The 71827-nt window shown below is 39.8% G+C and overlaps 7 protein-coding genes and 1 pseudogene across 7 annotated transcripts; all 8 read left to right on the top strand.

Moving 5' to 3' along the window:
• The first annotated feature begins 1775 nt into the window (after positions 1-1775).
• On the top strand, positions 1776-2762 carry LOC108277542 (olfactory receptor 2AT4-like). The gene has a single exon (XM_017490366.3). The coding sequence runs from the start codon at positions 1776-1778 to the stop codon at positions 2760-2762; it is 987 nt and encodes a 328-aa protein (XP_017345855.3).
• A 6700-nt stretch (positions 2763-9462) lies between these two features.
• LOC128635272 (olfactory receptor 2AT4-like) lies at positions 9463-13113 on the top strand (the record flags this gene model as incomplete). Its single annotated transcript, XM_053687292.1, has 2 exons — positions 9463-10359; positions 13096-13113. Coding segments are annotated over exons 1-2 (915 nt in total), but the record flags the coding sequence as incomplete, so codon positions are not given.
• Positions 13114-21735: 8622 nt separating this feature from the next.
• Positions 21736-26799, top strand: LOC108277454 (olfactory receptor 2AT4-like). Its single transcript, XM_017490226.2, has 3 exons — positions 21736-22656; positions 24646-24710; positions 26748-26799. The coding sequence occupies exons 1-3, from the start codon at positions 21736-21738 to the stop codon at positions 26797-26799; spliced, it is 1038 nt and encodes a 345-aa protein (XP_017345715.2).
• A 1094-nt stretch (positions 26800-27893) lies between these two features.
• LOC108277543 (olfactory receptor 2AT4-like) lies at positions 27894-28898 on the top strand. The gene has a single exon (XM_017490367.3). It carries the CDS (start codon positions 27894-27896, stop codon positions 28896-28898), a length of 1005 nt encoding a protein of 334 aa, XP_017345856.1.
• A 5561-nt stretch (positions 28899-34459) lies between these two features.
• Positions 34460-38418, top strand: LOC108277544 (olfactory receptor 10A3-like). Its single transcript, XM_017490368.3, has 2 exons — positions 34460-35432; positions 38141-38418. The coding sequence occupies exons 1-2, from the start codon at positions 34460-34462 to the stop codon at positions 38416-38418; spliced, it is 1251 nt and encodes a 416-aa protein (XP_017345857.3).
• Positions 38419-44480: 6062 nt separating this feature from the next.
• On the top strand, positions 44481-45467 carry LOC108277546 (olfactory receptor 2AT4-like). The gene has a single exon (XM_017490369.3). It carries the CDS (start codon positions 44481-44483, stop codon positions 45465-45467), a length of 987 nt encoding a protein of 328 aa, XP_017345858.1.
• A 2113-nt stretch (positions 45468-47580) lies between these two features.
• On the top strand, positions 47581-50351 carry LOC108277547 (olfactory receptor 2AT4-like; annotated as a pseudogene).
• Positions 50352-62804: 12453 nt separating this feature from the next.
• Positions 62805-66796, top strand: LOC108277548 (olfactory receptor 2AT4-like). Its single transcript, XM_017490370.3, has 3 exons — positions 62805-62859; positions 63393-63445; positions 65810-66796. The coding sequence occupies exons 1-3, from the start codon at positions 62805-62807 to the stop codon at positions 66794-66796; spliced, it is 1095 nt and encodes a 364-aa protein (XP_017345859.3).
• The last annotated feature ends 5031 nt before the right edge of the window (positions 66797-71827 follow it).

Genomic DNA, 71827 nt, shown 5'->3' with positions numbered 1-71827 from the left:
GCACTAATAAGCGTTGGTTGCTAATCGATTGCAGATTGCGTTGGGGAATGTAAGCCTTTAGTTGCATGATCTTTGAGGGTTTTCCTGCATGTACTGCTTATTTCAAATCCCTCACACCATTTCAATGGGATTCAAATCCAGGCTTTGACTAGGTCATTCCATAACCCTCCATTACTTCTTTTTTGAGCCATTCCTTGGTGGATTTGCTAGTGTGCTAAGGATCATTATCCTGTTGAAAGGTCCACTTCCAGTTCAACTTTTGAACAGATGACCTTAAATTATCTTCAAGCACTCCTTGATATGATGCAGAATTCATAATTGAATCAATGAATGCAAGCTGTCCACTTCCTGAGGCAGTGAAACAACCCCAAACCATTTTTGCCACCATGCTTCACAGTTGGTATGAGGTGCTTCTCATGAAAAGCTCTCTTTGGTCTGCACCAAACATGTCTGCTGTTACTGTGGCCAAACAACTCTATCTTTGATTTGTCTGTCCAGAGAACAGTATTCCAAAAGGTTTGGTCTTTGCTTATATCCTCATTGGCAAACTGTAGTTTTGCAAAGGTTTTTTCCTGGGACACTTCCCATGCAGGACAAATTTGTGCGATCTCTTTCTTTATGTAGACGCATGCACTTTGACACCAACAATTGCAAGACTTATTGGCAGATCCTGTGATGAACTTGTGGGCTTCTTGGAGACTTCTTTTGTATATATTTATGTTAAGGTAAATAACATTACATTGCAATATATATAGTTACTTTTACATCATAACATCATGTGTAAATATTTTGTAACAATAATCTATTGACTAGCGTTTAAAACATGTATTTGTATGAGTAATTCCATTATGTTATGCATTAAAAGGCGTATGGAAAGTGATGTATGGAATTACACAATCGAGTCATGGTGCAGTAAGAATTAATTTACTTGACAGCAAATATGCGAGGATGAACCCTGCCCCCAAATGAGCCCAAAATCCATCCAGAGAGCGCAGTCGAGTATTCAGACCAAGTGTAAAAATGTCCTCAGATTCAAGCTGTGTTTAGAAACATGCTGAATAGGTGAGCCTGATGATTTATATTTTCAGACATGTTCCGAAGTAACAGCACTTCAACCTCATGGTTAAATTAGTTCTGTGGGCCTAACTTGAGGGAAATGCAAAATGCTGCTCATTAGAAAGAAAAAAAGGCTTGGAATATATTAGAAAACATATCTGCTAAAACATCCTGAAAGAATAGCTTGAATATGTCAAGCTGTCAAAATGCTACAGTAAAACAGGATATGTTGATAAATGTGCATTTTAAAGCAAAGTTAGCTGTACCCTACTGTGATAGATATTTAATCAAAATAGTTGTTCTTTGTTAATAAGAATGCTGAATATTTATGGAAAGGTAGTGGCTCGAAATCATAGTGCATACTGTATCTAGCAATCATGCGGTCTGAATATGTAAAGCAAGTGGGTTTACTCGCAAAGGGTATGGTCAGATACAAATAATTACGTCAAAAGTATGCGCAAAGCCTCAACAGTGAGGGTTTAAAAGGCCCATCCCTCAGTCTGTGGGCAGCTTTGTAAGAGCCTGGATCAAAATTTAGGGAAGGTATGATTCAAGTGTTGTGGATACAGTATCTTTTATATATCTTTATTATATTTTGTATCTTCCACATATACATATATGATTTCACTAAATGAAAAATTCATTTTAAACCAAGAAAGATTTTTTAACTGTAGTCTTGTGTAAAATATATGGTAAACAATTATGCTCTTTTTTGTCAGATGTCTATCTATACTGAAACACTGTACAAAAACAGCACGACCAATATTCCTGAATTTGTCCTTGAAGGATTCACAGGAATTCCTGCTAAGTATTATGGATTGGTAGGAACCTTTTTCTTCTTCATTTATCTGATGCTGGCATCTGGGAACGTTTTCATCCTTGTATTTGTGGCATGTGAAAAAAGTCTTCAGAAGCCAACGTACATCATCTTCTGTAATCTTGCAATATCAGATCTTGGATTTGGAACTACAACTCTGCCCAGAATCATTGCTAAGTACTGGATGTCAGAGATCATTTCATTCAATGGTTGTTTTACACAAATGTATTTTGTCCATTATTTTGGGACTTGCACCTCATTTCTTATGGCATTAATGGCCCTTGATCGATTTGTTGCCATATGTAACCCATTGAGATATCCAGTTCTGATTACACACACCACTATTGTGATTCTTTGTTCAGTGCTTTGGATAGGAAACCTCCTCATTCTTGGTGCAATTACTGCATATACCCTTAGTGTGCCTTACTGTGGCCCAAATATTATACGTCACTGCTACTGTGACTATATTTCAATAAGTAATCTAGCATGTGCAGACATAACAGCCATAAAAGCCACTAGTTTTACCATAGCTATGACTGTACTGTGGGGTCCTTTATTTTATATCATATTTTCTTATGTGGCCATCATTATTTCAGTCATGAAAATCTCAAATAAAGATGGACGCTATAAAGCCTTTTTAACATGTACTCCACAACTATTTATCATCTGCCTGTACTATCTCCCCAGAAGTTTTGTGTATGTGACATTTTCTGTTGGATTACGTTTTGAAACAAACCTCTATATTGCAATGATAATGATGTACAGTCTTTTTCCTGCCCTCATTAATCCACTCATATACTGCTTTAGGACCAAAGAAATTAAGGACACATTAATGAAAAAATTAAAGCAAAGACAGGTGAGGGTAAATAGAAAAGGTATTTTAACCTAAAGAAAATTATATCTTATCCAATTTGTTTTCAATTGTAATTACATTTAGTAACATCAGTAACATTTTAAAATGCAGGAAAACATGAATCTGTGCCTGCTATGTCTTATTAAATTTAGGTTTATCAACTACAATATGCAATGTAATTAGTTGAAAATGATTAATCAGCCATAAAAAAATGTTCAACCAAATAAAAACAAAGATTCTGTATTAAATGGAAATGCAGACTACTGTAATTTTGTGTAAGAAACATAAAATTGCACAGCCAAATTATACAAAACACCAATGCTTGTACCTGTCTGGCTATTTCAGTTTATGCATGGGTCATGCATGAGTCATGTTAGAGCACTGCTGTCACTTTTTCAAGTAACTTTTTTTTCCAGGTTTGAAATGTTTTACATTTTTAATTAGCAAATATATATTGTTTTATGGCCTAGAATACCACCATGTTCAACTGCAAGATGGTTGTTTCTTTAAGTATATACACTCTATTCTCTATTGCATTACTTTTTAGGGGGCTAAGCATGTTTTTCTTTCTCTACTGTAAACTTTAAATGTTAAAAAATAAAAATAAATAAATAATACACTTTGGTCAATAGGTAGTATCCCCTCCTGTTACTAAGACTACAGATGAGTCTGATCATCCAGTGGAGCTGTAGCTAAATGTTTTACATCCTGGTTTATATCTTAGAATGTCCTACAATTAAGAATCTTTTTGCCACTTTTTCCTTGGTTTCTCCAAACAAAACGGAAAAACTACTTTTTTAGTAAATATGCAAAACCTGCTTTTGAGAACTTGTCCTAGGAATTTTTTTCCAATCTTTGCAAAATTGGTGTCAAACTACTCAGAAGTCTGAGCACTTCAATAATTATGAAAAACATGTTGATATTTTTTAAACAATATGGCCATCACTTGCCTATCAGTTCTAGCTTGGCGGAGCCCGATTTACTTAAACTTTACTCGATTTACTCAAACAGCTCTAACTCATGTCTGGCTGTACTGATTCATACAAATCAACAAATCAGTACGATTCTGAGGTGGTATGCAAAGTTTAGGGAGTGGTCATACATAGGTGTAAATTTAATTTAAACATTTATAGTTAAATGTAATTTAAACAGTTATAACAAATTGCATTTTAGAAGGATTTTGAATTACACTAGTTGTGTTTAGGATTAAATGCTGAGGCTGTCTACTAATGTAGGGGTGTGGTTCTCCATAAGAGCAGAGTTCAAATAGTTTTTCAAAAATATTTTCAGGCATTGTACGTCTGATTGATCTGGAATTTGGTGTAGTGCATCTTTGTACTAAACCGTTTGTGGTTTTCTACTGTTGACTGGGTTACGTCAAAGACATTGCCATCAGCCAATCAGCTTGCAGCAGACACTTCAGTGTTAGCAGTGAATTACCATCATCTATGGTTGCTTTAGTGTAATACGCAACTTGGCCAGAATTATCCACTAGGGGCACTATACTAGGGGGCTTGGCCCTTCACATAGCAGATCATATATTTCTGTGTAATTTTATGTTATTCTTTAAAAGGTTTCTATGGAATAATTGTCATGTTAATGGATAAAACTAAATTTTTTGCAACATAAAATTCTTCACATGTTCAAATTTTGACTTTTTTCCCCTTTATATTGATCTGAAAAATAAAGATTTTACTGAACTGAAATATGTTTCCTCTTTTTTACACGTACCTCAACTACAAGTAAAGGTTTCATTCAACTTCCTACATCTACATTTTTCACAATGTACTTACTGTATAGAAAAACAACCATACTGCAAAATTGTAAACAATTATGAGTTTGAAATTGGAAATGAGTTCCCACCTTGATTATCAGCATCATCCACATCAATCTCTGACTCATCACCTGAGGTAAAAGTCACTCACTGCATTTAAACATGAGATTTTTCATCACCTCATCACTTGATAAATCTCTGACTGAATCCTTAACTGATTAGGCTTACAGTGCCCTACACTAATATTGGCACCCTTGGTAAATATGAGCAAAAAAGGCTGTCTTTATTGTTTAATCTTTTGATCTTATGTTTAAAAACATCACAAAATACTCTGCTCTCATGGATATCAAACAATTGCAAACAACACAGGTATATAAAATGCAACAATTATTGGCACCCTTTTGGTCAATACTTTGTGCTATCTCCCTTTGCCAAGATAACAGATCTGAGTCTTCACCTATAATGTCTGATGAGGTTGAAAAATACTTTCCATCCTGGTGGACTCTCTTCTTCAGTTCACCCCACAGGTTTTCTATGGGGTTCAGGTCAGGGGACTGGGATGGTCATGGCAGGACCTTGATTTTGTGGTCAGTAAACCATTTTTGTGTTGATTTTGATGTATGTTTTGTATCATTGTCCTGCTGGAAGATCCAACCACGGCCCATTTGAAGCTTTCTGGCAGAGGCAGTCAGGTTTCCATTTAATATCTGTTGATATTTGATAGAGACCATGATGCCATGTATCCTAACAAAATGTCCAGGTCCTCTGGCAGAAAAACAGCCCCAAAACATTAAAGATCCACCACCATATTTAACCGTCGGCATGAGGTACTTTTCCATATGGCTACCTCTCTGTGTGCTCCAAAACCACCTCTGGTGTTTATTGCCAGAAAGCTCTATTTTAGTTTAGTGGCTCTTTAAAATCTGACCATAGAACCTGATCCCATTTGAAGTTCCAGTAGCTTTTTTCTCGAAACCCTTCCAAACAACTTGTGGTGATGTAGGTGAATTCGAATTGTAGTTTTGGAGGCTATCTGTTCCCAAGACACAACTATATTCCACAATTCTCCAACTGTGATCCTTGGAGATTGTTGGGCCACTCGAACCGTGCTCTTCACAGTGCGTTGAGACGATATAGACACACGGTCGATTCATAACATTTCCAACTGACTATCAATGCTTGTGCGATTTCCTTATAGCCACTTCCCATTTTGAGAATATCAACAACCTTTTGCTGCACATCACATCTATATTCCTCGCTCTTACCCATTGTTATGAATGACTAAGGGAATTTGGCCTGTGTATTACCTCATATGTATACCCCTGTGAAACAGGAAGTCATAGTTGAACAATTTCCTGTTCCTAGTCACCCAGGCGTACTTAAAAAAAGTTTAAATATCAGTGTGAATAGATTTTTCTCATATGAATTAATAGGGGTGCCAATAATTTTTGCACACCTATATTTAACAAAGTGTTTTTTTTATTAGCCTGTAATGTGTTTGCAGTTGTTTGATATCCATGAGAGCAGAGTATTTTGTGATTATTTTTTTTTAACAAAAGATCAAAAGGTTAAATATTAAAGACAATTTTTCACAGCCTTCTTTGTTCATATTTACCAACTGTGACAATATTAGTGGAGGGTGCTGTATGCCCATTTCACTAGACAAGTAACTACCCATTAAATTAATCAAAGCATCAAAGTTTTAGAATATATACCATATATGTCAAGACTTTGATGGCTGGTACATAGCATATAAATATAAAACAAATTTAAGCATTTTCGTTTGTTTGAGAATTTGACTACTTGGGTAATTCCTTGTACTTATGTCTAAAATTGTACTTAAGTGAAAATAGATAAAACTAACAGATAAACCCCACTGGACTATATTTATGGAGTGCCATTTTCAAATGCTGAATTGTTATAGAAACTGTGGAACCAGTGAATTTATGTCTGGGCAAAGAAAACACACTTTAAATCACTTTAACTTTAAGCTAACTGAATTTGTTCAGTTTCAGTAAATAAAAGTACATTCATATTATATGAGGCCTTCAACTTCCAAACAAAAGGAAAAGAGCACTTTGACCAAAGGAATATAGAGAGTGTTATATTGTCATTTATGAGCAACTGTATGCGTAAAAAATCTCAAAGTCTTATAGCTATAGTTAATACTGTTTTCAAATAATATGTTCTTCATCACTATGAACATCAGAATTATGTGTTTGCATGACAGGGAGGCTTGCTATGTCCTCAAAAACATCTGAATAGCTATTAAAGTGGACTCCTAAGTTGAGGAGGCTCTCAGAATGCTGGATGTTCCTAGACGCAGGTCTGTCTGAAGGAATCTGGACGTCTCTGAAGGGTGATGGAACAGCCAGTATGAGCTGTCCTCTTGACCAGTCTGTAACATAAAGGAAAAAGTGGGCTAACAGTCCAGTGACTAAAAGAACAGAAAAAGTTGACTGTACACTTTCTAAATTGGTAGACACACCAGTGTTTGCCACCTTTTAGTGGAAAGTAGCTAATGCATGTGCAAAAAGTTGCTATAAGTTGTCTCAGGGAGTAATTGGTTGGTGGGAATATCTGCTTGTGTAAGCACAACTCATCCAGGCTTTACACACTGGTGCCTGCTCCCTAAACTTGTATAATCAGGAGCTGTGATGTGAGCTGGAGAGCCATATCATGTGCTGGACAGTCAGGAAAGTTTACTTTTTCATTTGCCTCTTTTTGAAATAAAGTTGCTAAAATGGTCTAAAAAGTCACCAAATCTTCTGGCAAGGTTGCTAAGCTGGCAACACTGGGCTTCACTAATGTTAATATGGAAAATCAAGCTGTCTAAAATAGTTCTATAATAGTTCTGTCAAATAATTGTAAACAATAATGAGATAAACATTTCCCTTTGAACCCATTCCTTACAAATAAAATCTGCTTTGGGGTACGTACCTTCACTCACGTGCTCATGGCACTTGTCTTGTGCACTGAAAAAGCGGAGTTCTGTCTTACAGTCATATTCTGAGCAAGTGAAGGAACTGTGGCTATCACTTTCTGATGAGCTCTCTCTCACTTTAGTTTGGCCAAGAGGAATGCTTAGTATTTTAACCTCATCTACCGAGAGGAAACTAGGGGGATCTGTTTGTTCAGGGGTAAGCTTAGAAAGGAGGTGGGCCTGATGGTTTTTGCACCCATCCTCCACTTTACCAAAAAATCTTGTAGTATACGGTATACCATGTCTAAGAGCTGAGGATTCAGGATAGGTGTGAGACATATTTGTTGTTTCTTCACAAATGGATGGAGAAACTTGAGAGTTTTGTGTTTGTGGAATACCATCTTTTCCCAAATGCTCAATCAGGCCTAACCTATCATAATTATCTGTCTTTATTTGCAAGGGCTTCATGTTAGAGCACCATGTTGTGTATGTACTGTCAATTTCATAGTACTCTAGCTCACTTCCCCCTAAACCTGTTAGGTGGCTATGGCTATGGGAAGCCGAAAATTGTCACACAAAGTCACCGGCCTATTCAAAGACCTCCATAGAATAAACAACATCACCCACAAGCTGTAATTACCATGACAAGTCATTTAGCCCTATGGTTCCATGTTTCCCATCTCAAACTAGTCACTTCAGGTCCCCTCCACCCCCCCCAGAACCCCTGGACATTGAAGGCCATATAAGAGATACAGGATTCACAATGTCAAGATGGTAAACTGCACTACCCCCTACTGTGTTGGGACGTTCATGCATGCCACCCCAATAGTCTAGGTCCATGTGCTAAGACACTTCGCAAACACTCATATCAAAGTATACGCTCTGCATCATTGCCAGTCAATACCAAGCCTTGATTTACTGTTTGCTTAAGTGGCCTGATCTAGTTTGTGTTATTCATGTTTTTGTTCTTGCTTGGCCTTATTTATGTTGTTTGCTCATTGCCTGTTTTTTGAACATGCTTCTGGATTACATCTTTTCTTGTTTGGCTCTATTAATAAAACCATTGAGTATCTGCACATGCATACTCAACTGTTTCCTGACAAGTAAATGTTACAGAAAAGGACAGATGATGGAACCATAAATTTTGTATGAAATTGTTATAACATTTCTGTTTACAATGTTTGATATTCAGAGGAAACACAATATGGACCCAGTAGCGCATTACAGACTTGAAACTCTAAAGAAATATATCAGAAATGCAGCTGCCTACTGGCCTTCAAGTATGTGTACTGTGTAATTATTTGCCCCACATCATTATTGTTATACATTATTATCAATGAGATCACAATTTAATTAACACTCAACCCTAATAGTTTAATTGTCAAGCTGTTGATGTATGTTAGATGTTAGCCCACTCATCTAAGCCACCAGCCATCAACGTGTTTAAAATATTTCATAAGAGCAGATGATTTTTGGTTTGAGAGGTTTAAAATTTAGGTTTACAATTTAGGTTTACAATTTTATGTTTTCATAATGCTCCAATTTACATGTCAGTCTTTGTCTCTTTTTTTTTCTATAGTGAAAAAAAATCCAACAAATAATATCACTCAGAGGTGTGTCGAAAAACGTGGTGCGGTTATTCACACTGTAATTTTAGACATTACAATGTAGCTTCTTACATAAATCTCAGGAGCTGTTGAGCAGACCTAAGTATCTTGCTAGTCATGTGACATGTACACTGACTGTTAGATAAATAAATTGCCCTGGAGTAGACACATTTCCTGATGCTATAACCGTTACCAACACATTGAAAAGGTATGGAGGGTATGCATAATGTCTAGATATCTTTTGGTAACTTATATAATTGGCGTTTGTTTTGAAATCTATACTTAATATCACAATCTATCTAAAATCAAGATAAACGTAATGTAACAATAATTAAACAATTTTTACTCATTTTGTATTGTGTAACCATTTTAATTTGTATATACTCTGTATTTGCATTAAATCTGAAATTTTCTCTTTAAGGACATCAAATCATGTCAGGAGGAAACATGACATTTGTGAAGGACTTTTTTATAGTTGGTTTTCCTGGACTTCGTCCAAATTACTATGCCCTTGTATCTGCAGCTATGTTCTTAGTTTATGTGTGCATTGTGATAGGGAATGGAATTTTTCTTCTGTTGTTTGCAACAAACAAAAGTCTCCATAAACCCATGTATTACATTTACGTAAGTCTTGTGTTGTCTGATGTATTGTTCAGTACATGCACCTTACCAAAGATCATTGCTCGATATTGGTTTGACGATGGGACCATTTCTTTTGCAGCTTGTTTTTTTCAGATGTACTTAGTGCATTATTTTGGTGTGGTCAATTCATACACACTAGCTGTAATGGCCATAGATCGATATATAGCAGTCTGCTACCCATTTCGTTACCATTCTATTATGTCAAATAGAAATATATTAATTCTGAGCCTAGCAGTTTGGGTTTTTTCTCATCCTATCAGTATAATGATGGTTGTTCGGGCTTCTCCCCTACCTTACTGTGGAGCCAACACCATTTTACACTGCTATTGTGATCACATATCTATTACCCGACTTGCATGCACTGACAGGACTCCATATAGTTTACCAGCTTTTGCTTATGCCATGGTAATATTGCTGGGATCTCTTGCCATTATTGTGGTCTCATATTCTTTCATTATTCTAGCTGTCCTACAAATATCAAGTACACAGGGTCGGCTAAAGACTTTTTCCACATGTAGTTCTCAACTCATTATAATTGCACTCTTCTTCTTACCAAGGTGTTTTAATTACTTGGCCGCCAATGTAGGGATCACTTTTAATGCTGATTTGCAAATAGCCATCATTATGCTGTATAGCTTGCTACCTCCAATGATAAATCCTTTACTGTATAGTCTAAAAACAGAAGAAGTTAAGAAGATTATTATAAGAACATTTAGAAAAAGGCCAAGTTAGCTTGACCTAATTTGTCATATCTTGAAATATATTCTGATACATGTGGATTGTGTTATTGTATTTGTGTTGTACTGTAATTGGATCTACACAACATCAAATAGTAATCAAACAGTTGAATGATTTGATCACTGAGGTGAAAGCCCCAAATCTATAAAACATACAGTATATATTGATGGCTACTTTGTAATAGGCAGGTAAAGAAACACACTACCTTGATATGATCGTACAACAAAGGACCTAATCTTGTTGAATTTATTTTGCACAGGCTGGGTAAAGCCTGGTATTTTCCAAGCTTTAACATTCCTAATTCAATTTATTCAAAGCTTATATATAAACTGTTGTTTAAAGTGAACTGTTAATAAATCCAGGTCTCATTTGGGTGTATTTCATTCTAAAATAAATTAGAATAAATTAGATGATACACTTCAATACCATTCAAATATTGATTCTGTTTAAAATGAAAGGATGCATGTTGAGACCACATGGGATACAAGCAATAAAAATTTTGTACAAAGTGTATTTTATGTTGTATTTAATATTTTCAGTTCTTCAAATGTTTAATCCTTTAACTTTTAAAAGAACATAAGTTATATCTTTCCATAAGAGTATTTTGACATTTTTCTGAATTCATATTCTTGCATTGTTTTAGCTTTCCTGTGAATTTAACACATATGAACAGAGAGGTTCCTCCACTCATAATAATTTCCCTCTTCTTCTAGCTCTATTTGCAAATTATCACTGTTCCTGCTCTTGCTCATGACCAATCCCATAAGAACAGAAAATATAATGATTTTTTAAATTAGATAAATGAATAAAACAGACTACAAGTTAGCTGTAGTATACTCTGGGTTTTTGTGTAGCATGTACATCTGAAGTATTTAAAAATTAATATCTATATAGTGTAATGGATCATTTTAAATGTATATACTATTATATAAGTATACATATAAGTATATATGTATATACTTTGAAATGGAATTTATGCATTATTCTCGCATCATTATACAGGAGTCCCTGCTCCAGCCTGAACACTCAGCTGAACTCTGCTTTCTATTTGCCTAAATTACTTTGTCTACCCAAATAGCATTTATATTCTTTGCTAGCATTTGCTGTCTGAGCAGTATTTCCCCAATGTGACTAAGGTTTAGATCTGCTTTCTGTGTTTTTTTTAACCCATTTTTCCCATGTTTGCCTGATTGTTGCTTGGTTTTTACCACAATTCTGCCATTTAATAACATTAGGCTCATGTTTACAACCAACTGCTTCTGATCTGTGGCTGTTCCTTTTATCCATCATGCCACAATACAAGCAGTAAACTCCAGTGTTTACCTTCCTCAAAGTTAGGGGACAAAAAATTAGAATGTCACAGAAAGTTCATTTTTTTCCTGTAATTTAATTCAAAAAGTGGAACTTTCATATATTCTAGATTTATTATACGGAAAGTTAAATATTTCAAGCTTTTTTTTGTTGTTGTTGTTTGAAATCTTCCTGATTATGGCTTACAGCTCATGAAAATCAAAAGTCTAGTATCTCAAAATATTTCAATTGATTTTTGATTTCCATGAGCTGTAAGTCATAATCATCAAATTTAACAAAAAAAATTGGCTTGAAATATTTTACTTTGTGTAATGAATCTAGAATATTCAAAAGTTCCACTTTTTGAATTAAATTATGGGAAAAAATGTACTTTTTCACGATATTCTAATTTTTTGTGATGCACCTGTACACTCACGGACTTGGACCAGCTCACTTACAGTTGCACTCACTGAATTCTGGTAAACAACCAGAAATGTCTGCCTATAACATATTTTGACAAGTCAACTAGAAGAAACCATCAGTATATTTAAACCAAATGACCTGAAAATGTTTTTATTCACTTTTAATCTCGCGCACTCTATCTTTCTGCAAAGATAATGTGAGAAGTCAAATACTCAAACAGCAAACATAGTAGTAAAAATGGTCTGTCTATAGATAACTAAAGCACATGAGGAAATAGATTAATTCATCACAAAATTGCATTATGTGCTGTAGAAAAAATTACATAAGCCTAATTAATTCAGCTTGTAATAAGATACCAGCTGTCAAAATGTATTTGATTGTCCTGTATGTGACAAACATCAAAACACAGAGTCATGCTCACACACTCTGCACAGCCAAGAACAGACAAAGTTTTAAAATGTTTAAATGTCCTAAAGAGAATCGACTGGATGTGACTAAATTAATCAGCAATGTAAGATTTAACTGAACGGTCAAGTGATCAGTGGAGTCAAGTGTTGCCTTTAATAAAGTAAAAGGGTTATAGAGGAAGTAACACAGCTGGCCTTTTTGATGGCTTGATTTTAATCGAGTACTATTATTGTTGTCCTATAGTGTATATTGTCATGTACACTATGAAACATATCTCAAGAAGGTTTGGATGAAATGCAGGGTTTGATAAAAGAACCAGGCCAGGAAAGCCAATAGGATAAAACTGATCAGAAACTCACGTCAGATAAAAGGTCTGGTGATTTACAGACTGGACTAGGCAATGGAAACCGTCTGGGTTATGCATGTAAACCTGTTCCCTGAGAAGGGAACGAGATGTTGCATTTAGCATAACACTATGGGCGCGCCCCTCACATGCGACCGCCACCGTGCCTATTTATAGGCCTAAATAGGCCTATCATGCCTATTTAGGCCTGCCATGATCAGGTGACGGGGGCAATTAAGCGCGTCGTGTGATATATATATATATATATATAATGGCACCTGTGAACCACACCATCAGCCTCTATTATCTCAAGCGGAGACTCAATTCACAGGCCTACCCCGGTATGACAAAGCTATGCAACGTCTCGTTCTGTTCTCAGGGATCAGGGTCACATGCATAACCCAGACATTCCCTTTCAAAGGGAACTCCATGTTGCGTTTAGCATAACACTATGGGAATGAGAATACCCACTCCGTCAACGCAAGGGTACGGCCTGTTCAAAAAGACCCAAGCCTGAGGATCAGTACAAGACACTCGTGCCCGGGGTGGAATGAATATCCAGGCTGTAAAATCGAATGAATGTGTGTGGCATAGACCACCCTGCAGCAGCACACACATCCTGTAAGGATAAAGGGCAAAGCCTTCAAGAAGGCGACCACCTTAGTGGAATGAGCCCTTATGCCCAGAGGCGTAGCGAGACCGCACGCCTCATAAGCAATAGAGATTGCTTCCACTATCCAATTAGAGATGCGCTGCTTTGACACAGTATCACCTCTACTGTCGCCACCAAAGCAGACCAGCAGCTACTCCGACTTGTGCCACTGGCCGGAGCGGTGGACGTAAGTACAGAGAGCCCTTACTGGACACAGCAGGTGCATTCTCTCTTGTTCCAGTGTGAGGAACAGAGCAGGACAGAAAGCCTGTAACACCACAGGCTGGGCAGCAGATGTAGGCACTTTAGGAATATAATCCAGTCTAGGTTACAAGGCCTTGGCTAATCCAGGGGTAAAGGCAAGACAGGAAGGGGCAATTCAGAGAGCTTGTAGATCTACTACTTGCTTGGGAGATGTCAGGGCCAGCAGAAGAGCTACCTTTAGAGTCAGAAGCTTCTCAGAGGCTGACTCCAGGGGCTCAAATGGAGCCCCTGACAGACCTTCCAGGCCCACAGAAAGGGCCCAGGAAGGTATGCATGGCCTGCAGATGGGCCTCAGCCGCCTGACACCACGCATAAACCTCGAAGTTAGAGGATTTTGCCCCTCAGAGGCTCCATCAACAGGGGCGTGGCTGGGCGAAATGGCGGCCACATAAACCCTGATTGTAGAAGGAGCCCACACCACTGAGAAACGTTCTAGTAAGAACTCCAGGACTGTAGCTATTGCGCAGTTCACTGGGTCTACAGTGGATCCCTGCGGATGTGAATCTCTGAAGGAGTGCCATCTAGCAGGGATATTATCTCTGAGAACCATATTTTAGCTGGCCAATAAGGTGCTACTAGCAGCAGACATAGACTTTCTTGGCAAACTCTCATTAGAACTTGTGGGAGAAAAGCGTACAGATATGACCTCGGCCACATGTGCACCATGGCAGCCCTAATTGTGTGGGAGGAGTGAGGGCGAACCACAGCAGGCAGTGTGTTGTCTCCTCAGAAGCTATCACATCCACCGAACCTCCGCCATATGGACTTCACCACTTACGGATGGAGACTCCAACCCCCGGGCCTCAGCCCCGTCCTCGACAGGATGTCTTCCTCCACGTTCCGAATGTACATTGCACTCACGGACAAAACTTTCCCTCTGCCCAGAGAAGAATTAGTTGTGCCTGCCTGGACAGGGGGCGCGGACATAATCCTCCCTGGTGGTCAACATATGAGACCACCGCTGTGTTGTCTGTAAACACATGGTGACCTCTCAATTGAGGAAGAAGGAATTTCAGTGCTAGAAATATGGCTCACGTTTCTAGGCAATTTATATGCCGCTCCAGATAAGGGTCGCTCCAGAGACTATGAGCTGGACAGCTGTCTAAGACCACGCTCCAACCCATGAGGGAGGTGTCTGTCATTACTGCTTTGCACTAAGGAGACACCCCTAGAGTGTGACCCAAGGCTAGAAACCGGGGACACTGAAATTCTCAGGGCATGTAGGCATCGCCGTGTGACACTGATTACTCTGAGGTTTCATCCTTGGATGAAACCCCAAACTTCTCAGCCACCACTGAAACGGTGTCCTGTGCAATAGGCCCAATGGTATGATGTTGGCTGCCCTTAAGCTCCAATAGTCTCCCATAGAGACTAGAGGGGATGCCAAGATGCAGCTTTATCTTGCTCAATGTTGATAGGATTGACCCTACGCATGTTGGGGATAGAAATGCTGTCATCGTAGTAGAATCCTTATAAGCCCCCAGAAAAGTTGTCTGATGCACTGGAGAAAGCATAATTTTCTGAGCTTGAACCTGAGCCCCAAGCTCTTCATGTGGGCGAGAACAACATTATGATGTTGAACCACCAGTTCCCTGGATCGTGCTAGAATTAACCTGTCGTCCAGGAAGTTTACTACACGGATGCCCTGGAGTAACAATGGAGCCAGAGTGACATCTATGCACTTTGTGAAGGTGCGAGGGGATAAAGCTAGCGAAATTTCTATGTGGAAATATGTACCTTTTAGCTCTATCGTCACAAACCAGTCTTCAAACTGAATCTGTGTGTAGCAAGGTGGAAAATATTGTCATTATTTAAATTGATTCTTAGAATATTATTCATAGAATAATTCATAGAATAAGTTCTTAAATAGTTCTTAAATAGTTTGGGAAAAAATTACAGTCATAAGGAGTTTAATGCTGCAATAATATTGTGAGGTGTGTACAGAAAAAGGGATGTAAAGGTATAAGTTTGTTTATGTGTTACTGGACCAATCAGGAGGGAGTTACAGGTCACCGGAAGGTCAAGGGGAAAAAACAAACACTGAGAGAAGGGAGAAGAGCGTGTGGTGGAAGGAGTGTGAATTCTAGCTGCAGGTTTTTATTTCTTTCAAGTACCATCACTGCGAGCTATTTGGTCGACCAGAGCTCTATATGTGACTTTAGTGGTGGAATAAGCTATCTGTGGAGAGTATAACCTCTGAGAGACGTTATATTACAGTGGAAAGAATATAATAGCTAAGAGCTAGCTGTTAAGACTTGAATACTAGTGCACACGTGGACTCTGCTAATAAGTTAGTGAACAGCCGACTGGAGGTGCAGAGACTATGTTTATCACGGAGAAAGGAGCTGTGACTACTCGTGTGTAAAGCTCCACTTCTTCTTATCTTGCAATGACCCTGTGTGAGTGTGACCCCATTCTTGATCAAGGTATCATTTATTTGTTCTTGCCCTCGTGCTGAAGCAGCCATTTTGTTTGTGGCTTCTACGTACACGGGCTTATTTCAGGCCTGCAACGGGGAACTTGGTACTCTTATTTTGTTTGTTGTATGGGGTAATGCTGGGTTTTTGTTGGTTAATATGGGTGAATAGCCTATATCTTTTGACTGTTGGGCACATATTTTTCTGTTGTGACATTTGACACTTCTTAAGGCATTCAGAGAACTGTACATGATGTAAACTTGAAGGGATCTTACTTCCTGCGCTAATGTCGGGCTCTGGTCTGTGCTGACTACTGTGGTGAGCAGACCTCTGAACTGGGGGGTCGAGCTCTAAACTGGACCCTGTAATCCTTTTCTACAGTAGACAGAACCCATGGGGACACGTTTGGCAGTGGTTTCCACGCTACCAGACAGTCTTTTAGTGGCGTTAATTATTTCACATTCTATTGGAGTGAAAGCATCAGATTTTTGTTGCCCTGTGACAGCTTGCTGACCAGAGAACACTGAAAACTTGGGACAGCCTTGGCTAGGGGAGGCCCTACAGTAGCACTGGGGGTTAACTGCCCTAACAACCTCATGTCCTCTCCTATATCCTTCCACGGCCCCTCAGGAACGCTCTTCTTTGTCTGCTTGGCCTTTATGACCATTCTCAGATCAGGCCTAGTAGCAGGCCGCGACTGTGGCCGCCCGGTTCCCCTGGCTGTCTCTGAGGGTTGGTGGGCTGCCATACTCACCTTCTCTACTAGCGCTGGCCTGGGCTGCACTCGTGGATGCCTGGATGAACTCAACACAACATGGAAGGAACTGGCTGAATACTGCCGTATGTCGAGTTCACTCAGCAGGTCTGCTTGGTAGGCTTGCAACACTGCCATTGTCTGCAGTGACCCACAAGCAAGACTACTACTGCATAGGCCTTGCCCACCAATGCCACAGTGGCCTTACACACCCTAAATTACCTATCATTGATGGATAGAGGTAGCTCATATGCGCCTCCTCCACCTTCAGCATAGCTAAATAGCCACGCAGTTCATTCCCCAAAACGGACGAATAACCCAACACTGTGGGCTTATAAATACGGTTTATGCATGGTTTTCCCCAGAACCCTGATATTTTGTCATGCATTTCTGGAAGAAAGGGGAGTTTCTGCAGTGTGAGGGGTTTACTTTCACTGCGGAGAAAAAAGCTCATCCAGCCTTAGTAATCACTAAGAGCAGCACTTCATATGCTGCTCACTAAGTAATCACTAAGAGCAGCACTTCATATGCTGCTCTCAGTTTTTAGTACATCCTTCTGGCTCCTCGGAGTCAGAGAGGAATTATAACTATTAATTTTTGTGTGTGTGTGAGGTTTTTTTTTTTTTCCTTTTTGGCTTTCCATAATGGAAGGAGGAGTCGCGACGCGAGCTCCAAAATCCAGCGGAGAACCGGACAGAGCAAGACATAGAGCAACGCTCGTCTCCAGCTCCTCTTCCGGATACATAAGAGATCCCCCGGACCTGAGACGGCTAGCTGCCTTGGCAGCAGCCGGCCCAGATCCACAAGGCTCTGAAACCCAACTCGCTTCGGCTTCCGAGCTGCCTAATGTAGGCGTTACAGTGCGCAGCCTCTCGAGATACTTCTTGAATTCTCTCACTCATATTTTTCTCTCTCGCTCATTCGTTTTTTTCTTCTCTTTTTTTTTTTAAAGGGATAGAAAAGTCCAGAGATTTTGAGAAAAGATAGAGAGGAAATGAAGCGTCTTTTTGTTTCTTTACACAAAAAAAGACATGCAGTCTCGCTGAAGATAATAAGGTTGACGGTGCAGTTCAAAGGTGCCATATATATCATGCGACACACGTAATTGCCACGTAACCTGATCATGGCAGTCCTATAAATAGGCATGATTTTATACAAGCTTCAGATGCCAGTCGCGCGAGGGGTGCTCCCATAGTGTTATGCTAAACAGAACATGGAGTTCCCTTTGAAAGGGAACACAATTACTAAGCACAACAAAATCTAAACTGTGTTTACAACATGTGGAATAAAGGCTTATTAATAGTCATGATTGGATGGTCGTGAGTTCAAATCCCAGCACTGCCAAGCTGCCACTGCTGGGCCCTTGGACAAGGCCCTTAACCCTCAAATGCTCATTTGTATAAATTAGAGAAATGTAAGTCGTCCTGGATAAGGGCGTCTGCCTAATGCCATAAATGTAAATGTGTGGATCAATGCGTTTTAGGTGTACTCACCTCACAGAAGGTACCTGCTCCAGTCCTGTTGATTATTAAAGCAGTAGTAGCAGAGGAAATAGCTGTTCTTCTGGTTAAGTCTTTCGATTGGTCTATTTGATTGGGAGAGGTAGTCTGAGGATAGATTAACACTTATGTTAAGCCACTTGCAAAAAGATTACCAGACTCGAGAGGTGAACTGAACTCCAAGATCAGATACTATATCTTTGGGAAGGCCAAACAATATAAAACATCTATTAACACGACCTCAGCATTTCCATTGCCATGGGAAAGGGAATGAGGTGGCAAGCATTGGAAAACCTATGGAAAAAGTCTATGGTTGTGAGTATGGTAGTGTGGCTCTGTGAATCGGGAAGGTCAGTAATAAAGCGCAATACAACATGTGACCAGGGACAGGAATGGGAAGGGATTCTCACAGCCCACTTGGTGGTTGATGAGAGGATTTGGTTTGTGTGCAATACTGACATTCCTTGACCTATTGCTTTGTGTCTCTTTTTAAAATCCCCCACCAGAATTGTTCCCCACGATTCCAGAGCTCTGGTCCTCCTGATGTGCCTGCTGGATATCCACCATGATTTCCCAGACTACTAGAGTGTGACGATTAGCCTGCAGCCCAAGCACTTCAAGGATGCAGCACTCCTCACACAACTGTCGGCAGGGTGCTAGAAGGACAGCGCCACTTCAGCACGCTAAATGTTTTGGACAGTACGAAAGCATATGGCTGCAACGCGGGGCGGCAGAAGCACACACGGCCAGCAGCTGATGAGTGGAGCAGCTGCTCTTCACCCTTCCGGGGACGACAGGAAGATATAAAAGGACACAGCGAGTGTGCTGAGTTGAGTTGCCTCTCCTATGATAAATCTAATGACGCATTTCTCTGTCTCCCGTCTACATGTGGACCAGGAGGACGACGACAATGTAGAAGTCAGCGCTCTCCAGCCTCCCCGCGCTTTTCGCCGGTGCTGAAGCACCGCTTCCGTCGCACTATGGACCGCCTTGACGCTGCCACATTTGTGTTCTGTGTTCTGCCCAGCTATTTGCTCTAAGCAGCCACACAGGGCTAGGATACAAGACTCAGAAATAATATGTTGAGGGTTTTGTTGGAAGTTAGGGCTTTCAAAGCTATTTGACATTTGGTCTGTCGGTGGTGTTAAATCAGTAAGTTTCTCAGATGAATTTTCCTGCTGTACTGGAATCTAGGAGGGATGGGAAAACATGAGATTCAATAATTCAGTGAGATTCGATAATTAATGGTCTCAAATCTCTTGCCATCTATTCTTCAACCTCATCAGTCATTACAGGCAAAGATGTAGAGCTGTTATCGTGGCGAAGGGCGGTAGCACAAAGTAATGAATAAAAGGGTGCCAATATTTGTTGCACACCTATATTTAACAAGATTTTTGTTTTTTGGATAAACCTGTGTTTTGTTTGTTAACCATGAGAGCCGAGTATTTTGGTGATTTATTTTTTTTAACAGAAGATCAAAAGGTTAAACAATAAAGGCAATTTTTCACAGCCTTACTGACCTCCAAAATAAAATGTTTCTAGGATATTTCTGTAAAAACAACAACAAAAAATTACTTTCTGCTCATATTTTCTGTTTTCACATAAAAAGATTAAATATCTAAGAAATAAACTCAACAAGTTTCACAGACATTTGATGAACAAAAATTTAATAATGTTCAGTCCCTGAACAAAGGAAGGAGGGGGCCAATATCAAAATTAACAGCCAGTATCTTGTGTTCCACCAGCTGCTTTAAGTACTACAGTGCATCTCATCCTCATGGACTGCAGCAGATTTGTCAGTTCTTGCTGTGAGATGTTACCCTACTCTTCCACCAAGGCATTTGCAAGTTCTCGATCACGTCTGGGGGGGACACATGGTTACACTTTGTAGTTTGCCACTAAAAGGATGGTCAGCTGTTCTTCCTGTCTCCTTGTGGCACTGTCTTAGGCATCTTGCAGTTTATTGCTCTGTCCACATCTGCAGTCCTCATGCCTCCCTACAGCAGGCCTATGGGATGTTCATGCAGATGAGCAGGCACCCTAAGTATCTTTCTTCTGGTGTTTTTCAGAGACAGTAGAAAGGTCTCTTTAGTGTCCTCTGTTTGTGTGTTAAGGGCTGTTCCACAGGTGCATGTGTAATAATTGTTTATGGTTCAATGAGCAAGAATGAAAAATGTTTAAACCCTTTCCAATAATGATCTGTAAAGCTTATATGAAGGGGAGCACAATGTAATATATGAGACTAACGGTGCTTTGCAATCAGGCATAATTTTGCAGTGTGCCAGCCTCTTTATGGCAAGCCTCAAAAAGAGACTCTATCTGATTTGATAGATGGTCTCATGGGTCAAGGGATTTTTTTTATGGTAAGGCAAATAACCCCACCTCTTAGGCATAGTCTATTCCAGACGTCTTTCTTAATTCCTGTTTAGGCATTTCCTTCTATTCTTGTGCTACAGGTATCTCCTTCCTTTCCAAGTAGGGCTGGAGTGTTCTGAGATCCACATCTGCTCCCCGATGTCACCCTGCATTCCAACCCCCATTGACTGATGTTGCATCTGTCACTGTTCCCAGGTCCTCAATTACACCCACCATCAGCCCCTTATTCTCCAGGGCTGGTATTTCACTGGCAGGGGAATTGTCAGCTGCAATAGAGGGCCTATTGAATGATATTAGATGTTAACCCACTCATCAAATATTACCACCAGCCATCTGTGTTTAACCTGACCAGTAGTTTTATGTTATGCTTCATTAATGCTCTAATTTACATGAAAAAAGGACTAGTCATCATTTTTATTATTTGACAACAGTCCAACAAAATTGTCAGTAAGGATGTCTCAAATAACATGGCTTATTTACACTATTTTTAGAGATTAAAAGGTAGCTTCTTACACAAGTCTCAGGAGATTTACTGTACATGTGACATGTACACTATGTGTTAAGATAAATAAATTGCCCTGGAGCACGGACACATTTCCTGATGTGCTATGAATCTGTAAAGGTATAGAGAGAATCCATAATGTGTTAATGTCTTTTGATAATTAATTATTTCATTGTCATTTAATTCGAAATCTAGTGTAATATCAAAATTTATCTAAAATAAAGAGAAATGTAATATAACAAAAATTTAAGCTTTTTATTATTATTATTATTATTATTTTCTAACCATTTTAATTTATAAGTCAATTTTATTAATTTACACAGTGTACACCCATGCTGTAAGATGCTGGAATATATCTGCAGTAAATCTGAAATTTTCTCTTTAAGGACATCCGATAATGTCAGGAGGAAACATGACCTTTGTGAAGGACTTTTTCATTGTTGGTTTTCCTGGACTTCATCCTAACTACTATGCCCTTGTATCTGCATTTATGTTCTTAATTTATATGTGCATCTTGATAGGGAATGGAATTTTTCTTCTGTTGTTTGCAACAAACAGAAGTCTTCATAAACCAATGTATTTTATTTATATAAGCCTCGTGATGTCTGATGTATTGTTCAGTACATGCACCTTACCAAAGATCATTGCTCGATATTGGTTCCAAGATGGGACCATTTCTTTTGCAGCTTGTTTTTTTCAGATGTACTTAGTGCATTATTTTGGTACAGTCAATTCATACACACTAGCTGTAATGGCCATAGATCGATATATAGCAGTCTGCTACCCATTTCGTTACCATTCTATTATGTCAAATAGAAATATATTAATTATGTCCATTGTAGTCTGGATTTTTGCTCATTCTAGCATTATAATGATGGTTGTTCGGGCTTCCCCCCTCCCTTACTGTGGAGCCAACACCATTGTTCAATGCTATTGTGATCATGTATCTGTTACCCGACTTGCATGCACTGACAGGACTCCATATAGTTTTCCTGCTTTTGTTTATGCCATGGTAGTACTGTTGGGATCTCTTGCCATTATTGTGTTCTCCTACTCCTGTATTATTTTAGCTGTCCTACAAATATCAAGTGCACATGGGAGGCTAAAGGTTTTTTCCACATGTAGTTCTCAACTTATTATAATTGCACTCTTCTTCTTACCCAGGTGTTTTAATTACTTGGCTGCGAATATAGGTATCACCTTTAATGCTGATTTGCAAATAGCCATCATTATGCTGTATAGCCTGTTACCGCCAATGATCAACCCTTTACTCTACAGTTTAAAAACAGAAGAAGTTAAGAAAATCTTTATAAGAAAAGTAAAAAAAGGCCAAGTTAGCTTGACCTAATATGAAAGATCTTGAAATATATTATGGTACATGTGGACTGGGTTTTTGTACTGGTTTGTACTGTAATTGGATTCACACATCATGCCTGAGTTCAGCTGATAATAATCTTAATTCTTTGGAAAAATTCTAAATATGTATTTTGAAATGGGCAGGTAAATAAACACACAGTACTTAAACCACAAATGTTCAATTTATTTTTCACAAGTGGGCAAAGCCAAGTATATTCCATGCTTTAACATGCTTAATTCAATATCACTCAAAGCTTGAAAATATAATGTACTTTTATTAAAAGTGAGAATTAAAAAAAAAAAAAAAAAACAGTCCATGGTCAAACAGGCAAACAGGATAAAAAACAGAGAAGCAACATGTTGAAACCAGAGATACAATAAGGTATTAATGCTCAGAATTCATTTATAACAATTAGCCATAATTTTCTGCCAATATTCCAATATTTTAAAGCAAATTTAGATTACGCTTTTTAGTGTAATATATCTTTATTAAATTTGATTTTAGTATGTGTCCACCATACAAAATAGAATTTATGGATGATTATCATATACAGACCCACTACCCATTCAGCAGCAACTTCGAATCCAGCCGACATTACAATGCTCACATGCACCTGAATTCTAACTCACCTGTTTTCTGTTTTTCTTCAACCACTCTGTGTACTTACACAGCTTTTTCATGTATCTCCTTTGCAAGGTTTGTGATTTTTTTTGCGCAATTATAGTACATTTTAATGTAATACATTATGAATAAAGTGCAGTGTAATACTTAAAGTACTGAATAGTCATTGTAAGACCTGCTATTAGAAGGTTGAGACTCCAGGTGCAGAATGCTTATTACAAAACAAAGCCCACAAAATAAATAAAGTTTCATCACAGGATCTGCTAGTAATTAAAATGTTGTAACAGGCAGTACATGCAAGAAAGCCCTCAACGATCATGTGAAAAAATAAGTACACCCCATGGAATTTATTTTTTAATACATGTTTGGACAAGCAAACATTTGATAATCTTTGAAACAGTGCCTATTAATTAAGTTGATGTACCTGAACAAAACCACAAGGAAATTAACTTTTTCAGTCATCAGTCATTTATTTAACAGAAATATCAGTAGATGTGATATTTTTCTATGGAAAAATTAAGCACACCCTTGGCCTCTGAAGCTTGCCCCCTTTAACAGAAATTACTCCTTGTACTCGTTTTGCATAATTGTGCACAAGGCTTACTGGAATTTTTGACCACTCGTTCAATGCAATTCACTTTTATTTGTATAGCGCATTTTACAATAGATATTGTCTCAAAGCAGCTTTACAGAAATATCAACATGGTATATAAATATTAAAGGTGCAAATTTAGCCCAACTGAGCAAGCCATTGAGTGGCGATTGTGGCAAGGAAAAACTCCCTAAGATGTTTTAAGAGGAAGAAACCTTGAGAGGAACCCGACTCAGAAGGGAACCCATCCTCATCTGGGTAACAACAGATAGTGTGAAAAGTTAATTATGGATTTATATAAAGTCTGTTTGGCCTTAGGAGCAGCCGTAGTCCCAGAAATCTGGAGTTGGAGTAGATGAGAGCTCCATCCACAGGTAGGACAGGCAGGTCCGGAGAGAAGAGAGGATCAGGATCTCTAGTGTCTCCATAAAATCATGTGTGGCTTGACAGAAGGAGAGAGGGAGAGAAAAGATTATTAGGACTGTGCTTAGCATAACAGAAAGTCTAGTCAGGGTAGGCTTGAGTAAACAAATACGTTTTAAGCCTAGACTTAAACACTGAGACTGTGGCTACGCGCCACATCGCCCTCCCATGCAGAACTACGCCGCGCCACATGGCCAGCAGAGCTACCCGATCTCCTGGAGCATCCCACTGCAGGGGAATTACACCACGCTACCCAGCCCAGAACCGAAGGCTGGCCTAGAAGTTTTTTTTGGGGGGGGCAACGGCAACTCCAGCTCAAGGTTAACATGGCAACCTCTGGACCCCCGTCTGAAGTCAACATGACGGCCTCAGAGCTCCAGCTCGAGACCCATGGGGAGGTCTCAGCTGTGGAGCTCCAGCCCGAGGTTAACATGGCTACCTTGGAGCTCCACCCAGAGACATGCGGGGAGGTCTCATCTCTTGAGGAAGCTGTCCCACTGTCCAGCCCAGCTGAGGAGGCCGTCCTGCTGCCCTGTCCAGCCGGGGAAGCTGTCTAGCGTTCCAGTGCTGCTGGGGGCGTCGTCCCAACTTTCAATCCTGCTGGGTATGGTGCTCCGCCTGTCTGCTGCCCGGCGGATACCGCCTCGTTTTCCGTTACAGTGAGAGACAACTCTCACACAGGGCCTCCGGACCGCCGCTGGGGGGGTTCAAAAGCTGCACTTCAAAAGCTGCACTAAGGTCAAGTAACACAAGCAACGAGACACAACCCTGATCAGAGGCCAGTAGTGGGTCATTTACTACTTTAACTAACGCTGTCTCTGTGCTATGATGAGGTCTAAATCCTGACTGTTACATTTCATGAATGTTATTCCTATGCAAGTACGAGCATAGCTGCTGTGCTGCAACCTTTTCTAAGATCTTGGAGATGAAGGGGAGATTTTATATAGTTCTATATCTGGACAGTTGAAAGGGGTCAAGGTCAGGTTTTTTAATCAGGGATTTAAAAACTACTAATTTAAGTGATTTAGGTACATAGCCAGTGCTAAGGGAAGAATTGATTATATTTAAAAGTGGTTCAATTACTCCAGGACAAATCTCTATGATAATGAAAGATGTAGGTACAGGATCTAGTATGCAATTTGCTTAAGAAATTAATAAAGCTAGTTCGGTCTCTCTAAGAAGAGTAAAACATTCTAAACATTGATCTGATATTGCTATATTATCATCTATAGGGTTAATTATAATACTGTCTGGTTTTGATTGAATAGCCTGAATTTCACATCTAATATTTTCAATCTTACCAATGAAAAATTTCATGAAATCTTCACTGCTATGTAATGATTCAGTGTTTCTTTCTGCAGTGGTTTTATTCCTAGTTCATTTTCCTACTGTGTAATTTTCCATCCAGGCAATATTCTTTCAGTTACATTTACATTTATTCATTTAGAAGATGCTTTTTTCCAAAGCGATTTACTGAATGAAATGAAGAAATACAAGCAAAGCGATATATCAAGTGGAGAACAATACAAGTAGTGCTATCATACAAGATTTTTAATTTAGTTCGAGAAAAGCAGAGTGCGCAGAGTAGAGGTGTAAAAGCCAGTGTAAGGTTGTGTTTTGTTTTTTTTAGTTTTTTAAGATAATGTGGGGTTTGCGTTTAGGATTTAGTTATGTGCTCATGGAAGAGGTGGGTCTTTAGCCGTTTTTTGACAGATTCTGCTGTCTAGATTGAGGTTGGAAGTTCAGTCCACCACTAAGGGACAGTCCATGTGAAGGTTCTGGAAAGGGACCTTGAGCCACGCTGAGCAGGCACTACTAAGCATTACAAATCGATTGCAGATTGCGTTGGGGAACGTAAGCCTGCAGTTGCATGATGTTTGAGGGTTTTCCTGCATGTACTGCTTATTTCAAATCCCTCACACCATTTCAATGGGATTCAAATCCAGGCTTTGACTAGGCCATTCCATAACTCTCCATTACTTATTTTTGAGCCATTCCTTGTTGGATTTGCTAGTATGCATAGGATCATTATCCTGTTGAAAGGTCCACTTTCAGTTCAACTTCAACTTTTGAACAGATGACCTTAAATTATCTTCAAGCACTCTTGATATGATGCAGAATTCATAATTGAATCAATGAATGCAAGCTGAGGCAGTGAAACAAACCATTTCCACCACCATGCTTCACAGTTGGTATGAGGTGCTTCTCCTGAAAAGCTCTCTTTGGTCTGCACCAAACATGTCTGCTGTTACTGTGGCCAAACAACTCTATCTTTGATTTGTCTGTCCAGAGAACAGTATTCCAAAAGGTTTGGTCTTTGCTTATATCCTCATTGGCAAACTGTAGTCTTGCAAAGGTTTTTTCCTGGGACACCTCCCATGCAGGACAAATTTGTGCGATCTCTTTCTGATTGTAGACGCATGCACTTTGATACCAACAATTGCAAGACTTATTGGCAGATCCTGTGATGAAATTGTGGGCTTCTTGGAGACTTCTTTTGTATATATTTATGTCAAGGTAAATAACATTACATTGCAATATATAGTTACTTTTACATCATAACATCATGTGTAAATATTTTGTAACTGGAATCTATTTACTAGTGTTTAAAACATGTATTTGAATAATTCCATTATGTTATACATTAAAAGGCGTATGGAAAGTGATGTGTGGAACTACACAATCGAGTCATGGTTCGGTAAGAATTCTTCTACTTGACAGCAAATATGTGAGGATGAACCCTGCCCCCAAATAAGCCCAAAATCCATCCAGAGAGCACAGTCGATTGTTCAGACCAAGTGTAAAAATGTCCTTAGATTCAAGCTGGATTTAGAAACATGCTGAATAGGTGAGCCTGATGATTTATATTTTCAGACATGTTCCGAAGTAACAGCACTTCAACCTCATGGTTAAATTAGTTCTGTGGGCCCAAATTGAGGGAAATGCAAAATGCTGCTCATTAGAAAGAAAAAAAGGCTTGGAATATATTAGAAAACAACATATCTGCTAAAACATCCTGAAAGAATAGCTTGAATATGTCAAGCTGTCAAAAAGCTACAGTAAAGCAGGATATGTTGATAACTGTGCATTTTAAAGCAAAGTTAGCTGTACCCTACGGTGACATATTTAATCAAAATAGTTGTTCTTTGTTAATAAGAATGCTGAATATTTATGGAAAGGTAGTGGCTCGAAATCATAGTGCATACTGTATCTAGCAATCATGCGGTCTGAATATGTAAAGCAAGTGGGTTTACTCGCAAAGGGTATGGTCAGATACAAACAATTACGTCAAAAGTATGCGCAAAGCCTCAACAGTGAGGGTTTAAAAGGCTCATCCCTCAGTCTGTGGGCAGCTTTGTAAGAGCCTGGATCAAAATTTAGGGAAGGTATGATTCAAGTGTTGTGGATACAGTATCTTTTATATATCTTTATTATATTTTGTATCTTCCACATATACATATATGATTTCACTAAATGAAAAATTCATTTTAAACCAAGAAAGATTTTTTAACTGTAGTCTTGTGTAAAATATATGGTAAACAATTATGCTCTTTTTTGTCAGATGTCTATCTATACTGAAACACTGTACAAAAACAGCACGGCCAATATTCCTGAATTTGTCCTTGAAGGATTCACAGGAATTCCTGCTAAGTATTATGGATTGGTAGGAACCTTTTTCTTCTTCATTTATCTGATGCTGGCATCTGGGAACGTTTTCATCCTTGTATTTGTGGCATGTGAAAAAAGTCTTCAGAAGCCAACATATATCATCTTCTGTAATCTTGCAATATCAGATCTTGGATTTGGAACTACAACTCTGCCAGGAATCATTGCTAAGTACTGGATGTCAGAGATCATTTCATTCAATGGTTGTTTTACACAAATGTATTTTGTCCATTATTTTGGGACTTGCACCTCATTTCTTATGGCATTAATGGCCCTTGATCGATTTGTTGCCATATGTAACCCATTGAGATATCCAGTTCTGATTACACACACCACTATTGTGATTCTTTGTTCAGTGCTTTGGATAGTAAGCCTCCTCATTCTTGGTGTCATTACTGCATATACCCTTAGTGTGCCTTACTGTGGCCCAAATATTATACGTCACTGCTACTGTGACCATAGTTCAGTAAGAAATCTAGCATGTGCAGACATAACAGCCATAAAAGACACTACTTTTGCCATAGCTATGACTGTACTATGGGGTCCTTTATTTTATATTATATTTTCTTATGTGGCCATCATTATTTCAGTCATGAAAATCTCAAATAAAGGTGGACGCTATAAAGCCTTTTTAACATGTACTCCACAGCTATTTATCATCTGCCTGTACTATCTCCCCAGAACTTTTGTGTATATTGCATTTAATGTTGGATTTCGTGTGGAATCAAACCTCCGCATTGCAGTGGTAATGATGTACAGTCTTTTCCCCTCTCTCATCAATCCACTCATATACTGCTTTAGGACCAAAGAAATTAAGGAAACATTAACGAAGAAATTAAAACAAAGACAGGTGAGGCTGTCATCTGCCTTTACTATCTCCCCAGAAGTTTTGTGTATGTAACATTTTTTGTTGGATTTCATTTTTAAACAAACCTCTGTATTGCAATGGTAATGATGTACAGTCTTTTCCCTGCCCACATTAATCCACTCATCTACTGCTTTAGGACCAAAGAAATTAAGGACACATTAATCAAAAAAAAAAAAATCAAGCAAAGACAGGTGAGGGTAAATAGAAAAAGTATTTTAACCTAAAGAAAATGATCTTATCCAATTTGTTTTCAATTGTAATTACATTTAGTAACATCAGTAACATTTTAAAATGCAGGAAAATGTGAATCTGTGCTTGCTATGTCTTATTAAATTTAGGTTTATCAACTAAAATATGCAATGTAATTAGTTGAAACTGATTAATCAGCCAGAAAAAAATGTTCAACCAAATAAAAACAAAGATTCTTTATTAAATGGAAATGCAGACTACTGTAATTTTGTGTACGAAAGATAAAATTGCACAGCCAAATTATACAAAACACCAATGCGTGTACCTTTCTGGCTATTTCAGTTTATGCATGGGTCATGCATGAATCATGTTAGAGCACTGCTGTCACTTTTTCAAGTAACTTTTCCAGGGTTGCAATGTTTTATATTTTTAATTAGCAAATATATATTGTTCCCTTTCAAAGGGAACTTCAAGGTTGCGTTTAGCATAACACTATGGGAGCACCTCTCTCGCGCGACCGGTATCTGAAGCTTGTATAAAATCATGCCTATTTATAGGCTTGCCATGATCAGGCGACGTGGCAATTAAACGCGTCACGTGATATAAATATGGCACCTGTGAACCGCGCTATCAGACTTTGTTATCTTCAGCGAAAGACTGCATGTTGGTTGTTTGTGTAATGAAACAAAAAGACATTTAATTTCCTCGCTATCTTTTTTCAAAATCTCAGAGCTTTTCTATCCCTTTAAAAAAAAAGGGGGGGGGGGGGGGGGGGGGGGGGATGAGCGAGAGAGAAAAATATGAGTGAGAGAATATACTGTATCTTTATGTTAATCTGGAAGTGGACTAAACATTGAACTATCATCACAAAAATTGAATGATGGGTTCTTTGAAAGACCCCTTAGTAATTGCTTAAAAGCAAGCATATCTTGTCAAGTAAGAGGTACAGTGAAACCTTTGCCTTTTGGGTTATTTAGCTCTGCCCACACAAATTTGGTTAAAATATGCAAAATGTACTTTTGAGAACTAAGATTTCTTTGCCATATCTTCACAAATTTGGTGTCAAATTACTCAGCAAAGTCTGAACATCAATAACTATCATTTTTTTTAAAAATCTATAAATAATATGGGCACCACATGCCAATCAAACATGACAGAGTTATCATTGAGCTATGTACACCAGACTTGAATGGCACATCCCTGTATGGATTTGCGAGTAGCTGATGCAATCTCACTCAAATAAATCACTAAGGGTTGCTAGTGTTAATGCAACCAAAACAAGCATGTCTCTTAAGAATAAGGTGTACACAATAAGGTGTATTGTGAGACTTTCTTTCTCCTGATTCTGTGGCTTACTGCATAAATATTTTTTGCTATATCAATAAAAAAAAAGTAAGTGGCAAGTCAATATTTATTATATTTTGCATTTGTAAACAACATGGCCACCTCATGCCAGTAAAAAAATCCATGACAGAGCTTAAGTAACTTTAATTTAAACAGTTATAACAAATTGCATTTTAGATGGATTTTGAATTATACTAGTTGTGTTTCAGTGTTAGCCGTGAATTGCCATCATCTATGGTTGCTTTAGTGTAATACACAACTTGGCCAGAATTAGCCACTAGGGGCACTATTTGCAAAGGGGGCTTGGCCCTTCACATAGCAGATCATATATTTCTGAGTAATTTTGTTATTCTTTAAAAGGTTTCTGTGGAATAATTGCCATGTTAATGGATAAAACTAATTTTTTTGCAACATAATTTGCAAACAATAATAAATATTAATGAATGGAATTGATTCTTTATTTTCATTGTGGGAATTCAGGGCCTTCACCAACTACAAAATAGCACAGAATAATAATAATGACCGTATAAGGAAGTCAGCCCATTCTTTGAATGAATAGGTTCTCAGACCACAGTTGATGTTAGGAGAGCTGTGCATTCTCATAGCCAGCTAATTTTAATCTTTTGTTTTAACAATACAGTCTTCCCTGCATGCTGCATGTCCACTAGCGTTCATCAGTTGGCTAAGAAATCACCTATATGCTGCTTTAATAATTACCGTTAGCTACTAACTTCAGGAAGACCATTCCACATTGTGTATGTAATTCAAAGACCTCCATAGGGTTAAAAAGCATTCTACATTTCTGGCAATGACTCAATGGGACAAGCCAGTATATGGTATGGGAAGTGCAACATCTCACATAACAATGCAGTGGATAATGAGCCAAAAACATCATCTGGATCTCAATCTCTTTTATTTGGGACATTTAATATGTCAGCAATTCACCTTTTGCAGTGCAAATAATAAAACTAGAGTACAAAACTACCCAAAGCTTTGCACAAAAAGACCGTTGTAACAAAACACACTAAATAAATATGATTCTGTAAATACAGGGTATTTACAGGCCTATACACTCATGCCAAAGTTGTCTGTGGCAGGGACTCCATAAAAGCAAAATTGGCCATTCTCGTTGAGTGGGAGGGGTGGCATACTCTCTCTCTCCATTGTCAATCACAATGACACTAACCAATCATGGGCATCTGTGAGCTCATATAAGTATATGTGCAAGAGGGAAGGTAGCACTTTCCTGTGACCCAACATGAGCAGCAGTTTGAAAAAAATGCGGCTGGCTGGCTTCACATGTGTCAGATGAAGCACATCTTAGCCTTCACCTTGCCTGGTTGGGAAAGGCACCCTGCCTTAGCCTTCACCCTGCCTGGTTGGTAAAGGCACCCTGCCTTGGCCTTCACCCTGCCTGGTTGGTAAAGGCAGGGTATATGATGGGGAATATTTCGCTGGTCGGTTGGAATCAGCAAAGAATAAACTGAGGAGAAAATTGGGGGAACCCAAACTGGTATTACAGAGTAGGTTTAACAGCTACATGTACCAAATTGTAAATTATTTAACATACTTTGATATTGTTTCCATAACACAGGGGTTCCCACATTTAGAGTCACAACCCCAGAATGGGTCTCTTGGTTTTCAAATGGAGTTGTGAGAGAAACTCACAATTGCCTCTTTTGTTTTACTCATTTACTTTACAAATTATTATTAGATATATTGTTCTAACTATGAAGAGAAATTTTCTTCTTTTTAGCATTTTGAATTGTTACTGTAATGGCATTCAATCAAGCCACACTTAAATGAAGACTGTATGTGCTATTTCACTATCCTGCAAAACAGTGCTAGCATGGGTATTCAGCAATAAAAAATAAATAAATAAATAAATAACCGATTGTTGTGTGTGATCTTGCTAAGCATTTTACAGTTCGATTCGGATAAACAGGGAGGTTTTGGCTCTGATGCTTCATCTAGTGAATGTCACACTTGATTTTTCACCTGTAAATAAAATATGCAGGCGAGTGTGTGAAAAATGCCACTCCCATTGCCACTGCAAAGTTATGCTTCAGTTATAAACCATGCCCTTCATGTATTTCTTATGTATCATTTGAAGCTGGATATGATATGAGAAATAGATAGACCCTTTCAAACATGCCTCCTGACATTTGAAAAATTGTGGACTGGGTAGTCCGTTGTAATACATAAAGTACTGAATAGTCATTGTAAGACCTGCTATTAAAGACAAGGTTGAGGCTCCAGGTGCAGAATGATTATTACAAAACAAAGACCACAAAAATAAATAAAGTTCCATCACAGGATCTGCTAGTAATTGAAATGTTATAACAGGCAATACATGCAAGAAAGCCCTCAAACATCATGTGAAAAAATAAGTACACCCCATGAAATTTATTTTTTTAATACATATTTTGGACAAGCAAACATCTGATAATCTTTGAAACAGTGCCTAAGTTGATGTACCTGAACAAAGCCACAAGGAAAATTAGTTTTTTCAATCATTTATTCAACAGAAATATCAATAGATGTGATATTTTTCTATGGAAAAATTAAGTACACCCTTGGCCTCTGAAGCTTGCTCCCTTTAACAGAAATTACTCCTTGGACGTGTTTTGCGTAATTGTCCACCAGGCTTGCTGGAATTTTTGACCACTCATACAGGCAGTATTCTTTCAGTTACATTTACATTTATTCATTTAGCAGATGCTTTTTTCCAAAGCGACTTACAAATGAGGAAATACAAGCAAAGCGATATATCAACTAGAGAACAATACAAGTAGTGCTCCCGTACAAGATTTTTAAGTTAGTTATAGAAAAGCAGAGTATGCAGAATACAGGTATAAAAGCCAGTGTAAGATTGTTTTTTGTTGTTGATTTTTTGAAAGATAATGTGGGGTTTGTGTTTTAGGGTTTAGTGTGCTCACGGAAGAGGTGGGTCTATAGCTATTTTTTGACAGATTCTGCTGTCCGGATTGAGGTTGGAAGTTAATTCCACCACTGAGGGACAGTCAGTGAGATGGTTCTGGAAAGAGACCTTGAGCCACGCTGAGCAGGCACTACTAAGCGTCGGTTGCTAATCGATTGCAGATTGCGTTGGGAATGTACAGTAGGGGAAATAAGTATTGAAAGTGTCAACATTTTTTTCAGTAAATATATTTCCAATGAGGCTATTCACATGAAATTTTCACCAGAAATCAGTATTAACTCAAGAAATCTGGAAGTATAAAGAATTCACAACATTTAAGTCCATAAATAAAGTTATGTGTAATAAATTGGAATGACACAAGAAAAAAATATTGAACACAGTAAGAAAAAGCAGTTCTCCAAGGCAAGGTAAGGCAAGGAACCAGCTGAAATCCGTAAGTTATTATACCCCCTTTCTGTGCAAATTAATATCAGCTATTAACTAATTAATATTAATAAATTGATGGTATATAAAAAGTCTTTTCGTTACAGAGGGGTCACACAAGAAACATCTCATGAAGGGTGAAAGCAAAGAGTTCTGCAAAGACCTTTGCAACCTTATTGCTGCAAAACATATTGATGGAATCAGACACAGATGTATTTCAAAACTTCTGAATCTTCCAGTAAGCACCATTGGGGCCATTATCCACAAGTGGAAGCAACATCACTCCGTCATCAACTGGCCACAGACAGGAGCTCAAGATTTCTTGAAATCATAGTGCATACTGTATCTAGCAATCATGCAGTCTGAATATGTAAAGCAAGTGGGTTTACTTGCAAAAGGTATGGTCAGATACAAATAATTACGTCAAAAGTATGCGCAAAGCCTCAACAGTGAGGGTTTAAAAGGCCCATCCCTCAGTCTGTGGGCAGCTTTGTAAGAGCCTGGATCAAAATTTAGGGAAGGTATGATTCAAGTGTTGTGGATACAGTATCTTTTATATATCTTTATTATATTTTGTATCTTCCACATATACATATATGATTTCACTAAATGAAAAATTCATTTTAAACCAAGAAAGATTTTTTAACTGTAGTCTTGTGTAAAATATATGGTAAACAATTATGCTCTTTTTTGTCAGATGTCTATCTATACTGAAACACTGTACAAAAACAGCACGACCAATATTCCTGAATTTGTCATTGAAGGATTCACAGGAATTCCTGCTAAGTATTATGGATTGGTAGGAACCTTTTTCTTCTTCATTTATCTGATGCTGGCATCTGGGAACGTTTTCATCCTTGTATTTGTGGCATGTGAAAAAAGTCTTCAGAAGCCAACGTACATCATCTTCTGTAATCTTGCAATATCAGATCTTGGATTTGGAACTACAACTCTGCCAGGAATTATTGCTAAGTACTGGATGTCAGAGATCATTTCATTCAATGGTTGTTTTACACAAATGTATTTTGTCCATTATTTTGGGACTTGCACATCATTTCTTATGGCATTAATGGCCCTTGATCGATTTGTTGCCATATGTAACCCATTGAGATATCCAGTTCTGATTACACACACCACTATTGCAATTCTTTGTTCAGTGCTTTGGATAGGAAGCCTCCTCATTCTTGGTGTCATTACTGCACATATCATTAGCGTGCCTTATTGTGGCCCAAATATTATACGTCACTGCTACTGTGACAGTGTTTCAATAAGAAATCTTGCATGTGCAGACATAACAGCCATAAAAGTCACTAGTACTGCCATTGCTATGACTGTACTGTGGGGTCCTTTATTTTATATCATATTTTCTTATGTGGCCATCATTATTTCAGTCATGAAAATCTCAAATAAAGATGGACGCTATAAAGCCTTTTTAACATGTACTCCACAGCTATTTATCATCTGCCTGTACTATCTCCCCAGAAGTTTTGTGTATATTGCACTTAATGTTGGATTTCGTTTTGAAACAAACCTCTATATTGCAGTGGTAATGACGTACAGTCTTTTCCCTGCCATCATTAATCCACTCATCTACTGCTTTAGGACCAAAGAAATTAAGGACACATTAATGAAAAAATTAAAGCAAAGACAGGTGAGGGTAAATAGAAAAGGTATTTTAACCTAAAGAAAATTATATCTTATCCAATTTGTTTTCAATTGTAATTACATTTAGTAACATCAGTAACATTTTAAAATGCAGGAAAACATGAATCTGTGCCTGCTATGTCTTATTAAATTTAGGTTTATCAACTACAATATGCAATGTAATTAGTTGAAACTGATTAATCAGCCAGAAAAAAATGTTCAACCAAATAAAAACAAAGATTCTGTATTAAATGGAAATGCAGACTACTGTAATTTTGTGTACGAAAGATAAAATTGCACAGCCAAATTATACAAAAGACCAATGCGTGTACCTTTCTGGCTATTTCAGTTTATGCATGGGTCATGCATGAATCATGTTAGAGCACTGCTGTCACTTTTTCAAGTAACTTTTTTTTTTTTTCCAGGGTTGCAATGTTTTACATTTTTAATTAGCAAATATTTATTGTTTTTATGGCCTAGAATTCCACCATGTTCAACTGCAAGATGGTTGTTTCTTTAAGTATATACACTCTATTCTCTATTGCATTACTTTTTAGGGGGCTAAGCATGTTTTTCTTTCTCTACTGTAAACTGTAAATGCTAAAAAAAAAATTTTAAATGCTAAAAAAAATTTTTTGGTCAATAGGTAGTACCACCTCCTGTTACTAAGGCTATAGATGAGCAGTGGAGCTGTAGTGAAATGTTTTACATCCTGCTTTATATCTTAGAATGTCCTACAATTAATAATCTTTTTTCACTTATTCCTTGGTTTCCCCAAACAAAACAAACAACAACAACAAAACAAACCCAATAAAACAAAAGCCATTTAGTTCTGCCTACTTTTTTAATTAATGTGCAAAATATGTAAAAACCTGCTTTTGAGAAATTGTCCTAGGATTTTTTTCCCCCAATCTTTACAAAATTGGTGTCAAACTACTCAGAAGTCTGAGCACTTCAATAATTATGAAAAACATGTTGATATTTTTTAAACAATATGGCCACCACATGCCTATCAGTTCTAGCTTGGTGGAGCCCGATTTACTTAAACTTTACTCAATTTACTCAAGCAGAAGTAACTCATGTCTGGCTGTACTGATTCATACAAATCAACAAATCAATACGATTTTGAATTGGTATGCAAAGTCTTGGGTGTGCTCCTACATAGGTGTGGGACACACTTCAGCTAATTGTTTCTCAGGAAACTTGATATACTGTATCTTTATGTTAATCTGGAAGTAGATTAAACAGTGAACTCTCGTCAAAAATTGAATGATGGGTTACTTGAAAGACCCCTTAGTAATTGCTTATAACCAAGCATATCATGTCAAGTAAGAGGTACAGTGAAACCTTTGCCTTTTGACTTATTTAGCTTTGCCCACACAAATTTGGTTAAAATATGCAAAATGTACTTTTGAGAACTAAGATTTCTTTGCCATATCTTCAAAAATTTAGTGTCAAATTACTCAGCAAAGTCTGAACATCAATAGCTATCAAATTTTTTTTTTAAATCTATAAATAATATGGCCAATCCTCGGATGAAACCCCTGACTTTTCAGCCACCACTGAAACTGTCTCATGTGCAATAGGCTCAATGGTATGACATTGGCTGCTGCTGCCATAAGGCCCAACAGTCTCTCATAGAGACTGGAGGGGATGAACAGACCTAACTTTATCTTGCTCAAAGTTGAAAGGATCGATCCTACGCGTGTTGGGAATAGAAACGCCCTCATTGTAGTAGAATCCCATATAACCCCCCAAAAAGTTGTCCTCTGCACTAGAAAAAGCATACTTTTCTTGAGGTTCAACCTGAGCCCCAAGATCCTCATGTGGGCGAGAACAACATCTCGATGTTGAACTGCCAGTTCCCTGGATCGTGCTAGAATTAACCAGTCATCCAGGTAGTTTAGTACACAGATGCCCTGGGGTCGCAAGGGAGCCAGAGCAGCATCCATGCACTTTGTGAAGCTGTGAGCGGATAAAGCTAGCCCGAAGGGAAGAACCCGAAATTGGTATGCGTTGTCTCCAAACGCAAACCTCAGGAACTTCCTGTGACTGGGCAATATTCCTATGTGGAAATATGCATTTTTCAGATCTATCTTCACAAACCAGTCCTCGAACTGAATCTGTGGCACGATAAGTTTGAGGGTCAGCATCTTGAACCTGTATGTCCGAAGAGTACGGTTCAGATGACGCAGATCTAAAATTGGCCGCATACTCCCATCTTTTTCGGACCAGGAAATAACGGCTATAAAAACCTCCCGTGTTTATAAAACCGTGACGTCTGATTACTCATGGGGAGTGAGCATCATGGCTATTTTGCGATGCCGAAGGTGGAGGAGATGCTTGCGAGCCACCTCTTTCCATCAACGGCAGGTAATTTAGGGAGGCCAACTTTACCCTCTAAGCCATGTAAGGCCACATCGGCATTGGTAGGCAAAGCCTATGCGGCAGCGGGTCTTGCTTGTCGGTCACTGCATACAGTGGCAGTGTTGCAGGCCTACCAAGCAGACCTGCTGAGTGAGCTCGATACTGGGGAGGGAATTGGGCCCGAGGCAGTGGCAGAGCTGCACCCCGCCACAGATTTATCTCTCCGGGTGACCAAACAAATGGCCCGTCATATCAGCCATTCAATGGGTAGCCTGGTTGTGGCAGAGAGGCACCTATGGCTCAACCTCTCAGGGATGGGAGACAAAGATAAGGTCTCCTTGTTGGACGCCCCTGTTAAACCTTCCAGCCTGTTTGGTCAATGCCATCACCGACAGGTTTCGCGAGGCAAAACAGCAAACGGCGGTGTTCAGCCAGTTCCTTCCCCATCATGTCGAATTCGCCCAGGCATCCATGAGTGTAGCCCGGGCCAGCGCTAGTGAAAGGGAGGCACAGAAGGTGAGTGTGGTGGCCCGCCTCCCCCCACAGAAAGCCAGAGCGACCAGGCGGCCACGGCCACAGCCTGATAACATGCCTGATCTTAGAATGATCATAAAGGCAAAGCAGGCAAGGAAGGAACGGGCCTGATGGGCCCCGGTGGGATGTATCAGGGGACATGAGGTTGTTAGGGCAGATAGTGCCCAGTGCTACTGTAGGGCCTGCCCTGGCCAAGGCCACCCCACATTTTCAGCCTTTTCTGGTCAGCGAGCTATCACAGGGCGGCGGAAATCTGATGCTTTCCTCCAACGGAATGTGGAAAAGCTAACATCACTGAAAGACCATTTGGCAGCGTGGAAAATACTGCCAAATGTGTCTCCATGGTTTCTGTCTACCATAGAAAAGGGTTACCAGTTCAGAGCTCAACCCCCCCGGTTCAGGGGTGTGCTCATCACAGTAGTCAGCACAGAGCAGAGCCCAATGTTAGCGCAGGAAGTAAGTTCCCTCTTGGACAAAGGGGCCATAGAACATGTACCTCATTCCCTAAGGGAGGCTAGTATGGTTTTCTCTAGAAGTGTGATATCTCATCATGTACTTCTGGAAAAAAGGGGAGTTTTCTGTGGTGTGAGGGAGATTTATATTTATTTTCACTGGAGAGGAAGCGCTCATCCAGTCTGCTACGAGCCACTTCCTCTTCCACGGGCCAGTCTATATTCAATTTTTCAACCGCCCTAGTAATCACCTCAAGCAGCTCTTTATAAGCTTGAGAGCTGTTGTCAGTTTTTGATGCAGTGGCACCCTCTACCGACTCCTTGGAGTCAGCAAGGGTGTTTTGGCTTTCCATAGGGGAAGGAGGAGTCACAACACGAGCTCCAAAGTCAGGCGGAGAGCCAGACCTGGAAGATAGAGCAAGAGATAGAGCAGCGCTCATCTCCGGCTTCTCTTCCAAATCCATACGAGAACCCCACGACCTTAGCCGGCTGGCTGCCTTGGCAGTGGCCGGCCCAGATCCGTGAAACTCTGAAACCCAACTCCCTTCGGACGAGAAGAGAGCGAGCCGAGAGCAGAGCTGCCAAATTGTGAAATGTCCACGATGCTGACAGACTGACCCGTCGAGGGTCTGCACACACTTCACACAGAAAGTGTGTCCCTTTCCTCCTGTGATGAAACAGGAGCAAGGCATAACACACTTCCTGAATCCTTTCTTGCTCATTCTTTCTCTTTTCTTTTTAAAAAGGGATAGAAAAGTTTAGAGATTTTGAGAAAATAAGAGTCGAAATGAAGCGTCTTTTGTCACACAAACAACAGACATGCAGTCTAACTGAAGATTATAAGGCTGGCGGCGTGGTTCACAGGTGCCATATATATATATCATGCGACACGCTTAATTGCCACGTCACCTGATCATGGCAGGCCTAAAAGTAGAGGCATGATTTTACACAAGCTTCAGATACCGGGCATGCACGCAAGGGTGCTCCCATACTGTTATGCTAAGCGCAACGTCGAAGTTGAACAGTGCTAGCATGGGTATTCAGCAATAAAAAAAGGATTGTTGTGCATGATCTTGCTAAGCATTTTACAGTTCAATTTGGATGAACAGGGAGGTTTTGGCTCTGATGCTTTTGTAATGGGTATGGAAAATATTCCATAAATTTAAGGTGTAGAATTACACAAGAGAAAGTGTATACCTGATGTGGCTGTCTGCTTGTGTGAGTGCTTTACCTTTTAATTGTCATTGTGTCGTTGATTTGTGTAATTTCCTGTTTTGGCTCCTCCTCCCCCCTTTTGCATTATGGTTGAATGGGAGAGGTAGATTTAATTTTGATTTCTCAGAAATCTTGTTTCATCTTTATTTAAATCATCATTTATATACTTATGTACTCGTTTTAATTTGTGTGTACAATGTTATTTAATTTACCTGTTTAATTATTTTTGTTGTTTTACCCTCGTTTTTGAAAGATTTTTTTGTATTGTGTTTCAACATGTGACCGTTACACATCGTGATTATTTTGTAGAGCACAGTTTTAAGGGCGATTCACTCGGGGATACTGATGGTTTGTGTTGTCAGAATAAACAAAGAGTCAACCCAGTTGCGGTCCGCCTGTTTCTTTGGATAAAATAAAACACACAACGCAGACTACAACCAGTTACACTTCATCTAGTGAATGTCACATTTGATTTTTCACCTGTAAATAAAATATGCAGACGAGTGTGTGAAAAATGCCACTCCTGTTGCCACTGCAAAGTTATGCTTCAATTATAAACCATGCTCCTTATGTATCATTTGAAACTGGATATGACATGAGAAATTAATAGACCCTTTCAAACATGCCTCCTGACATTTGAAAAATTGTGGACTGGGTAGTCAGTTGTAATACATAAAGTACTGAATAGTCATTGTAAGACCTGCTATTAGAGACAAGGTTGAGAGTCCAGGTGCAGAATGATTATTACAAAACAAAGACCACAAAAATAAATAAAGTTTCATCACAGGATCTGCTAGTAATTGAAATGTTGTAACAGGCAGTACATGCAATGAAGCCCTCAAACATCATGTGAAAAAATAAGTACACCCCATGGAATTTATTTTTTTAAATACATATTTGGACAAGCAAACATTTGATAATCTTTGAAACAGTGCCTATTAATTAAGTTGATGTACCTGAACAAAGCCACAAGGAAAATTAGCTTTTTCAATCATCAATCATTTATTCAACAGAAATATCAATAGATGTGATATTATTCTATGGAAAAATTAAGTACACCCTTGGCCTCTGAAGCTTGCCCCCTTTAACAGAAAAAAACTTCTTGGACGCGTTTTGCATAATTGTCCACCAGGCTAGTACACCAGTGTAAGGTTGTTGTTTTTTTGTTTAATGTGGGGTTTGTGTTTTAGGGCTTAGTGTGCTCATGGAAGAGTTGGGTCTTTAGCTGTTTTTTGAGAGATTCTGCTGTCCAGATTGAGGTCGGAAGTTCATTCCACTACTGAGGGACAGTCAGTGTGAAGGTTCTGGAAAGAGACCTTGAGCCACGCTGAGCAGGCACTACTAAGCGTCAGTCGCTAATCGATTGCAGATTGCGTTGGGGAATGTGAGCCTGCAGTTGCATGATGTTTGAGGGTTTTCCTGCATGTACTGCTTATTTCAAATGCCTCACACCAATTCAATGGGATTCAAATCTGGGCTTTGACTAGGCTATTCCATAACCCTCCATTACTTCTTTTTGAGCCATTCCTTGGTGGATTTGCTAGTATGCTTAGGATCGTTATCCTGTTGAATGGTTCACTTTCAGTTCAACTTGAACTTTTGAACAGATGACCTTAAATTATCTTCAAGCACTCCTTGATGTGATTGAGAATTCATAATTGAATCAATGAATGCAAGCTGTCCAGTCCCTGAAGCAGTAAAACAACCCCAAACCATTTTTGCCACCATGCTTCACAACTGGTATGAGGTGCTTCTCCTGAAAAGCTCTCTTTGGTCTGCGCCAAACATGTCTGCTGTTACTGTGGCCAGACAACTCTATCTTTGATTTGTCTGTCCAGAGAACAGTATTCCAAAAAGGCCTGATCTTTGCCTATATGTCCATTGGCAATCTGTAGTCTTGCAAAGGTTTTTTCCTGGGACACCTCCCATGCAGGTCAAATTTGTGCGATCACTTTCTGATTGTAGATGCATGCACTTTGATACCAACAATTGCAAGACTTATTGGCAGATCCTGTGATGAAATTGTGGGCTTCTTGGAGACTTCTTTTGTATATATTTATGTCAAGGTAAATAACATTATATTGCAATACACAGTAGGGGAAATAAGTATTGAAAGTGTCAACATTTTTTTCAGTAAATATATTTCCAATGAGGCTATTCACATGAAATTTTCACCAGAAATCAGTATTAACTCAAGAAATCTGGAAGTATAAAGAATTCACAACATTTAAGTCCATAAATAACGTTATGTGTAATAAAGTGGAATGACACAAGAAAAAAGTATTGAACACACTAAGAAAGAGCAGTTCTCCAAGGTAAGGCAAGGAACCAGCTGAAATCCGTAAGTTATTATACCCCCTTTCTGTGCAAATTAATATCAGCTGGGTTAGTAAATTGATGGTATATAAACAGGCTTTTCGTTACAGAGGGGTCATACAAGAAACATCTCATGAAGGGTGAAAGCAAAGAGTTCTCCAAAGACCTTTGCAACCTTATTGCTGCAAAACATATTGATGGAATCAGATACAGACGTATTTCAAAACTTCTGAATCTTCCAGTAAGCACCATTGGGGCCATTATCCACAAATGGAAGCAACATCACTCCGTCATCAACCGGCCACAGACAGGAGCTCAAGATTTCTGACCAGAGAGTCAGAAGAGTAGTCAGAAAAGTAGCCCAAGAGCCAAGGACCTCTCAGAAAGAGCTCCAGAAAAACTTGGAGGCAGCAGATGCCATTGTTACAGAGAAAACAATAGGCAATGCACTCCACTGGTCACGCTCACCCCACAAGACTCCATTACTAAAGAAAAGGCATGTAAAAGCTCATTTAAAGTTTGCCACACCTCATTTGGACAAGCCTATGAAATACTGGGAAAGTGTAGTCTGGTCAAAATGGAACTTTTTCCTGTCAGACTAGACACCATGTTTGGAGAAGAAATGCCACTGCATATCACCCTTAAAACACTACACCAACAGTGAAGTTTGGAGGTGGAAGCATTATGGTGTGGGGCTGTTTTTCATTGCATGGTACTGGCAGACTTCATATAATTGAAGGAATGATGACTGGAGCCTTTTACTGGAAGATTCTTGAGAAGAATCTGCTGCCATCCACCAGGATGATGAAGATGAGACGTGGGTGGACTTCCAGCAGGACAATGATCCAAAGCACACTATAAAGGAAACTCAATTGGTTTCAGAGAAAAAAATCAAGGTGTTAGAATGGCCCAGTCAGTCACCTGACTTGGATCCAATTGAACAAGATTTAAAGACAATATGTTTAGAAGAATGGGCCAGAATCACGCCTGAATACCGCGACCGATTAATTTCTTCATACAGGAAGCGTCTTGAAGATGTCATTACAAAGAAAGGCTTCTCTACTAAGTATTAAATACATTTCAGTTAGCGTGTTCAATACTTTTTACCCGTGTCATTACTCTTTATTACACATTACTTCATTTATGGACTTTAATGTTTGGATTTCTTTATATGTGCAGATTTCTTGTGTTAACACCGGAGTCTGGTGAAATTTTCATGTGAATAGTCTCATTGGAAATATATTTAATGAATTTTTTTTTACGCATTCAATACTTATTTCCCCCACTGTATAGTTACTTTCACACAATCGAGTCATGGTTCAGTAAGAATTCTTCTACTTGACAGCAAACATGCGAGGATGAACCCTGCCCCCAAATGAGCCCAAAATCCATCCAGAGAGCACAGTCAATTGTTCAGACCAAGTGTAAAAATGTCCTTAGATTCTAGCTGGACTTGGAAACATGCTGAATAGGTGAGCCTGATGATTTATATTTTCAGACATGTTCCGAAGTAACAGCACTTCAACCTCATGGTTAAATTAGTTCTGTGGGCCCAAATTGAGGGAAATGCAAAATGCTGCTCATTAGAAGAAAAAAAAAAGGCTTGGAATATATTAGAAAACAACATATCTGCTAAAACATCCTGAAAGAATAGCTTGAATATGTCAAACTGTCAAAAAGCTACAGTAAAGCAGGATATGTTGACAAATGTGCATTTTAAAGCAAAGTTAGCTGTACCCTACTGTGACAGATATTTAATCAAAATAGTTGTTCTTTGTTAATAAGAACGCTGAATATTTTTGGAAAGGTAGTGTCTCGAAATCATAGTGCATACTGTATCTAGCAATCATGCAATCTGAATATGTAAAGCAAGTGGGTTTACTCGCAAAGGGTATGGTCAGATGCAAATAATTACGTCAAAAGTATGCGCAAAGCCTCAACAGTGAGGGTTTAAAAGGCTCATCCCTCAGTCTGTGGGCAGCTTTGTAAGAGCCTGGATCAAAATTCAGGGAAGGTATGATTCAAGTGTTGTGGATACAGTATCTTTTATATATCTTTATTATATTTTGTATCTTCCACATATACATATATGATTTCACTAAATGAAAAATTCATTTTAAACCAAGAAAGATTTTTTAACTGTAGTCTTGTGTAAAATATATTGTAAACAATTATGCTCTTTTTTGTCAGATGTCTATCTATACTGAAACACTGTACAAAAACAGCACGGCCAATATTCCTGAATTTGTCATTGAAGGATTCACAGGAATTCCTGCTAAGTATTATGGATTGGTAGGAACCTTTTTCTTCTTCATTTATCTGATGCTGGCATCTGGGAACGTTTTCATCCTTGTATTTGTGGCATGTGAAAAAAGTCTTCAGAAGCCAACATATATCATCTTCTGTAATCTTGCAATATCAGATCTTGGATTTGGAACTACAACTCTGCCAGGAATCATTGCTAAGTACTGGATGTCAGAGATCATTTCATTCAATGTTTGTTTTACACAAATGTATTTTGTCCATTATTTTGGGACTTGCACCTCATTTCTTATGGCATTAATGGCCCTTGATCGATTTGTTGCCATATGTAACCCATTGAGATATCCAGTTCTGATTACACACACCACTATTGCGATTCTTTGTTCAGTGCTTTGGATAGGAAGCCTCCTCATTCTTGGTGCAATTACTGCATATACCCTTAGTGTGCCTTACTGTGGCCCAAATATTATACGTCACTGCTACTGTGACAGTGTTTCAATAAGAAATCTAGCATGTGCAGACATAACAGCCATACAAGACACTAGTTTTGCCATTGCTATGACTGTACTGTGGGGTCCTTTATTTTATATCATATTTTCTTATGTGGCCATCATTATTTCAGTCATGAAAATCTCAAATAAAGATGGACGCTATAAAGCCTTTTTAACATGTACTCCACAGCTATTTATCATCTGCCTGTACTATCTCCCCAGAAGTTTTGTGTATATTGCACGTAATGTTGGATTTCGTTTTGAAACAAACCTCTATACTGCAATGGTAATGACGTACAGTCTTTTCCCTGCCCTCATTAATCCACTCATCTACTGCTTTAGGACCAAAGAAATTAAGGACACATTAATGAAAAAATTAAAGCAAAGACAGGTGAGGGTAAATAGAAAAGGTATTTTAACCTAAAGAAAATTATATCTTATCCAATTTGTTTTCAATTGTAATTACATTTAGTAACATCAGTAACATTTTAAAATGCAGGAAAACATGAATCTGTGCCTGCTATGTCTTATTAAATTGAGGTTTATCAACTATAACATGCAATGTAATTAGTTGAAAATGATTAATCAGCCATAAAAAATGTTCAACCAAATAAAAACAAAGATTCTGTATTAAATGGAAATGCAGACTACTGTAATTTTATGTAAGAAAGATAAAATTGCACAGCCAAATTATACAAAACACCAATGCTTGTACCTTTCTGGCTATTTCAGTTTATGCATGGGTCATGCATGAGTCATGTTAGAGCACTGCTGTCACTTTTTCAAGTAGCTTTTTTTTTCAGGGTTGCAATGTTTTACATTTTTAATTGGCAAATATATATTGTTTTTATGGCCTAGAATACCACCAAGTTCAACTGCAAGATGGATGTTTCTTTAAGTATATACACTCTATTCTCTATTGCATTACTTTTTAGGGGGCTAAGCATGTTTTTCTTTCTCTACTGTAAACTGTAAATGCTAAAGAAAAAAAAAAAAAAAAAAAAAAAAAAACTTTGGTCAATAGGTAGTACCCCCTCCTGTTACTAAGGCTACAGATGAGCCTGGTCATCCTAACAGGAGCGGTAGCGAAATGTTTTACATCCTGGTTTATATCTTAGAATGTCCTACAATTAATAATCTAAACAAAACAAAACAAAAAAACAATAAAAAGAAAGCCATTTAGTTCTGCCTACTTTTTTAATTAATGTGCAAAATATGTAAAACCTGCTTTTGAGAACTTGTCCTAGGATTTTGTTTTTTTTTTCCAATCTTTACAAAATTGATGCCAAACTACTCAGAAGTCTGAGCACTTCAATAATTATGAAAAACATGTTGATATTTTTTAAACAATATGGCCACCACATGCCTATCAGTTCTAGCTTGGCGGAGCCCGACTTACTTAAACTTTACTCAATTTACTCAAGCAGCTGTAACTCATGTCTGGCTGTACTGATTCATACAAATCAACAAATCAATACGATTCTGAGGTGGTATGCAAAGTCTTGGGCGTGCTCGTACATAGGTGTGGGACACACTTCAGCTAATGTTTCTCAGGACCTCTAAGTCTGAAACTTGATATACTGTATCTTTATGTTAATCTGGAAGTAGATTAAACATTTAACTATCATCACAAAAATTGAATGATGGGTTCCTTGAAAGACCCCCAGTGAAACCTTTGCCTTTTGGGTTATTTAGCTCTGCCCACACAAATTTAGTTAAAATATGTCAAATGTACTTTTAAGAACTATGATTTCTTTGCCATATCTTCACAAATTTGGTGTCAAATTACTCAGGACCTCAATAACTATATATATTTTTTTTTAATTCATAAATAATATGGCCACCACACGTGCCACCACATGCCAATCAAACATTAGAGTTATCATTGAGCTATGTACACCAAACTTGAACGGTACATCCCCCTGTGGGTTTGCGAGTAGCTGATGCAATCTCACTCAAATAAATCACTAAGGGTTGCTGTTGTGTTAATACAAACAAAACAAGCATGTCTCTTAAGAATAAGGTGTATTGTGAGACTTTCTTTCTCCTGATTCCGTGGCTTACTGCATAAATATTTTTTGCTGTATCAATAAAAAAAAAGGTAAGTCAAGTCAATATTTATCAAAAACATTTTACATTTGTAAACAACATGGCCACCTCATGCCAGTAAAAAATCCCATGGCAGAGCTTAATTAACTTTAATTTAAACAGTTATAAAAAAATAATTGCATTTTAGATGGATTTTGCATTATACCAGTTGATTTTAGGAGTAAATTCTGAGGCTGTCTACTAATGTTGGGGTGTGGTTCTCCATAAGAGCAGAGTTAAGTTCAAATAGTTTTTCAAAAATATTTTCTCGCATTGTACGTCTGATTGAGCTGGAATTTGGTTTAGTGCATCTTTGTACTAGACTGTTTGTGGTTTTCTACTGTTGACTGGGTTATGTCAAAAACATAGCTACCATCAACCAATCAGCTTGCAGCAGACACTTCGGTGTTAGCGTTGAATTACCATCACCTATGGTTGCTTTAGTGAGAATGGTCATAAAGGCCAAGCAGGCAAAGAAGAGCGGTCCTGAAGGGCTGTGGAGAAACATATCAGGGAACATGAGGTTGTTAGGGCAGTTAGCCCCCAGTGCTACTGTAAGGCCTGGGTTATGCATGCAACCCGTCTGGGTTATGCATGCAACCCTGTTTCCTGAGAAGGGAATTAGATGTTGCGTAGCTTTGTCATACCAGGGCAGGGCTGTGAATTGCGTCTTCGCTTCAGATAATAGAGGCTGATGGCTCGGTTCACAGGTGCCATATTTATATTATGCGACGCGCTTAATTGCTACGTCACCTGATCATGGCAGGTCTATAAATAGGCATGATTTTACACAATCTTCAGATGCTGGTCGTGTGCAAAGGATGCTCCCCATAGTGTTATGCTAAACACAACATGGAGTTCCCTTTGAAAGGGAACACAATTACTAAGGGAAAGGGAACACAACAAAATCTAAACTGTGTTTACAACATGTGGAGTAAAGGCTTATTAATTTACATGTTGAAAGCAGGAGCAAGACTTTGTAAATATTTGTAGAATGTAGGGGTGTCATGGGGAAGCCAATGGATGTGTGGATCAATGAGTTTTAGGGGTACTCACCTCACTGAAGGTACCTGCTCCAGTTCTGTTCATTATAAAAGAAATATTTGATTATGTAGTTCGTACAGACCTATTAGCCTCCTCAATGTTGATGTGAAGATTTTAGCCAAACCTTTGGCCTCTCGTTTGGACGGGGTTTGACCTAGCATTATTTCAGAGGAGCAAACCGGGTTTATAAAAGGACGGCATTACTTTTCTAATATTCGTACTCTACTTAGCATTTTGTATTCAAAACAAAACAGCGCCTCATCTGAAGTGGTCACCTCTTTGGACGCAGAAAAGGCATTTGATAGGATCGAATAGGAATATCTTTTTACAGTGCTAAGGAAGTTCGGCTTTGGGAATGGACTGATATCATGGATCCCTTTATTATATGTGGAACCGCAGGCTTCCATATATTCCAAAGATGCTAAATCTGACTATTTTACTCTGTCACAGGGTACGCGACAGGGATGTCCTCTGTCTCCCTTACTTTTTGCCATAGCAATTGAGCCTCTCTCAATGGAGCTTAGAACTCTTCCTGTATTTCAGGGTATAATTCACAAAGGAATTGAACATAAACTAGCCCTGTATGCTGACGACTTAGTACTTTATGTTACAGATCCGATTGCATCTAGTCCTGAGATAATACGCATATTAAATGACTTTGGGAAATTTTCTGGGTATAAACTGAACCTACAGAAGAGTGAATGCTTACCCATAAACCAATCTGGCGAAAAAATGATACAGACTGAAATACCTTTTCATTTGGAGGACTCAAAATTCAAATATCTCGGAGTTAAGAGTTGTTCTAAGAAGCAAATAGCTAGGATACAGGGCTAGGATACAAGACTGAGAAATAATATGTTGAGGGTTTTGTTGGAAGTTAGGACTTTCAAAGCTATATGACATTTGGTCTGTAGGTGGTGTTAAATCAGTAAGTTCCTCAGATGAATTTTACTGCTGTTATGGAATCTAGGAGGGATGGGAAAACATGAGATTCAGACTGGGGTGATTTTTTTTGTTTGTTTGTTTTTGTTGTTGTTTTTTAATTTAAGAAATCTTGGAAGAAAGCTTCAGGCTATGAGAATCCGGCAGGATGAAACAAAAAAAAATTATAACTGTGTAATAATTAATGGTCTCAGATCTCTTGCCATCTATTTTTCAACCTCATCAGGCATTACAGGAAAAGATGCAGAGCTGTTGTCTTGTCAAAAGGCACAAGTATTGAATAAAAGGTTATCAATATTTGTTGCACACCTATATTTAACAAAAAAATTTTTTGGATAAACTTGTGTTGTGTTTGCAATTGTTTGCTATCCATGAGAACAGAGTATTTTGGTGATTTTTTTTTAACAGAAGATCAATAGGTTAAACAATAAAGGCAATCTGTTGTTTGCAACAAACCGAAGTCATCATGAACTCATGTATTTTATTTATATAAGTCTCGTGTTGTCTGATGCGTTGTTCAGTACATGCACCTTACCAAAGATCATTGCTCAATATTGGTTCCAAGATGGGACCACTTCTTTTGCAGCTTGTTTTTTTCAGATGTACTTAGTGCATTATTTTGGTGTGGTCAATTCATACACACTAGCTGTAATGGCCATAGATCGATATATAGCAGTCTGCTACCCATTTCGTTACCATTCTGTTATGTCAAATAGAAATATATTAATTATGTCCATTGTAGTCTGGGTTTTTGCTCATTCTAGCATTATAATGATGGTTGTTCGGGCTTCTCCCCTCCCTTACTGTGGAGCCAACACCATTGTTCAATGCTATTGTGATCATGTATCTGTTACCCGACTTGCATGCACTGACAGGACTCCATATAGTTTTCCTGCTTTTGTTTATGCCATGGTAGTACTGTTGGGAACTCTTGCCATTATTGTGTTCTCCTACTCCTGTATTATTTTAGCTGTCCTACAAATATCAAGTGCACATGGGAGGCTAAAGGTTTTTTCCACATGTAGTTCTCAACTTATTATAATTGCACTCTTCTTCTTACCCAGATGTTTTAATTACTTGGCTGCGAATATAGGTATCACCTTTAATGCTGATTTTCAAATAGCCATCATTATGCTGTATAGCCTGTTACCGCCAATGATCAACCCTTTACAGTCTAAAAACAGAAGAAGTTAAGAAAATCTTGATAAGAAAAGTAAAAAAAAAGCCAAGTTAGCTTGACCTAATATGAAAGATCTTAAAATATTTTATGGTAATTGTGGACTGGGATTTTTGTTGCTCTGTTTGTACTGTAATTGGATTCACACATCATGCCTGAGTTCAGCTGATGATAATCTGAATTCTGTGGAAAAAAATCTAAATGTTTTTTTTTTTTTTAAATGGGCAGGTAAAGAAACACACAGTACTTAAATCACAAATGTTCATTTTATTTTTCACAAGTGGGCAAGGCCAAGTATATTCCATGCTTTAACATGCTTAATTCAATATCACTCAAAGCTTGGAAATATGATGCACTTTTATTAAAAGTGAGAATAAAAAAAACAGTCCATGGTCAAAAAGGATAAAAAACAGAGAGAAGCAATGTGTTGAAACCAGAGATACAATAAGGTATTAATGCTCAGAATTCATTTATAACAATTAGCCATAATTTTCTGGCAATATTCCAATTTTTTAAAACAAACTTAGATGACACTTTTTAGTATAATACACCTTTAGTAAATTTGATTTTAGTATGTGTCCACCATACAAAATAGAATTTATGGATGGTTATCATATACAGACCCACTACCCATCCAGGAGCAACTCCGAATCCAGCCCAGACATTACAATGCTCATATGCACCTGAATTCTAACCCACCTGTTTCCTATTTTTCTTCAACCACTCTGTGTACTTACACAGCTTTTTCATGTATCTCCTTGACATGACATGAGAAATTAATAGACCCTTTCAAACATGCCTCCTGACATTTGAAAAATTGTGGACTGGGTAGTCAGTTGTAATACATAAAGTACTGAATAGTCATTGTAAGACCTGCTATTAGAGAGAAGGTTGAGACTCCAAGTGCAGAATGCTTATTACAAAACAAAGCCCTCAATAATAAATAAAGTTTCATCACAGGATCTGCTAGTAATTGAAATGTTGTAAGGCATGCAGTACATGCAAGTACATGCAAGAAAGCCCTCAAACATCTACAGTCATGTGAAAAAATAAGTACACCCCACAGAATTAATTTTTTTAATACGTTTGGATAAGAAAACATTTGATAATCTTTGAAACAGTGCCTATTAATTAAGTTGATGTACCTGAACAAAACCAGAAGGAAAATTAGCTTTTTCAATCATCAATCATTTATTCAAATGTGTCATATCTCAGCCCAGCCACGACTCAGTTTCCCAGGAGGCACCGCTAACTTCAAACAAGACCGCTGAGGACTACACGTCACCTACACACCTGCACTCGCCTTCCCCGGAGTTCTAATCAGAGACACCTGCATCCCATTATAAACACACTCACACCACAGCATAAGAGAGACTTTGGAAGCGAAGAGACTTTGTGAAGTAATTTTCAGCTGACTTGTTTCTGTGCCATTCTCTAAGCCTTTTTTCTCATGCATTACAAAGTTACTTTTGACCTAGCCTCATTTTGTTTGTTTGCCTGATCGCCTGACCCTCGCCTGTTTATCGACCACAAACTTTGTCTTTCCCCTTTGGATTATTCTGCCTGGATTCTGTCACCCGCGACTGCTTCCGTCTCCACCCACGGTACATGACAGATTACTTCGCCTTCCTATGGAAGCAGCGGGTGATCCGATGTGGCGTCAAGCCATTAAAGGCCACGGTACAATGAGTAGCGACCAGAACCAGCAGCTAGCCAACCTGAGTGCACAGGTGGCTAGGTTAGTTCAAACCGCGTCGGTCACTGCACTGACGCCTGCGCAGTTTCCTCCAATACCGGCACCGGAGAAATATGACTGGGATCCGGCATGCTATCGGGGTTTTCTCCTCCAGTGCTCCCGGTTTTTCTTGTGCTACCCAGAGATGCCGGCGAGTTGGAGAATTACCCAGTTCATGGAGCTGTTGACTGGGAGACCTTTACTCTGGGCCACGGCTGAATGGGAGCAGGGAAGCAGCACCATCACCTCTGTGGAACAGCTGATGGACCGCTTTCGGATGGTCTTTGTTCACTCTCCAGTTAACGAGAAGACAGGGGAGGAACTGCTAACCCTAAAACAAGGTGCACACTGCGTTACGGATTATGCCTTAGATTTTCGCACTGTCGCAGCCAGGAGTGGATGGAACGAGTCAGCTCTTAAGACTATGTTTCACCTGGGATTGAACCCGGATATAATGACAGAGCTAGCATGTCGCGACGACCAACTCACCCTCGATTCACTCATTAACCTGGCTATCCGCCTAGATCGCATGCTACAGAGACGCCATCCAGTACGCAGCAAGGCTGCTGTTGCTGTGCAAAGTCTCCCCACTGAACCCATGCATCTGAGGCGTGCGTGGCTCAACGCAGAGGAGAGAGAGACGGCGACACAAGTTTCATTGCTTCTACTGCGGTGAGGAGAGGCACCTCATCAGACAATGTCCTCTCAAGCAGCATCGCGACCTAGGAGATAGCGGAATGGCTAAACCACTTCAGCCAGGGATGAGTTCGGGTCTTTCACCCAGATCGCATCTCAACTTGCATTTGTGTTACCTGTCGTAGTGGAATACTCAGGGTTGTCCTGTACCTTAGAAGCGCTGATTGACTCAGGATGGCCCACTCCAGTAACCGTGAAGGAGCTACAGAGATTCCTGGGTTTTCCAAACTTCTACAGGCGGTTCATCAGAGATTTCAGCTCCATAGCACACCCGTTGACGTCCCTGCTGAGAGGAAATCCCAAATGCCTGCCCTGGAATCCAGCTGCCCAAGCAGCTCTAGAGCTACTCAAGAAGGCCTTCAGAACCTCCCCATTGTCAAACACACAGACCCGTCCAAGCCGTTTGTGGTGGAGGTCGACGCGTCCGATATTGGCGTATGAGCCGTCCTCACACAACATTTTGGAGAGAGGCCCAAGCTCCATCCAGTGGACTTCTTTTTGCAAAAACTATCACCAGCAGAACGAAACTACGATGTGGGCAATAGAGAACTCTTGGCCGTAAAGCTAGCCCTGGAGGAATGGCGACACTGGCTGGAGGGGGCAACCCACCCCTTCATCATATTCACCGATCACAAGAACCTAGAGTACCTACATACCGCCAAACGGTTATCTCCTTGTCAAGCCCGATGGTCACTATTCTTCGCAAGGTTCCAATTCACCCTGTCATACAGACCCGGGTCCAAGAACACTAAGGCTGATGCCCTTTCTCATTTGGACAGCACTGAGGTTCTGAGGAAACATGAGGAGTATATCATTCCCCCCTCCTGTATTATCAGTGCCCTGTAATGGGGGCTGGATCAAACCTTAGCGAACATTTCCCAGTCACAGGTTCCAGCAACATGCTCCTTGGGAAGAAGATTTGTGCCCGAGCGGCACCGACAGGAACTCATTGTCTGGGCCCACACGGCGGTTGCCACAGGTCACCCAGGTGCACACTGCACCTACCATCTGTTGCGAGCAAAGTACTGGTGCCCTAATCTGGAGAGGGAGGTACACAGAGTAGTGGCTTGATGCTCTTCGTGTGCTCAATGTAAAGTCCCATGGACATTACCGGCCGGCAAGCTCAAGCCCCTACCCATACCGAAATGCCCCTGGTCCCATATCTCCATTGACTTTGTCACAGACCTACCAGAATCCCAGGGTAACACAACCATTCTGGTGATGGTGGACCGATTTTTGAAATCTGTAAGGCTCATTCCATTACACGACCTTCCCACCACCTTCACGACAGCCTAGGTACTCTTTCAGTACGTGTTCAGGTACTTCGGAAGTAGTCAATGATCGGGGACCTCAATTCACGTCCAGGGTATGGTCCAGTTTCATGGAGAAGATGGGGATCACTGTCAACCTTACATCTGGCTACCATCCACCATCCAATGGCCAAGTGGAACGAGTGAACCAGGAGACAGGCTGGTTCCTTAGAACAGTCTGTGCCTCAAGCCCCGAGAACTGGAGCAATTTCCTCCACTGAGCCAAATACCCACAGATTTTGCTGCGTCACTCAGCCACAGGGCTCACACCATTTTAATCTGTGCTAGGATACCAGCCTCCACTGTTACCCTGGAATGCGAACCCCACGGAATCACCAGCAGTTGACCAGTGGTTCCAGAGGAGCAAACAGGTTTGGGCCAGCACACACCAGTGCCTGGTACAGACAGCACACACCTACAAGCACAAGGCTGACCATTGCTGCAACAAGCACCCACAGTACCACCTGGTGATAGAGTTTGGTTGTCCACCAAGGACTCAAGACAGCCACATGTATGAGTAATATGTAATCTAATTGAGAATTCACTGGGCTGGTGGACTGCATGAATGGATGTTCACCTAAGACACAACACACAGATAAGCAAGGAGCAGGGGGATAACAATACATGTATTTGATTAAGTGGCGAGCCAGCCAGGAGTCAGCAGGTCTCAGAGCGTAGGTGGAGTACGTCTGCACGCAGGCAGAAGGTCAACTAAGAGACACACACACACACATAGAGGCCTGGTGTGTATGGAGAAAACAGAAATTAATCTGTTTCATGAAAAACTATTATAGGGTAATGTACATGCAAGCACTAAAAACAACAAAAAAAAAGAAATGTAGAACAAACATAAAATTTACTCATAATGTAGAGATGGTGTGTTTGAAAGTGTCCATTCTCAACGAAAATCCAGTCAGGAAGCGACACAGACAAGGTCAAATTATTTTTAAAGAGTGAACAAAGACAAAATATATTTTGGAGCCGGAACTGCACCTGCGTGATAAGGGTTGCTCAACAGTGCCAATTAATGTACGCAATGGTGTTCCGGGATAGCAAACTCTAAACATATTGATGTCTGGGTCATCCTGACCCTAAGAAAACTGTATAAATAGAAGAGCTTCAGCTCTGGTTTTTTAGATCGCATTTTGGGACGTCTCAAACTGTGGGGATCTCGTGTGGTGGAACGGAACGAATAAACCTGGACCCTTGTTTCTTCTCACTCACGGCTGGTGTCTTATTTTTCTTGCTTCAATTGAATATGTGAGTATCTGTTTCTATGTTAAGTGTCTTCAGGTAATAGGAAAAATTTGAGCAAGCAAAACTCACCTCAAAGTACACAGGGTCATTTAAAGTCGTCAAGCAGATCAATGAGGTCACCTACCGTCTGAAACTACCTCGACACAGTCGCATAGCTCCCGCCTTCCATGTGTCACGAGTCAAGCCCGTCATCGCAGGACCTCTAGCCACGGATGTGCCCTTCGAAATCCCTCCTGTCCTACTGGAGATCGATGGGCAACCCGCCTACCTCATCAAGAGTATCCTAAACTCACGGTGCAGGAGGGATAAGCTGGGGTATTTCATTCGAGTGGGAGGGCTACGGGCCAGAAGAACAGTGCTGGGTGCTGGCGCAAGACATCCTGGACTCGCAGCTGTGTAAAGACATCCACGCATCACACCCTGAACTTCCAGGACCACGACCCTGGGGAATACCCAGAAAGGACTCTGCTCCCGGAGTGAGCCCTTCGGGGGGGCTCTGTCATATCTCAGCCCAGCCATGACTCAGTTTCCCAGGAGGCACCGCTAACTTCAAACATGGCCACTGAGGACTACACTTCCCACACACACATGCGCTTGCCTTCCCCAGAGTTCTAATCACACACACTGTTACAGTTACTTTTGACCAGTGTTTCCATCCCCGACCTCGATTTTTGCCTAGCCTTGTTTTGTTTGTTTGCCTGATCGCCTGACCCTCGCCTGTTTATCGACCACAGACTTTGTCTTTCCCCTTTGGATTATTCTGCCTGGATTCTGTCACCTGCAACTGCTTCCGTCTCCACCCACGGTACGTGACAAACAGAAATATCAATAGATGTGATATTTTTCTATGGAAAAATTAAGTACACCCTTAGTCTCTGAAGCCTGCCCCCTTTAACATTTAACAGAAATTACTCCTTGTACGCGTTTTTCATAATTGCCCACCAGGCTTGCTGGAATTTTTGACCATTCTTCCAGGCAATATTCTTTCAGTTACATTTACATTTATTCATTTAGCAGATGCTTTTTTCCAAAGCGACTTACAAATGAGGAAATACAAGCAAAGCGATATGTCAAGCGGAGAACAATAGAAGTAGTGCTACCATACAATATTTTTAATTTAGTTCTAGAAAAGGAGAGTGAGCAGAGTAGAGGTGTAAAACCCAGTGTAAGGTTGTTTTTGTTGTTTGTTTTTTTAAGATAATGTTTGGTTTGCGTTTTAGAGTTTAGTTATGTGCTCATGGAAGAGGTGGGACTTTAGCTGTTTTTTGACAGATTCTGCTGTCCAGATTGAGGTTGGAAGTTCATCCCACCACTGACCAAGGGACAGTCCATGTGAAGGTTCTGGAAAGGGGCCTTGAGCCACGCTGAGTAGGCACTACTAAGCGTTACAAATCAATTGCAGATTGCGTTGGGGAACGCAAGCCTGCAGTTGCATGATGTTTGAGGGTTTTCCTGCATGTACCGCTTATTTCAAATCCCTCACTCCATTTCAATGGGATTTAAATCTGGGCTTTGACTAGGCTATTCCATAACCCTCCATTACTTCTTTTTGAGCCATTCCTTGGTGGATTTCTAGTATGCTGAGGATCATTATCCTGTTGAAATGTCCACTTTCAGTTCAACTTCAACTTTTGAACAGATGACCTTAAATTATCTTCAAGCACCCGTTGATATGATGCGATGCAGAATTCATAATTAAATCAATGAATGCAATCTGTCCAGTCCCTAAGGCAGGGAAACAACCCCAAACCATTTCCACCACCAAAGCTCTCTTTGCTCTGCACCAAACATGTCTGCTGTTACTATGGCCAAACTTCATCTGTCCAGAGAACAGTATTCCAAAAGGCCTGGTCTTTGCCTATATGCTCATTGGCAAACTGTAGTCTTGCAAAGGTTTTTTCCTGGGACACCTCCCATGCAGGACAAATTTGTGCAATCTCTTTCCGATTGTAGATGCATAGCACTTTGATACTAACAATTGCATGATTTCCTTTACATGAGAGTAGATGTTAAACTTCATGCTGATTTTAGGCCGGCGAACTTGGCTCTCGCCAAGATAAGCACCAACTAAGACATAGCTTCACAGTAAACTAATGTGATCCATATGTGTCTCCATCCATTTACGCTTCCTTCCATATAATGATATCCTTCTGTCTGGTGTGGATGGCTGAAGTGTAATGCTGGCTCAAGGGATCAGCTTATTTCTCCCTAGTGCATCAGCACACACACCGGCTGCGATGCTGGTTCCGGGGAACAACCATAGTCTCCTAAGCGCATCAGCATGACAACTGTCTGGATTGAGCTAACTAGGGTACATCTCTGGGGTCTTCAAGTGGGCACCTTACATCCTCAGTGTTTCATTGACTAGCCCACGACACCTCAAGAGGGCTCAACGGTGATTCTGGCATCCCAGCATCATCCCGCTCCGTCCCCCACTCAACTCAGCTCAGCTTACTTACCTGTCCCTCAGCCTTTCTTTTTTTCTATTGTGCTTGAGCTCCTCAGCCAGAATCTTTCCGTCTCAACCATAGCCAGTTGCTGCTCCTCTCTGCTGCTTAAGATAAGTTCTTCACTCTTGGTCATTGAATATGACATCTCTAAGAAACTCTTATAGAGTTATAGAGTGTGCCACAAATCCTCGACATCTCACTTCCACTGGGTAAACCCAGACTCTCCATCCTCACTGTTCCGCTTCAGTGGCTAGTTGAGCATACTGCAGTTTCTTCCTCTCATAGCCTTATCTACAGCATCCTCCCATGGCACTGTTAACTCTACCAGGTGAACAAGGTGTGCTGACCCAGACCACAAGACAATATCTGGTCGAAGGTTTGTGGTGGCAATCTCGGGTGGAAAAATAAGCCGTTGATCAACATCTGCCAGCATTTTCCAGTCTCTAGCAGCTTCCAATTATCCTGGGCGAGGATTGGTTTTAACACTTTTTCTTGGTGGTTGCTCTCCAGGGCGGAGGAATTTTGTCTTTTATCTGTAATGTTTTGATGGAACAGGTGGCAACTTCTTGGTCATGTTACACTTGTCTTCCAATGCTAAGGCCAAACATTGCAGCACCTGGTCATGGCACCAAGTAAACCGTCCTTGGCTAAGAGCCACCTTGCATCCTGTCAAAATGTGCCTTAATGTTGCAGGTGATGAACACAAAGGACATGAGGGATCCTCTCCTACCCAAAGATTTAGGTTCTGTAGTGATGGGAGAACATCATATGTTGACCTTATAAGGAAACTGATCCTGCTCTGTTCCATGGTCCATAGGTCTTGCCAGCCAATCTTGCGTTGTTCCACACTCTCCCATCTCATCCATTCTCCCTACTTGCCCTGGGAAATTGCCTTTATACACCTCATCCTCTCCTCCTGCTTTTGCACCTCGTTGACTACAAGCATCCTCCGTTGTGCTGGGGCTGCCTTGTGCCATGTAGGAGTAAGTAAAGTAAGTATGTAAAATTTATTTGTATAGCACGTTTCACACAGCAACACTGACCAAAGTGCTGAACAGAGTACAGAAAGTAAAATAGAAACAGAATTAGACCAAATAAAAGCAGACAATAGACAATGATCAAAAAGCCTGGTAGAAGAGATATGTTTTAAGCCTATTTTTAAAATTAGTAATAGAAGGTGCAAGGCGGATGTCCAGTGGCAGTTGATTCCATAGGCGGGGGGCAGCAACAGCAAAAGCTCTATCCCCCTTTGTTTTTAACCAGGAATGAGGGACATGCAAAAGAAACCTATCAGAAGATCTTAGACATCCGTTTGATGAATGTGGATTAAGAAGATCCTCAAGATATGAAGGAGCTTGAATATTAAGAGTTTTAAAAACAAACATCAGAACCTTAAACTGAATCCTAAAACGAACTGAGAGCCAGTGAAGCGATGCTAAAATTGGGGTGACATGATCAGACTTCTTTGCCCTGGTCAACAGCCTTGAAGCTGCATTCTGAACCATCTGAAGACAAGCCAGAGATGACTGAGGAAGACCCAAGTATAATGAATTACAGTAATCTAAGTGAGAAGTAATAAAAGCATGAATAACCTTCTCCAAATCCTGGAAAGACAAAAATGTTTTGAGTTTTGAAATAATCCATAGTTGATAAAAACTAGTCTTAATGACCAAATTTATCTGCTTGGTTAGGCATAATTCTGAGTCCAGAGTGAAGCCAAGGTTCCGAACCTGGGAAGAAATTGAGGGAAAGTGTTTATGGAGCTCGTTAATGAGAACATCTCTCAATCTTAGGGGGCCAAAAACAATTATTTCAGTTTTGTTTTCATTAAGTCGGAGGAAATTAATTGTCAACCATTTTTTAATGTCATCCAGACAGTCCAACAATGGCTGAACGGAGTCACCAGCTTTCAAAGGAATGTACAACTGGGTATCATCGGCGTATAAATGAAAAGAGACATTTTGAGCCCTAATAATATTCCCCAACGGCCGCATATATAAATTAAAAAGAAGTGGGCCCAAAATGGAGCCTTGAGGAACACCACTAATAATAGGACTAGAAGAAGAGCAGAAATTACCCAACGCTACCGAGAAAGACCTGTCCATAAGATATGAGCTGAGCCATTGTAGGGCAGTGCCTTTGATACCAAACAGATGCTCTAAGCGCCAGAGAAGTATGCCTCCCGTACGCATTTGTCACATAATTCTACTAATGTCATTTGGGTTCCAAGGTTATGGTTAGGGTTGGGGTTAGGGTCAGCGTTGGTGTTCAAAGGTTAGGTTTAGGGTTCGGGTTGGGGTTAGGCATAGGGTTCAAAGGTTATGGTTAGGGTTGGGGTTAGGGTCCGCCATCGGGTTCCAAGGTTATGTTTAGGGTTGGGGTTAGGGTCAGTAATGGGGTTCAAAGGTTGGGTTTAGGGTTCGGGTTGGGGTCAGGCATGGGGTTCAAAGGTTAGGGTTAGGGTTGGGGTTAGGGTCCGCGATCGGGTTCCAAGCTTATGGTTAGGGTTGGGGCCAACAATCCAGTTCAAAGGTTAGGATTAGGGTTGGGGTCAGGCATAGGGTTCAAGCGTTAGGGTTAGGGTCAGCAGTACGGTTCAAGGGTTATGGTCAGCAGTACGGTTCAAGGGTTATGGTCAGGGTTGGGGTCAGGGTCCGCAGTAGGGTTCAGAGGTTAGGGTTAGGGCCGGGGTCAGAGATAGGGTTCTAGGGTTGGGATGGAAAATTGGGCATGAGGGATTGAGTTGTGTGTGGAGTGGTTCTCTAAGTGCTTTCTTTTCCTCTTCCCTACAGGTTTCACTCCATTCAGTCATTCAATACACACAATACTACTACTAATAATAATAATCAAAAAGGGTTTTTCCTCAATTCCCTTTCACACCTTCTGCCATTCAAACCTATTTTATTTTTATTTATGGGTAATGTTATTTTATGATTCCCCTTAAAACCTGAATTCTCTTTTTATACTTAGACCATTTCCGGGTTTACGTATACCCTCAACGTAATGTCATTTTATGGTTTAAAACCGGTGTCTTACCATAAACCTCTTCCACTCTCATTAAGTCCCACGTGAGTCCACGTTCTTAATCTGTGTATCCATTTCCACTCGTTTCTCTTCCTCTGTTTATCTGTCCATGCAGTATTAGATTCCAACCCTGAGATTGTCAATTGGTTTATCCCGTGTTCTTTAAAGTGATGAATCAGTTTTGTATTTTTGTTGTTATTCTTGATGTTGTGTAAATGTTGTTTTAACCTTGCTGCCAGTGTGTTTTTGGTCTCTCCAATATAGCGTTTCTGACAATATGCACATGATATACAGTACACTATATTGCTTGTGTTCAGGTTTAGATTTTGTGTTATGGGTGTACCTAAAATATATTTTGTTTTTCTATGGTACGCTTGTCACGGAGACCGCTGCCGGGGAGTTATAGAGCTGAATCTGGAACGGACCAAGATATCCTTAAGGTTTGTGTTTTTCCTGTACGCCGAAATGACACTGAATTTTTGTAAGACCGGTATTGGTGTTTAGTGCATTCAAAATTGTTTTTAACTTTTTTATTTAAGGCTAGTGTTTGTTGACTGTAGGTGGTTATTAACAGGATGACCTGTTGGGGGCTTGGCAGCAGGGTGTCTAGAGGTGGAGTCTTTATTTCCCTCAGTGTTGTGGCTTTGATTTATCTTAAAAATCTACGACTGTAGCCTCTATGTCTAAGGGCTTTAAACAGTACTCGAGTAGTGTCGTGGAAGTCGTTCTCATCTGTGCAGATGCGGTGGAAACGTATCGACTGGGACTTGACTATCCCTTTGAACATGTGCTTCGGATGAAAACTCGATTTGTGTAAAAGACTGTGTGTGTCTGTTTTTTTGAAATACACTTTAGTCTTGAGTGCCCTGGACTGCTCGACAGGTTCACCCAAGAAAACCATAGTGTCTAGAAACTGAATAGATTCTCTATTAGCGTTGTGTTTTATTGTAATGTTCGGATGATGTGTGTTTGCAAGTATGATGAATCAATCGATTTCCTCCATTCCGTGCTGCCAAACCTCAAAGATGTCATCTGGGTATCTGTAGTAAACTAGGGCTTAAATTTGCATCTGTCTAGAAGGGATGTTTCCCATTCCGCCATGTATATGTTTGCGTATGCAGGTGCAAATTTTTTGCCCATTGCTGTACCTTGGACCTGTAAGTAAAATTGTGAATCAAATTCAAAGTCATTCCACGTTAGGCCTATTTCTAAGAGTTGTAAAATGTATTTGTCTGGTCTGTATGGATCCGGGAGATTTCTGAAAGCTTTTTGAACAGCTTTTAGTCCTAAATCTGTTGATATATTTGTGTATAAGCTGTTAATGTCAATTGTAAAGAGAAATGAATCATTTGAGATGCTGATGTTTTGTATTTTGGCAATAAAGTCATATGTGCCTTTTATGTAGCTTTGATGTGTTTGTGACAACGGATTTAAGAAACTATCAATGTATTGGGCCGTGCGATAGGACTCACTTCTGCAGTCCGACACTATCGGGCGGCCCCTGGAGATCTCGCCTGGGATGGTCCATGTTTCTGGTGCAGCATGTATTTTCGGTAATAGATAGAACAGTCTAGGCCTGGGAACATCTGGACCCATTAAATAATGTTTCTGTTTTAGATTAATGTATTTTTCCTGATGAAAACTATTCAAGACGTTTTGTTAATTTAGTCTCGGTTTGTAGTGAGTGTTTCAAAGGGATGTAATGGTCGGTGTTATTCAATTGTCTTTTAGCCTCAGACATGTATTGAGTTTTATCCAAAATGACAATACCTGACCCCTTATCTGCCGGTTTTAAGATGATGTCAGTGTTTGTTTTAAGTGAACGGATTGCCCTTTTCTGTGTGGGTGATAAATTGTCAGATGTTTTAAAGGATCTGTTTGAGTCTATGGCTCTGTGATTGTGTTTAATTAGTCGTCTAATATGTGTGTTACATGCTGCAATTGGGGGTTCCCATTTGGATGTTTCTATGAAAGGGGTGGTATTGATTTGTGTCTGGAAGTCAAAGTAATTTAAGATTTTTAACTTTCTATTGTGCAAATGGACATCCCTCTTAAGATCCCCAAGATCCGACCCCCCTGGCGTCGGGATGAAGGTCAGCCCCTTCTCCAGCAGCAGCCTCTCTCCCTGTGATAAATGAAAAGTTTTGGATAGATTGAAAATACTGGAGTGCGACTGGTTGTTGCACGTCTCAATCCTCAATAGTTTAATTGATCGCACCAACCATAAAACATGCATTGTGCTGTCTCTGCGGTCCAGTGGATATGATCTTTCTCGACCCTGAAAAACAATCTATTTAATTCCCACAATGGACCCTTGGTGCACTTAAACTCCTCAGTTAGAGAGGAGACAGGTAGCTGCAGTATTCCTTCACCATAAAGTCCCAGTCTACTGAGGCAGTGTGGAACGCCCAACCATTTCCTGATGTATGAAATGATTAAAGCTTCCAGCTTCTCTACTGTTGTCAAAGAAACCTCTTTCACAGTCAGTGGCCAAACCAACCTTGGCAGTAGGCCAAACTGAAACCACCAGAGTTTTAATTTGCCTGGTAAAGCGCTGCTGTCTATGCTCTTCAACCCTTCCACAGCTTGTTTTTCTAACTTTTCCCACACGAACCGTGTCCTTTAGATCCCCGCTGTACCATCTCCAAAGGCTCTTCACTGGCTTCTCAGACACTGTTGGTATTGCCTCACCATTAATGAAGAACATTTTATCTACTATGCGTACTATTTGAATCTGTATGCGTTTCCTCCAAATATCTCTCCAACTCAAACTTAGATGCCTTTAGTGCACCATTCTTCTCGCTGGTGAATAACTTCTTTACAAATTTGAATGGGTCTTTATAAAAGTTAGTTTTCACACACTCCTTCTTTTTGTAGCGTTTCCGTAGGCGCTCAGCTCTGCGCAATGTTGCAAGCTTATCTTTTATGACCCTTTGTAAGTGATTGAGTCTTCTGACTTTCTTCTGCTCTTCTCCATTGCTTCCTCAGATGTCCCCTTTCTCTAACTAAGCTTTCAATCTCCTGCTGCCATCTAGACTTTCCAGGAATAGTTTGTACTTTTTCCTTCCTTTTTTCAACTCCAAACCTCTCACTTCCATGCGTAAATTATGTCCCCAAATTTATCCAGTTTCTTTTCAACTGTTCCACTTAACCTTTCCAATGTAAAACAGAGATCTGTGTTTACTTTGTCCCATGCAGTTTTCTCACAAGCTCTTGGCCATTTAACTCCAGGCTTGTGCCCGTTGAGGTTCTTTTCTCTCTATCGCTGGTTTGTCTGATCGGATTCACAAGGATTATTAGGTTCATCACTAACTGTGTCCATGCAAGTCCTCCTCACATCTATGAAAAGGGTGCTGATATCCTGCAAACTGTGGTTTGCTTCCTGTCGCTGGATTTCATTCAACTGACTTGACTGACTTCTTAAGAAGTACTGATCAAATACGAGGCCCTTTTCCCTTCTCCCTCAAGCATTTCATTCTCCCTTAATGAATCTTCAAACCCCTGAATGATGTCGCCTTGCTCCAACCACAGACACACACCTGGAGTTCCATATCTTTGCTAACTGCAGATCTTGAACTAGCCTTTTGTGAAGTACTCGCCATACTTATATCCATTTCCGTTCCTAAGTCCTTAACCATGTTGTCCAATGTTGAGTCATCGTCCGCCCCCTTTCTTGCCAGCTGCACTATTCACAGCAGTCACCGGACCTATCCAGATCTTCATGATTTCCATTACATGAGAGTAGGTGTTAAATTTCTTGCTGATTTTAGGCCGGCGAACTTGGCTCTCGCAAAGATAAGCACCAACTAAGACGTAGCTTCACAGTAAACTAATGTGATCCATATGTGTCTCCGTCCATTTACGCTTCATTCCATATAATGATATCCTTCTGTCTGGTGTTGATGGCTGAAGTGTAATGCTGGCTCCAGGGATAAGCTTATTGGCAGATCCTGTGATGAACTTGTGGGCTTCTTGGAGAATTCTTTTGTATATATTTATGTTAAGGTAAATAACATTACATTGCAATATATAGTTACTTTTACATCATAACATGTGTAAATACATTGTAACAGGAATCGATTTACTAGCGTTTAAAACATGTATTTGTATGAGTAATTCCATTATGTTATACATTAAAATGTGTATGGAAAGTGATGTATGGAATTACACAATCGAGTCATGGTTCAATAAGAATTAATTTACTTGACAGCAAACATGCGAGGATGAACCCTGCCCCCAAATGAACCCAAAATCCATCCAGAGAGCACAGACGATTGTTCAGACCAAGTGTAAAAATGTCCTTAGATTCAAGCTGGATTTAGAAACATGCTGAATAGGCGAGCCTGATGATTTATATTTTCAGACAATAATAGCACTTCAACCTCATGGTTAAATTAGTTTTGTGGGCCTAACTTGAGGGAAATGCAAAATGCTGCTCATTAGAAAGAAAAAAAGGCTTGGAATATATTAAAAAACAACATATATGCTAAAACATCCTGAAAGAATAGCTGGAATATGTCAAGCTGTTAAAAAGCTACAGTAAAGCAGGATATGTTGATAACTGTGCATTTTAAAGCAAAGTTAGCTGTACCCTACTGTGACAGATATTTAATCAAAATAATTGTTCTTTGTTAATAAGAAGAATGCTGAATATTTATGGAAAGGTAGTTTCTCGAAATCATAGTGCATACTGTATCTAGCAATCATGCAGTCTGAATATGTAAAGCAAGTGGCTTTACAAAGGGTATGGTCAGATACAAATAATTACGTCAAAAGTATGCGCAAAGCCTCAACAGTGAGGGTTTAAAAGGCTCATCCCTCAGTCTGTGGGCAGCTTTGTAAGAGCCTGGATCAAAATTTAGGGAAGGTATGATTCAAGTGTTACGGATACAGTATCTTTTATATATCTTTATTATATTTTGTATCTTCCACATATACATATATGATTTCACTAAATGAAAAATTCATTTTAAACCAAGAAAGATTTTTTAACTGTAGTCTTGTGTAAAATATATTGTAAACAATTATGCTCTTTTTTGTCAGATGTCTATCTATACTGAAACACTGTACAAAAACAGCACGACCAATATTCCTGAATTTGTCCTTGAAGGATTCACAGGAATTCCTGATAAGTATTATGGATTGGTAGGAACCTTTTTCTTCTTCATTTATCTGATGCTGGCATCTGGGAACGTTTTCATCCTTGTATTTGTGGCATGTGAAAAAAGTCTTCAGAAGCCAACGTATATCATCTTCTGTAATCTTGCAATATCAGATCTTGGATTTGGAACTACAACTCTGCCAGGAATTATTGCTAAGTACTGGATGTCAGAGATAATTTCATTCAATGGTTGTTTTACACAAATGTATTTTGTCCATTATTTTGGGACTTGCACCTCATTTCTTATGGCATTAATGGCCCTTGATCGATTTGTTGCCATATGTAACCCATTGAGATATCCAGTTCTGATTACACACACCACTATTGCGATTCTTTGTTCAGTGCTTTGGATAGTAAGCCTCCTCATTCTTGGTGTCATTACTGCACATATCATTAGTGTGCCTTATTGTGGCCCAAATATTATACGTCACTGCTACTGTGACCATGTTTCAATAAGAAATCTAGCATGTGCAGACATAACAGCCATAAAAGTCACTAGTACTGCCATTGCTATGACTGTACTGTGGGGTCCTTTATTTTATATCATATTTTCTTATGTGGCCATCATTATTTCAGTCATGAAAATCTCAAATAAAGATGGACGCTATAAAGCCTTTTTAACATGTACTCCACAGCTATTTATCATCTGCCTGTACTATCTCCCCAGAAGTTTTGTGTATATTGCACTTAATGTTGGATTTCGTTTTGAAACAAACCTCTATACTGCAATGGTAATGACGTACAGTCTTTTCCCTGCCCTCATTAATCCACTCATCTACTGCTTTAGGACCAAAGAAATTAAGGACACATTAATGAAAAAATTAAAGCAAAGACAGGTGAGGGTAAATAGAAAAAGTATTTTAACCTAAAGAATATTGTATCTTATCCAATTTGTTTTCAATTGTAATTACATTTAATAACATCAGTAACATTTTAAAATGCAGGAAAACGTGAATCTGTGCCTGCTATGTCTTATTAAATTTAGGTTTATCAACTACAATATGCAATGTAATTAGTTGAAACTGATTAATCAGCCAGAAAAAAATGTTCAACCAAATAAAAACAAAGATTCTTTATTAAATGGAAATGCAGACTACTGTAATTTTGTGTAAGAATGATAAAATTGCACAGCCAAATTATACAAAACACCAATGCTTGTACCTTTCTGGCTATTTCAGTTTATGCATTGGTCATGCATGAGTCATGTTAGAGCACTGCTGTCACTTTTTCAAGTAACTTTTTTTTTTTCCAAGGTTGCAATGTTTTACATTTTTAATTAGCAAATATATATTGTTTTTATGGCCTAGAATTCCACCATGTTCAACTGCAAGATGGTTGTTTCTTTAAGTATATACACTCTATTCTCTATTGCATTACTTTTTAGGGGGCTAAGCATGTTTTTCTTTCTCTACTGTAAACTGTAAATGCAAAAAAAAAGTAAAAAAAAAACTTTGCTCAATACGTAGTACCACCTCCTGTTACTAAGGCTATAGATGAGCCTGATCGTCCTAACAGGAGCTGTAGCGAAATGTTTTATATCCTGGGTTATATCTTAGAATGTCCTACAATTAATAATATTTTTGTCACTTATTCCTTGGTTTCTCAAAAAAAAAAAAACAATAAAACAAAAGCCATTTAGTTCTGCCTACTTTTTTAATTAATCTGCAAAATATGTCAAACCTGCTTTTGAGAACTTGTAATAGGAATTTTTTTTCCCAATCTTTACAAAATTGGTGTCAAACTACTCAGAAGTCTGAGCACTTCAATAATTATGAAAAACATGTTGATATTTTTTAAACAATATGGCCACCACATGCCTATCAGTTCTAGCTTGGCGGAGCCCGACTTACTTAAACTTTACTCAATTTACTCAAGCAGCTGTAACTCATGTCTGGCTGTACTGATTCATACAAATCAACAAATCAATACGATTCTGAGGTGGTATGCAAAGTCTTGGGTGTGGTCGTACATAGGTTGTGGGACACACTTCAGCTAATTGTTTCTGAAACTTGAAATACTGTATCTTTATGTTAATCTGGAAGTAGATTAAACATTGAACTCTCGTCAAAAATTGAATGATGAGTTACTTGAAAGACCCCTTAGTAATTGCTTAAAACCAAGCATATCTTGTCAAGTAAGAGGTACAGTGAAACCTTTGCCTTTTGGCTTATTTAGCTTTGCCCACACAAATTTGGTTAAAATATGCAAAATGTACTTTTGAGAACTACGATTTCTTTGCCATATCTTCAAAAATTTGGTGTCAAATTACTCAGCAAAGTCTGAACATCAATAGCTATCATTTTTTTTTTTTTTAATGTATAAATAATATGACCAATCCTCGGCTGAAACCCCCGACTTTTCAGCCACCACTGAAACGGTCTCATGTGCAATAGGCCCAATGGTATGACGTTGGCTGCTGCTGCCATAAGGCCCAACAGTCTCTCGTAGAGACTGGAGGGGATGAACAGACCTAGCTTTATCTTGCTCAAAGTTGAAAGGATCGATCCTACGTGAGTTGGGAATAGAAACGCCCTCATCGTAGTAGAATCCCGTATAACCCCCAAAAAAGTTGTCCTCTGCACTGGAGAAAGCATACTTTTCTTGAGGTTCAACCTGAGCCCCAAGATCCTCATGTGGCGAGAACAACATCTCGATGTTGAACTTCCAGTTCCCTGGATCGTGCTAGAATTAACCAGTCATCCAGGTAGTTTAGTACACGGATGCCCTGGGGTCGCAAGGGAGCCAGAGCAGCATCCATGCACTTTGTGAAGCTGCGAGCGGATAAAGCTAGCCTGAAGGGAAGAACCCGAAATTGGTATGCGTTGTCTCCAAACGCAAACCTCAGGAACTTCCTGTGACTGGACAATATTCCTATGTGGAAATATGCATTTTTCAGATCTATCTTCACAAACCAGTCCTTGAAATGAATCTGTGGCACGATAAGTTTGAGGGTCAGCATCTTGAACATGTATGTCCGAATAATACGGTTCAGATGACGCAGATCTAAAATTGGCCACATACTCCCATCTTTTTTCGGACCAGGAAATAACAGGTGTAAAAACCTCCCGTGTTTATAACCCTGTGACATCTGATTACTCATGGGGAGTGAGCATCATGGCTATTTTGCGATGCCGAAGGTGGAGGAGGTGCTTGCGAGCCACCTCTCTCCATCAACAGCAGGTAATTTAGGAAAGCCAACTTTACGCTCTAAGCCATATAAGGCCACTGCGGCATTGGTCGGCATAACCTATGCGGCAGCGGGTCTTGCTTGTGGGTCACTGCATACAGTGGCAGTGTTTCAGGCCTACCAAGCAGACCTGCTGAGTGAGCTCGATACTGGGGAAGGAATTGGGCCCGAGGCAGTGGCAGAGCTGCACCCCGCCACAGATTTATCTCTCCGGGTGACCAAACAAATGGCCCGTCATATCAGCCGTTCAATGGGTAGCCTGGCTGTGGCAGAGAGGCACCTATGGCTCAACCTCTCAGGGATGGGAGACAAAGATAAGGTCTCCTTGCTGGACGCCCCTGTTAAACCTTCCGGCCTGTTTGGTCAATGCCATCACTGACAGGTTTCGCGAGGCAAAACAGCAAATGGCGGCGTTCAGCCAGTTCCTTCCCCATCGTGTCGAATTTGCCCGGGCATTCTTGAGTGTAGCCCGAGCCAGCGCTAGTGAAAGGGAGGCACAGAAGGTGAGTGTGGTGGCCCGCCTCCCCCCCCCCGAAGAGAGCCAGAGTGACCGGGCGGCCACAGCCACAGCCTGATAACAGGCCTGATCTAAGAATGATCATAAAGGCAAAGCAGGCAAGGAAGGAACGGGCCTGATGGGCCCCGGTGGGATGTATCAGGGGACATGAGGTTGTTAGGGCAGATAGTGCCCAGTGCTACTGTAGGGCCTGCCCTGGCCAAGGCCACCCCACGTTTTCAGCCTATTCTGGTCAGCGAGCTGTCACAGGGCGACGGAAATTTGATGCTTTCCTCCAACGGAATGTGGAAAAGCTAACATTACTGAAAGACCCTTTGGCAGCGTGGAAAATACTGCCAAATGTGTCTCCATGGGTCCTGTCAACTGTTGTGGATAAAAATGACATGAAATAAACATGAGGGAGACCTAGTATGAGTAATATGTAATTTTATTGAAAATTCACAGGACTGGTGGGTGCGTAATCTTGAGGAGAAGGGGTGTGTGTATTATAATTACTTTGATATCAATAACTGCTGTGTGAGTGTTTTAAAAATTGGGGAACATGCAAGAAGATTGTAAATATTTTAGACATCTGCCAGACTGCCCATTGTGTAAATAAGAACTTCTAGACCTGTAATATATAACAACATATTCCCAGATTGTGTGATCCAGGGAAAAAGGAAGACTGAAGGTGGGGAGAAAAGAAAAAAAAAAGTGTGCATTTTCAGGCCATTGTTGAGAAATGAGTGAGTCAGTCCATTTGGACTTGTCATTTATATTCCATAAATTATGAATGTGTTGTTTAGTTAAATGACAAATAATAATAATATAATTTTCCCCTGTTGTATTCCTTCCCAGAAAAAAAAACTTATGATAAATGAAAAAGTACAGGCCCCAAAATTGGGTAAAATTGAATATGTGTTGTAAATATTATGTCCAAGAACGGTGTAAACATGTAAGAATTGCCGGATTGCCCGTTGTGTGAAGCTGTGTGAATTACCTAAATTTAAAGTTAAGAATCATAAGATTAATTGAATCGTCATATTAAATGCATTGATATGTATGTACTCTGAGTGTATGTGAGTCCCTAGGGCAGCTGGACCGAGTATGGACGGAAGGGGAAAAACAGGCATAAATTGCTATGAGATAGGCTAAGCAGGCTGGAAGAGCAGGACAAGGTAGGAGGAAAACATTTGGCTGTGAGGGATAACTTAGGGGATTTAGGGGGGGCATGTACAAAAGACTCTAAGGGCTGAGAGGTGTGAGACACGACCTGCAGTAGAGTTATGGCCGAATGTAAGAAAGGGATGAGCCCGATAGAGAGGGTGATAAGCAAACACTGTACAGAGAAAGACATTAGGCATTATTGTAAAAAATGGAGTGAGAAGACTAGTGGTGAGTGGAAATGGCCCGAGGTAGGTACTCTTGATGAACAGCTATGCCAGATAATGAAAGAGAGATTAGCTGTATGGAATGAACAGAAAAAAAGGTTTGAGAGTGAGGGAGAAATGTGTGAAGACAGAGAAGATAGTGGACTGATTTGTGAACGCAGGGAAGGAGGAGAAGGAGAAGGATAGACGACAGAGAGAACGAGCAGAGGCTGTGGTACGGAAGAAAGAAGAAAGGGAAGCAAGCCTAGAAAAAAAGATAAAAGAGGCCATTCATAAAGAACAGGCCGAGGCCCCGCCCCCATATAACCCTCAGTACCGCCCTCCAGTGAGACCTGTCAGAAGTGCCCCACCTGCCAGGCTCTACATGATGCAAGACCTGGAGGACAGAGAAGATGAATGGAAGGAAACCGAGGTGGACATTCAGGGAACATTCACCGGATACCAAAGAATGAGGCATCACGTGAGGGAGGATGGAGAACCTACCAAAATGGAAGAAGGAGCTGCTGGATACAAGGATAGAACCCCGGTCGAGAGCCAAAGACCACGGCTGGACCTCCCACATGTAGGCAACAAAGAGAGGGACAGGGAACTACAGGAGTACATGAAAAACTGGACCCACACTCCGGGGTGGCTGGAGCACAGGGAGATTCCCACCAGCACTAGCACCCTGAAGCCAGGGTCACAGCCGATGGTACACAAGCAAAGAGACAAGAAACTGGAGGAAATACAGGACCAAGAGGAGCATAGGACCAGTGAAAATCAAGAAGGTTGTAGGATTGAGAGAGGGCACGAGGGTAGGATTCGACGGCTGGAGGACGGGATATTG

Source organism: Ictalurus punctatus, chromosome 17 (genome assembly GCF_001660625.3).
Source record: "Ictalurus punctatus breed USDA103 chromosome 17, Coco_2.0, whole genome shotgun sequence".
Taxonomy (NCBI): Eukaryota; Metazoa; Chordata; class Actinopteri; order Siluriformes; family Ictaluridae; genus Ictalurus; species Ictalurus punctatus.
The sequence above is the reverse complement of the archived record's forward strand: the minus strand, read 5'-3'. Positions and strand labels throughout refer to the sequence as shown.

Excerpts from the sequence above, each read along its gene's own strand:
- LOC108277542 (XM_017490366.3), top strand. The coding sequence starts at position 1,776 with ATGTCTATCTATACTGAAACACTGTACAAAAACAGCACGACCAATATT.
- LOC108277454 (XM_017490226.2), top strand. The coding sequence starts at position 21,736 with ATGTCAGGAGGAAACATGACCTTTGTGAAGGACTTTTTCATTGTTGGT. Across the intron at positions 22,657-24,645 it reads AGAAAATCTTTATAAGAAAA|CTCAAGGTTAACATGGCAAC; the intron begins GTAAAAAAAGGC and ends CGGCAACTCCAG. Across the intron at positions 24,711-26,747 it reads ATGACGGCCTCAGAGCTCCA|ACGCATGCACTTTGATACCA; the intron begins GCTCGAGACCCA and ends TTCTGATTGTAG.
- LOC108277543 (XM_017490367.3), top strand. The coding sequence starts at position 27,894 with ATGTCTATCTATACTGAAACACTGTACAAAAACAGCACGGCCAATATT.
- LOC108277544 (XM_017490368.3), top strand. The coding sequence starts at position 34,460 with ATGTCTATCTATACTGAAACACTGTACAAAAACAGCACGACCAATATT. Across the intron at positions 35,433-38,140 it reads GGTGAGGGTAAATAGAAAAG|CCTGTTTGGTCAATGCCATC; the intron begins GTATTTTAACCT and ends TAAACCTTCCAG.
- LOC108277546 (XM_017490369.3), top strand. The coding sequence starts at position 44,481 with ATGTCTATCTATACTGAAACACTGTACAAAAACAGCACGGCCAATATT.
- LOC108277548 (XM_017490370.3), top strand. The coding sequence starts at position 62,805 with ATGGACATCCCTCTTAAGATCCCCAAGATCCGACCCCCCTGGCGTCGG. Across the intron at positions 62,860-63,392 it reads CCCCTGGCGTCGGGATGAAG|ATCCCCGCTGTACCATCTCC; the intron begins GTCAGCCCCTTC and ends CGTGTCCTTTAG. Across the intron at positions 63,446-65,809 it reads TGGCTTCTCAGACACTGTTG|ATGTCTATCTATACTGAAAC; the intron begins GTATTGCCTCAC and ends CTTTTTTGTCAG.